We start from the raw sequence: 60,948 nt of genomic DNA on the forward strand, positions 1-60,948 counted from the left end.
GCACATGGTTAGTCTCAAAGGGTCAAGTTGTAACACATCTCCCCCTAAACATGTGCATCACTGTGCAACGGACTTGTGAGGTCCAGGGAGTGTTTTTACAACTTGAGCACCATAATAAAGCAACAAAATGCAAGAAGGAACATGATCAAAAGCATAAGTACATGTATGCTACAATTCAATCCAGGTTCCGCGAATCTATGACATTTAGCTCACTACGCAACCTGCAAAAGGTCTTCTCATCTAGAGGCTTAGTGAAGATATCGGCTAGCTGGTTCTCGGTGCTAACATGAAACACTTCGATATCTCCCTTTTGCTGGTGGTCCCTCAAAAAGTGATGTCGGATGTCTATGTGCTTTGTGCGGCTGTGCTCAACAGGATTCTCCGCCATGCGGATAGCACTCTCATTGTCACATAGGAGTGGGACTTTGCTCAGATTGTAGCCAAAGTCCCGGAGGGTTTGCCTCATCCAAAGTAGTTGCGCGCAACACTGACCTGCGGCAACGTACTCGGCCTCAGCGGTGGATAGGGCAACAGAGGTTTGTTTCTTAGAGTTCCATGACACCAGGGACCTTCCTAAGAATTGGCACGTCCCCGATGTACTCTTCCTATCGACCTTACATCCAGCATAGTCGGAGTCTGAGTATCCAACTAAGTCAAAGGTAGACCCCTTTGGATACCAGAGCCCGAAGCAAGGCGTAGCAATCAAATATCTAAGAATTCGCTTCACCGCCACTAAGTGACACTCCTTAGGATCGGATTGAAATCTAGCACACATGCATACGCTAAGCATAATATCCGGTCTACTAGCACATAAGTAAAGCAAAGAACCTATCATTGACCGGTATGCTTTTTGATCAACGGACTTACCTCCTTTGTTGAGGTCGGTGTGTCCGTCGGTCCCCATCGGAGTCTTTGCGGGCTTGGCGTCCTTCATCCCAAACCGCTTTAGCAGATCTTGCGTGTACTTCGTTTGGGAGATGAAGGTGCCGTCCTTGAGTTGCTTCACTTGGAACCCAAGGAAGTAGTTCAACCCGCCCATCATCGACATCTCGAATTTCTGCGTCATCACCCTGCTAAACTCTTCACAAGACTTTTGGTTAGTAGAACCAAATATTATGTCATCGACATAAATTTGGCACACAAACAAATCACCATCACATGTCTTTGTAAAAAGAGTTGGATCGGCTTTCCCAACCTTGAAAGCATTAGCAATTAAAAAGTCTCTAAGGCATTCATACCATGCTCTTGGAGCTTGCTTAAGTCCATAGAGCGCCTTAGAGAGCTTACACACATGGTCGGGGTACCGTTCATCCTCAAAGCCAGGGGGTTGCTCCACGTACACCTCCTCCTTGATTGGCCCGTTGAGGAAAGCGCTCTTCACATCCATTTGGTACAACCTGAAAGAATGGTGAGCGGCATATGCTAGCAAGATACGAATTGACTCTAGCCTAGCCACAGGAGCGAAAGTCTCCTCAAAGTCCAAACCCGCGACTTGGGCATAACCTTTTGCCACAAGTCGAGCCTTGTTCCTCGTCACCACCCCGTGCTCGTCCTGTTTGTTGCGGAACACCCACTTGGTTCCCACAACATTTTGCTTTGGACGAGGCACCAGTGTCCAAACTTCATTGCGCTTGAAGTTGTTGAGTTCCTCCTGCATGGCCAATACCCAGTCCGGATCTAGCAAGGCCTCCTCTACCCTGAAAGGCTCAATAGAAGAGACAAAGGAGTAATGCTCACAAAAATTAACTAATCGAGATCGAGTAGTTACTCCCTTGCTAATGTCACCCAGAATTTGGTCGACGGGATGATCCCTTTGAATCATCGCTCGAACTTGGGTTGGAGGTGCCGGTTGCGCTTCTTCCTCCATCACTTGATCACCTTGTGCTCCCCCTTGATCAATCGCCTCCACTAGAGGTACCTGTACGTCACCTTCGGTTGGGGGATGCACCATAGTTGAGGAAGAAGGTTGATCTCGTTCATCTTGTTCCTGTGGCCGCACTTCTCCAATCGCCATGGTTCGTATAGCGGCCGTCGGAACATCTTCTTCATCTACATCGTCACAATCAACAACTTGCTCTCTTGGAGAGCCATTAGTCTCATCAAATACAACGTCGCTAGAGACTTCAACCAAACCCGATGATTTGTTGAAGACTCTATACGCCTTTGTATTTGAGTCATAACCTAACAAAAACCCTTCTACAGCTTTGGGAGCAAACTTAGAATTTCTACCCTTCTTCACTAGAATGTAGCACTTGCTCCCAAATACACGAAAGTAAGATACATTGGGTTTGTTACCGGTTAGTAGCTCATACGAAGTCTTCTTGAGGAGGCGATGAAGGTAGACCCTGTTGATGGCGTGGCAAGCCGTGTTCACGGCTTCCGACCAGAAACACTCGGGTGTCTTGAATTCTCCAAGCATTGTCCTCGCCATATCGATTAGCGTCCTGTTCTTCCTCTCTACCACACCATTTTGCTGTGGTGTGTAGGGAGCGGAGAACTCGTGCTTGATCCCTTCCTCCTCAAGGAATTCCTCCACTTGAAGGTTCTTGAATTCGGACCCGTTGTCGCTCCTTATCTTCTTCACCTTGAGCTCAAACTCATTTTGAGCTCTCCTGAGGAAGCGCTTGAGGGTCCCTTGGGTTTCAGACTTATCCTGCAAAAAGAACACCCAAGTGAAGCGGGAAAAGTCATCAACAATAACTAAACCATACTTACTCCCTCCTATGCTCAGATAGGCGACAGGTCTGAAGAGGTCCATATGCAGCAGCTCCAGGGGTCTTGAAGTGGTCATCACGTTCTTGCCGTGATGCGCTCCTCCCACTTGTTTACCTGCTTGACAAGCTGCACAAGGTCTATCTTTTTCGAAATGCACGTTAGTCAAACCTATCACGTGTTCTCCCTTTAGAAGCTTGTGAAGGTTCTTCATCCCCACATGTGCTAAGCGGCGATGCCACAGCCAGCCCATGCTAGTCTTAGCTATTAAGCATGCATCTAGACCGGCCTCTTCTTTTGCAAAATCAACTAAATAAAGTTTGCCGTCTAATACACCCTTAAAAGCTAATGAACCATCGCTTCTTCTAAAGACAGACACATCTACATTTGTAAATAGACAGTTATACCCCATATGACATAATTGACTAACAGATAGCAAGTTATATCCAAGACTCTCTACTAAAAATACATTAGAGATAGAATGCTCATTAGAAATTGCAATTTTACCTAACCCTTTTACCTTGCCTTGATTCCCATCACCGAAAATAATTGAATCCTGGGAATCCTTATTTTTGACGTAGGAAGTGAACATCTTCTTCTCCCCCGTCATATGGTTTGTGCATCCGCTGTCGATAATCCAGCTTGATCCCCCGGATGCATAAACCTGCAAGGCAAATTTAGGCTTGGGACTTAGGTACCCAACTCTTGTTGGGTCCTACAAGGTTAGTACAAATTTCCTTAGGGACCCAAATACAAGTTTTGTCACCCTTGCATTTTGCCCCTAATTTCCTAGCAATTACCTTCTTACCCTTTCTACAAATAGCAAAGGAAGCATTGCAAGCATAATAAATGGTAGAAGGTTTGTTCACAACTTTTCTAGGAACATGAGCAAAATTTTTCTTAGGCATATGCACAACATGAGAACTAGAAGCAGTCATAGCATAAGAATCATAAGCATGTGAATCAAAATCATTATAAGCATTTCTAGCATGTCTCCTATCATAGTACAAGAAAGCATGGTTCCTTTTAGCACTACTAGCCATAGGGGCCTTCCCTTTCTCCTTGACGAAGATGGGAGCTTTATGGCTTGTTAAGTTCTTGGCCTCTCTCTTGAAGCCAAGCCCATCCTTAATTGAGGGGTGTCTACCCACTGTGTAGGCATCCCTTGCAAATTTTATTTTATCAACTTCACTCTTGCTAGTCTTAAGTTGAGCATTAAGACTAGCCACTTCATCATTTAGTTTTGAAATTGAAACTAAGTGTTCATTACAAGCATTAACATCAAAATCCTTACACCTAGTGCAAATTGTAATATTTTCAACACACGAGTTACTTGCTACTTCTAGTTTAGCAGTTAAAACATTAATTTCACCTTTTAAAGAAGAAATGGTTTCATTACAAGTAGAAAGTTCACAAGAAAGTATTCCATTTCTTTTAACTTCTAGAGCAAGTGAATTTTGTGCACTGACAAATTTATCATGTTCTTCATATAACAGGTCTTCTTGTTTCTCTAAGATTCTATCCTTTTCATTTAAGGCATCAATCAACTCATTAATCTTAGCTATCTTAGTTCTATCCAGTCCCTTGAATAAACTAGAGTAATCAATCTCATCCTCACTAGATTCATCATCACTAGAAGAATCATACGTATTAGCATTACGAGTGATTACCTTCTTTTCCCTTGCCATGAGGCAAGTGTGATGCTCGTTGGGGAAGAGAGCCGATTTGTTGAAGGCAGTGGCAGCAAGCCCTTCGTCGTCGGAGTCGGACGAAGAGCAATCCGAATCCCACTCCTTTCCAAGGTGTGCTTCACCTTTGGCCTTCTTGTAAACCTTCTTGTTCTCTCTCTTCCCATTTTTTCCTTGCTCCTGGTCACTATCATTTTCGGGACAGTTAGCAATAAAATGACCAAGCTTACCGCATTTGAAGCATGATCGCTTTCCCTTGGTCTTGGCCTTGCTTGGCTGTCCCTTTCGACCTTTTAGCGCCGTCTTGAATCTTTTAATGATGAGGGCCATCTCTTCATCATTAAGACCGGCTGCCTCAATTTGTGCCACCTTGCTGGGTAGTGACTCCTTGCTCCTTGTTGCCTTTAGAGCAATGGGTTGAGGCTCGTGGAGTGGACCGTTCAACGCGTCGTCGACGTATCTTGCCTCCTTGATCATCATCCGCCCGCTCACGAATTTTCCAAGTACCTCCTCGGGCGTCATCTTCGTGTACCTGGGATTCTCACGAATATTGTTCACGAGATGAGGATCAAGAACGGTAAATGACCTGAGCAGTAGGCGGACGACGTCGTGATCCGTCCAACGCGTGCTTCCGTAGCTCCTTATTTTGTTGATAAGGGTCTTGAGCCGGTTGTAAGTTTGAGTTGGCTCCTCTCCCCTTATCATGGCGAATCGTCCAAGCTCGCCCTCCACCAACTCCATCTTGGTGAGCATGGTGATGTCGTTCCCCTCGTGAGAGATCTTGAGGGTGTCCCATATCTGCTTGGCATTGTCCAAGCCGCTCACCTTATTGTACTCTTCCCTGCACAAAGATGCTAAGAGAACAGTAGTAGCTTGTGCATTTCTATGAATTTGTTCATTTATAAGCATAGGGCTATCTGAGCTATCAAACTTCATTCCATTCTCTACAATCTCCCATATGCTTGGATGGAGAGAGAATAAGTGACTACGCATTTTGTGACTCCAAAATCCGTAGTCCTCCCCATCGAAGTGTGGAGGTTTGCCAAGAGGAATGGAAAGCAAATGCGAATTCGAACTATGTTGAATACGAGAATAATCAAATGAAAAGTTCGAGTTGACCGTCTTTTTGTAGTCGTTGTCATCATCCTTTTGGGAAGAAGTGGACTCATCACTATCGTCGTAGTAGATGATCTCCTTGATGCGCCTTGTCTTTTTCTTCTTCCCTTCCTTCCGTTTATGTCCCGAGCCGGAGTCGTTGGATTTGTCATCTTTTGGGTCGTTGACGAAGAACTCCTTTTCCTTGTCGTTGATCACTATTCCCTTCCCCTTAGGATCCATCTCTTCGGGCGGTAAGTCCCTTTGTGAAGAGAACTGCTCTGATACCAATTGAGAGCACCTAGAGGGGGGGTGAATAGGTGATCCTGTAAAAACTTAACTTATAGCCACAAAAACTTGTTATGGGTTAGCACAATAATTGCCAAGTGGCTAAGGAGGAGATCTTGCACAATATGACAATCACAGAGAAGACACAGAGATTTATCCCGTGGTTCGGCCAAGTACAAAACTTGCCTACTTCCACGTTGTGGCGTCCCAACGGACGAGGGTTGCAATCAACCCCTCTCAAGCGGTCCAAAGACCCACTTGAATACCACGGTGTTTTTGCCTTGCTTATCTTTATCCCACTCGCGAGGAATCTCCACAGATTGGAGTCTCTCGCCCTTACAATTAAGATTCACAAAGAAGCACGGAGTAAGGGAGGGAAGCAACACACACAAATCCACAGCGAAACGCGCACACACACGGCCAAGAATCGAGCTCAAAGACTATCTCACAGTTTCTCACAAGAACAGAGCTCGAATCACTTAGAATCACAAACGGATGCGCAAAGACTGAGTGTGGATGATCAAGTATGCTCAAGAGTTGCTTGGTTGCCTCCTCCATGCGCCTAGGGGTCCCTTTTATAGCCCCAAGGCAGCTAGGAGCCGTTGAGAACAAAACTGGAAGGCCATCCTTGCCTTCTGTCATCGGGCGCACCGGACAGTCCGGTGCACACCGGACACTGTCCGGTGCCCGATTCCTTTCCTTAAATGGCGAAGCCGACCGTTGCAGATGCGGGAGCCGTTGGCGCACCGGACATGTCCGGTGCACACCGGACAGTCCGGTGCCCCCTTCCGACCGTTGGCTCGGCCACGTGTCCTGCGCTGATCACGCGGCCGACCGTTGGCCCTGGCCGACCGTTGGCTCACCGGACAGTCCGGTGCACACCGGACAGTCCGGTGAATTTTAGCCGTACGCCGTCAGCAAATTCCCGAGAGCGGCCTCTTCGGCCGAGGCAGCCTGGCGCACCGGACACTGTCCGGTGCACCACCGGACAGTCCGGTGCCCCAGACCGAAACAGCCCCTTGGTTACACACAGCCAAGTCTTCTCTTCTCTTCTTCTTTCTGTTTCTAACACTTAGACAAATATATTAGTACACAAAACCAATGTACTAAGACTTAGAAACATACCTTTGTTGAAGATTTGCACTTTGTTCGTCCATAGGCATTGATTTACATTTAAGCACTTGTGTTGACACTCAATCACCAAAATACTTAGAAATTTCCCTTTCAGCAGCACCTGTCCCTCGAAATTGCAGCAAATGGAAATTAGTCAGCTTCAGTATCACTTGCCGGAGTTCACGACGAGACGAGAGAACGTCCACCGGGGGATGATGCTCTGCCCAGCGGCTCTGGCGCGGTCGGGGCGCGCCCCAGACAAGCGGGGACATGACCAAGCTGCGCGCTGCCGGGCAGCAGGCGCGACGCGACCGGAGACCCCCGCTACTGCCTAGCCACCGGCCACCGCCCGGGCCCGGCACATGCTACCGAAGCGCAGAGCGATGAGCGTCCGATGCGCCACGGGCACGGCGGCTAACGAACGAACGAACCCGCGTGGCTGTGTGGAACGGAACGGGGGGCGAGCGGTGGAAGGCGGGATTAGTTTAGTGAGGTGGAGCGGACTGGATTAGATTAAAGGACGGTCGGTTTGGGCGATGCTTCTGGCGATTAATGACTTCGGTTTAAGCGAGGGGGATTTGGCCCGGCCGGCGATCCCGGCATCGTGGTGTGGACGACCGGTTCGCGCGGTGATCGATGTCAACGTGGGCGGTGCTCCTCCACGCAGCACGCCTGGAAGAACCCGACGACGACGGAGCCAGGCTTGCTCTGCTTTCCGCCCAACTTGCTGCGCCCGCCGCCGCCGCTCTTCGTCCAATGCCTCTGCCCTCTGGTTGGCGAGTAGTGAGTGACTACTGACTAGTCTACACTGCAACTGCTTCGACATAGCCGAGAGCAGTCTAGATGCTGCGATCCGCTTCGGAGAAGAAAGAAAGAATATTGGAAGGGGATCTCCCGTTCAGTTTAAGGAAACAGAAACGCACTACATGTGGTCTGGTACATGCTATGGTCTAGGTACACGTGATCTACTCTGTTGACTCTTCTTCCATAGGATCCTTAGGTTTTCAGATTTTGGTGCTTGACACCAGATAGAGAGAGGATTTGCTATCTTTGATGTGTAATAGTCTTATGACACTATCATATGTCCATATGTTATAAGCACGGGACCGTTAATAAAAGTCAAGTATTTTCAGAAAACCTCAAACCTTTTTTTTCACGTACTCAATTCAACAATCTAAAAAAACAGATTTCAACACTTAGGTCTCTAGTTGAATTTTGGCAATTAATGAAACATTAGGTTATTGTGACTAATATATGCTTTGCAGAGGTAAATTGAGCTAGGTTACAATAATAAAGATTGGTTGGGTGTCTATGGTTTTGTGCCCCTATTGATGGAAATCAATTATTGGTTTTTAAATGATAAGTAAAATGGCTAAGGATCAGCTACTTTGAAGTGTCATGGAGTTGATTGACACGGAGATTAGTGACAAGACATTTTTTTCCTTTTGCCATACAATAAATGGGGCATGGATAGGTACCTTGACCCAAGCTAATCTAGTGATGAGTGATAATACACACTTGTCAAATACATTACTATGTAACCCTATGAGAAGATTGATATAAAACAAAACTCGAAAAAGCATATAAAATAAGCAAGTCGACGATGCAACAAAGGCATTGGACGTGTCTGGTGGGCACCGAATATGGGCTACCGGACAAGGATTTTCCTTGTTTATCACAGAGCTAGCACTGGTGTGTCTAGTGTACACTAAACAAGGTGTGGTAGATAGGAGTATAGGACACCTGGAGAGATGTGTCCAGTGAGGCAACATATAAAACACTAGATAACAGTCAAAGTTAGATTTCTCGGTCGGGAAGTACTGAAAATCGATAATTTTTACCATTTTTGGTCTGGTCCGAAATACAAAAATCGATCCAGTTTTTGGTGTAATCCGGTTTAGAATTTGAAAAATATAAAAGTCAAAGTTTGGTCAATAAATTGGTTTTCGAAAATTATAAAAGGGAATTATAATCCCTGATACCGGTACACTAACAACTAGTTTTAGAAACTTGCCATTATAGATGTATCAAACATGTCCGGTGCATGGAGTTGGTGTACACCAGACATATTCGTTCCACCTATGAAAGCTTAGTAGAAGACTAACCAAAAAAATTGCTCTAATAGTGCCTTAACATCTAAATTTACAAAGTTCATATGTAAACCTATTTCCTTCCCAAATGTAGCTACAAATGAGGGACTCCTGGAATACGTTATAGAACTGGGCACCGATCAAGACTGGCCACTATACGATAATTTAGATACTAAAATAGAATAAAATAGCTGGACTAAAAATTAGTCTCTAGAAACCAAACACCCTAAGATTATTGAAGTGTTTTCGATGATTCAATGAAATTGAAGATTGGACACAAAAAATAGAACAAGATCGTGCCGGACCAAATTACAACAATTAAGCAGTCCATTCGTATATGATCACATAAACCAAAGACGCATTGAATCCCCCAACTCACGTGGCCGCACCTGTAAACAAATCCAAAATACCGTAGAATCCAGATTGTTCGTCCGCCTTCGATGCTGAAGGAGGTAGGCACACGTGTACGGCCTACTATGTGTGCGCGCCTAACTGACTACTATGCGCCTAGGTAAACCCACTTTGACGAAGGCACGCACCGCACGTGACAAAAGGGAGCATCGGCCACCGGGCCCGCTGCCGTCGCGCGCGCGGCGGCGTTGCTTTCCTGCGCCGCCCGAGCGGTTCGGTGCACCCAGCGCCAGTCGCCAGAACAGGGACTGCGACGGTCCCACCCCTCAGGCCGGGGGACAGGAGGTCACGTCTCACGCGGCCGCGGCGTGGTGCCGTGTGCCCTTCAGAATTGGACGTGGACCGGGGGCGGGGGGTGGTGCGTGTTCTTGTCCTGGAGCTGTGTACCTGAGCAGCTGGGCTGCGCTTGAGGCGCGCGCGCACCACGCCCTGGACCAGGATATGGCCGCGCCCACCGCTCGTGTCCCCGGGGCTGCTGTGCTGCCACCGCTCGCGCCCAGCCAAACGTGGTGGCGGCCCACCGGTGTCCAAGGCTCCCTCCGTCAGCCTGCCTGTGGATCCGCGTCGTCTTGCGTGCTCTCGCGACCAAACGGGGCCCAAATGTGCCCATACGTGCATGGCACTAATCCAAATCGCCAAGTCGGAGCCGCTCGACCTCGTTGCTGGGCCGCAAGCCCGACGAGTTCACAGCGTGGAATGGACGAAGTAGCTACTGGTCTTGGCGGGCTTTTGATGGACCATATTTATCGAGCGCTAGCCTGCTAGGCGGCCTTTTGTTACCCACCTACTTTTTCCTCGTCTTCAGACTAGGGATGAGAACGATCGGGATACGAAAACAGACGGAAAAATCTCTCTTCCGTTTTTTTATCCCACATTTTATCACCGAAAATGATATTGGGTCCAGAATAGTCGGGAACGAAAACGAGAGCAGAATAAACGAGTGTACGAAAACGAAACGGGAGTAAAAATATTATGCGGAAACTTATAATTCAATATAAACACACATAATATTGATGACTCGCTAGCATGATAATAACATAAAACAAATAGATGTAGAGATATATTATTTCATTATTGTTTGCTTGCTAGTGATGCACATATAGCTACGATCGATCCATTTGAGCTTTTAGACCACTTGTCATTGAGGAGAGCCATTGGCTAGAATAACCACTTATGATATAATATATCACTTAAGAATATGAGACTTTATTTTGTGCACTAATGCATATTGGGCTCAACCCAAATTTCTTAAATACGGAATAAATACGGTTTAAATCTGAAAAAAGGATCCCGCAAACATGGTGTCACACCCGGCTTTAAGGAACAAAGCCAGGTGCATCTCATACATGTGCCAAGAAGACAACATATATAATAACAGACTTCCCATCTACTAAGAATGCCGCTAGTCTGGTGGCGGTGGTTACTGCAATTCCAACTTCAAATCTTTCTCCTTTGGAGCTGGTGAGTTCTATGGTTTCTTTAGCACAGTGTATAAACTGCCTTTGCCTTTCTTAACCATGACATACCAAGGATCAAGTCTATATTGCGCTCTTCTAACAGTATAGGGGTAGCCCATCTGGGTTAAAAACACAGGGTAAGAAAGGAAGAATTGTAGACAAGGCGAGTAATTACGAGGAATGTTACTGCGGGGGATTTATTAGCTAAGTAGATTAGTGTGTCACCTACTAACGCTAATACAATACCTTATGGTGGTACATGCTAAGATGCCCGTCTATACTATTTCAATCAATCAAAGAAGCAAATCAGGCATTGATCATCAGAACAATCAACCAACATTTTTAATAGAAAAATAATTTTAATTTCGTCTTAGGTTCCCTATCTCTGAAAGAGTCCATAGTTGTAGGATTCCAAGGTGTGAAATCCATCTTGTCTTAAAGTAGAAAAGATAAGAATGGTCAGAGTGGAACAGTAGAAGGTGAGACAGGATCAAGATAAGTATAGAAAGAATCAGAGTAAGGTAAGTATAGAATGAATCAGAATAAGATAAGTAGGTAAGGGTTTGTCCATTTCTATCTAGGTTTCGTCCTACAGTCAACATTTCTCTGATACCACTTTTGTCACACCCGGCTTTAAGGAACAAAGCCCGGTGCATCTCATACATGCGCCAAGAAGACAACATATATAATAACAGAGTGTATAGAGATAAATGTCACAATAACATCACAGTATTTATTACATAGCGGAAGTCTTATTACAAAATAAAAGATAAATATAAACAAACTAAGGATCGCCCCTTGGCGCAGAAGTCAACTGGGGAAACGCCACCAAGATCAGATCAAACTCCTCGCCTTGTGGCTCCTCCTGAACCACCTGTTCTTCTCCTGTGGGGGTGTGAGACAGCAAGGGTGAGCTCACACATGATCATAGCTCAACAAGTTATGGGGAACCAGTGGACATGAACTCACAAAGGTGGGAGTTCATGTGATGTGTAAGGCTAATCAATGACAGGGGTTAAAGCTGAGCATTGCTTTTAACTAGTTGGTCAAAATTTTATTAGCAGTTACTAAATGTAAGCAAATACCAAACCTTAAATAAAGTAATAGAACAAAATTAATAATAATCACATGCATATGCAAATGACAAAATTGAATTTAAGTTCCATAAATTAATCATCAGAGAGTCCTGAGCTGCTCATGACCGCGAGCACGGCTAGTATACCAGTTTTACACTCTGCAGAGGTTGTACCCTGTACCCACAAGTCATGTTACCCATCTGCCAAGGGGTCGCAACTCCCATACACCTCTACCAAGGAAGCGAGGCAGGGCGACACTACGAGGCCTTTACAAAGTTCCACTAGATTCCGACAACCCGCTACAGTTTATGGGAAGCGCACTTGCAAGAATCCCCCGTCTGACCGCCATCGCAGCAAAATCAACCCGAGAACCTCCTTGCATGCAACCCCCCTACTGCCCTTGCCCCTTTCGGGTAAGATAGTCTTCCACTAGCTTTCCTAATTAGTCAGTCAAGGGCGTCCCAATAAACCCTTGTGGTGGCACATGTTTCTCAAGTTAAGCTCTATGTTCCAATTAACATTAATGATCTTGACATGAACATAAATAGAATACAAAAGAATTGGAACATGGATATAATGAAAGATCATCCCAAAACCATGTAAAGCAATAGCAAAACTACCCATGTGATTCAGGGATAACAAGGTAAAAAGGTAAACAATCTAGGGTGACCTATTGAGTCCCATCAAAATTAAACCTATGCATGAATAAGTGATATTAAAGAACATTATTGGGTAAAAAGTGGTCAAGGGCACAACTTGCCTTCAATGAGCTCCTGCTCAGCTACTTCTATCTGCTGCTCACCAGGATCCTCAGTCACAGGCTCTTCTACTCGCCACAATACAAACAAGCACAGTATATAGAGAAAATTAACATCACACCAAACACATAAACAAAATACACAGTAATAATCTACACATTAAAATAAAATCCTAGGAACAGGAATCATAATTTTTGGAGTTACAGATTTTGAGATATGAATTTCCAAAGGTTTTATATGCTTAAAATAGGATTAAGTGAGAGATTATTTTTCTTACTGTTTTCATGACAAAACATATGTGATGGAGAATAATATCACAAAATTTTAGAAACTGGAATGAAGTAATTTGGAGCCCAAATGAATTTTATATGAATTATGCAAGTTGTAATGATTATTTGTGCACTAAAATCTATTTCTAATTACTTTTCTTTGATTTTCCAATTTTATGGACTAGGCCTCAATAACAGAAAACAGCAGAGGCTTCCACGAAAAATGTCACTGACACTGCTGCGGACTGCGGGTACTATTCTCTAAAACCATAAGGATTCATCACCAAAACTGCGCAAACAAAGGGGTACCGTGAATCTTGGGCCATTGGATTCCTCCTGGACGACCCGGATTACTTGCGATCCCTACACCCTCCAGGCCGCACGATCCCCGATCAACGCGCCAGATCCAAAACGACGAAGGGGTATCTAACATCTAATCGTGGCCACCCGCCCAAGGATCCACGGCTGAGGTGCTATCGGGACCAGAGTTAAATCTGACCGCTCGCTATGGATCTAACGGTCCGAGTGGCTCCTCCTAAACTCGGCTACGCGCCCGGCGACTCCGATGAATAGGGACACCGCGGCGGCGCCCTGCGCCGGCGAGCAATTACTCCGCCACCAGAGCGTGTGTCTACCTAATTGATGTCACACCCGGATTTTAGGGGTCCAAAACCCGGGCGCGAACATAATCACCAGGTGTGCTGGGACCAAGTCTCACACATATGATGAATCATGGCACAGGATCGAATGTCACATCTTTACTATATAATAGGAGTTCTGTACAAAATAAATAGTTACATTATAAGGAGACAACGGTCCAGCAAACCAAAGTTGACTGGGAGACGACGACCTAGACCTCTCACGAACACATCGCATCATCCTCCAAGCGCCTCATCTTGTGGTACCTGTTCTTGACCTGTGGGGGGTGTGAGACAGCAAGAGTGAGCTCACATACGTTCATCGCTCAACAAGTTGTGGGGAATAATGTGAATGAACTCGCCAAAGATGAGAGCTCATGTGAAGTGTAAGGCTTACCAACGGAGATGGTTGAAGCTGAGCATTGCTTTTAAAGTTGGTCAAAATTTTATTAGCAATTACTAAGTATAAGTAAATACCAACCCAATTAAATAGTAGAACAGAAGTAACAACATCACCTGCGATGCAATGCATATGACAAATTGAATTTAAGTTCCATAAATTAATCATGTGAGGGTCCGAGCTGCTCATGACCGTGAGCACGGCTAGTATACCAGTTTTACACTCTGCAGAGGTGGCGCATCTTTACCCACAAGTCATGTTACCCATCTGCCAAGGGATCGCGACTTCCCATACACCTCTACCGAGGAGACGAGGCAGGGTAACACTACGAGGCCTTTACAAAGTTCCACTAGCTTCAGAAAACCCGCTACAGTTTATAGGAAGCTCCAATGCAGGAATTCCCTTGCAGGACCGCCATCGCAGCAAAATCCTCCCGAGGGCCTCCCTACACTGACCACTCCCCTACTGCCCTTGCCCCTTTCGGGTAAGGTAGTCTTCCACTAGCTTTCCTAATTAATCAGCCAAGGGCGTCCCATTATACCCTTGTGGTAGCACTGTTTTCCCGGGTGGTCGCTCCATGTTCCAATTAACATAATGATCTTATCATGAACGATAAATAACAACGGATAACAAAAGTATCATCATGAGTAATGTATCTTCATACCCAAAACCACATAAAGCACTAGCAAGTACTACCCAAAAAGTTCAGTGGTAACAAGGTATAAAGATAATCAAACTAGGGTAACCTATTGGGTCCCATCAAAATTAACCTATGCAGATCATTATGATTAATCAGAACATGGCTGGGTAAAAAGAAGTGATCAAGGGCACAACTTGCCTGGCACTTGAGATTCCAGGTACCAACTTGCTCTTCAGATGACACGTGTCCTCACTGCTAAACGTAGCAATACAGACAAACATGGTATATGCAAAATTAACATCACACCAAACATAAGAATAAATCAAATAATAATAATCTACACGTTGCCACGGGACTGACGCAACTTGAACGGATCAAATCGGAGTTAAAACGGAGGAGTTATGATTTTCTGAATATTCTATGTGTTTTGTACAAGATAAAATAGGGTATAAATTTTAATGTGACTTTTATGTCAAAACAGTGGCACTAAATGATAAACAATAATATTACAAAATTATAGGAACTTGAATGGACTAAAAAGGAGCTAGAATGGATTTTCTATGATTTAAACAAGTTTCTGCAATTATTTTATATTGGAAATCACTTTTTTTAAATGGATTGCTCAATTTCCTTAAAGGTCTGGTCTGCGCGTAATATTAACAAAATGTCTAGGGACTAAAATAGAAATATTCCTAAGACTCGGATCCCCAGCTGCTAGGACTGCGGGTTCATTTGTATTAATCCGAGGGACTCATATGCTAAATCTCACCGCGAAGGGGTACGCAGAGACCTTGGCCGTTGGATGTTGTTCCGACCGCCGAGATTAGACGCTGATATTATAAACCGTTATGTGATATTGACCGTTGGATCTAACATCCACGGATGAGAAGCGATCCCGCCCCGATCAATCCTCCTCCGTCCGATACCGCGCCAACGTTCCAGATCTCGCTATCGAACCGTTATCCAGGGATCTAATCTAGACCATACGCGTAGAGATCAACGCGCCAGATCGATTCACTCAAAACGTTAATCCTATCCATTCATTGAAGATCTGACGGTCGCCAGCCCTTTCTTCCCCACGGCAATCTGCAAGCGGCGGCGCCGCCACGCCCGCCCGATGGAGCATCACCGGCGAGACCCCCCCCCAGCCATACCAACGGCCAAACCCCACATACAACGGTGCTACACGATGAGGACGACGAGGCGAACCATATAGGGTAGCGACTTACCAGAATTCGTAGCAAGAGCTCCCTGGTCGCGGTGGAATGCGGACAGCGGCGCTCTTCCCATTCCGGTGAGAAATTCCTCGAGCTCCGACCGGCCGTTCATCAAATTGGCGGTCGAGCTAGCTTTCCTGTGTCCAGTCGAAGCACCGCAGCGACCGGTGAGGACGAATCCGAGGTTCTGGGCGCGGCGCGACTGCAGCTCAACGCAGCCACCCGCCTTCCCAACTTTCTCTGTTTTTTTCTATTTCTGCTATGACGCGGTTGCTTGTGCTCGGTTCTAGGGGATGAGGGCATCGGCTCGGCGCGCCACAGCTTTTATGGGGGAAGGGGAGATCCGAGTTGGTCGGGACGACAACGGTGGTGCGAGGATGCCGCCGCGGCAATCTCGTCCAGGTTGTTGAGGTGCCCGCGTACTGGGCCCCACCGGTCATGGTCACGAGCGCGCTAGGAACCAGGAGGGTGACACAGTGTTGTAGGCCCATGGAACAGTGACCCAGGTGGCGGGATTAAACCAGCGCGCGACCAATCTACAGGCGCGCGGGCGACTGGGGGATGGCTGGTGGGAGAAGCATATGACTAGGCGACCCCATATGGCAGCGGCAGTGCGTGAAGGTGAGGGATTGAGCGATGGGACCCGCCTGGCATTGGTGCAGGAACATGGCGTGGGCTGAGCGTGGAGGGAAATTGGGCCGGCCGGGGAGCCAAATTCGGCCCAGCATCAGGTTTGTTCCATCCTTTTTCTTTTCTATTTCTATTTTTTATTCTTATTTCAAATCCAATTCAAACCATGTTTAAATTCTAAATTTCAAATTTATGCACAAGAAAAACTCTACATGATGCACAATTTCTACATAATATTTATTTATTCAGTTATTTTATTTAGGCTAGGTTTTCAACATGAAGTACACACACCACATTATTAGTTTGAGTGTTAAGTTGGATTAAAGGTATATAAAAAAATCTCCCTTTGTTTTGATAGGAACATTTTCCAATGTCTACTCTTTATTAGGATTTATTTTAACTATTGTTATTTTATTATGATCATTTACCTTTAAAAGGGTGAATTATAAAGTTTAATTATTTATCAAGGTTAATTTGCTCAGATTTCTTCTCTCTATCCCAAATTTAGAATTTGGGTGTTACAATTGATCGACTAAACGCAACCCTAGCGAATGCGGATAGTTGGGGAGGATCCTTACCGCGGCGCAGAGAGCTGACGACGGAGGGACGAGCTCCACGACGGTCCCTAGTGCTCCGATGAGGAATTACTTGGAATTCCGTTGCACACGCGACCGACGAACCGAGCGCGCACAATGCCTACCCCACGACGAGTCACCACAATGCTACGCTGAGTACCGACCAGCAGCCAGGCGGGTAATCAAGCGCGGCGGCGACTGCCTTTCGTGGACGGCGACTTTCTCTCACTGTTGCGGCGGTGGTTGCGAGGGCAGAGAATGGAGGATGGCAAGGTGAACCCGAGGGTTGCGGCCCCCTAAATGGATGCGACGTGGGTCGGGCGCGGTAACAGATTCGCGCGAGGACCGCGCACTCCGCCATGCGCAGAGGTCCATTGACGGGGATGGAGCTGACAGCCGGGGCCACTTGCCCGCGACTGAAAGATCAAGTGAGTCAGCGTGGAGTCGACGACTGGTATGCGGGCCCCACGCGACAGAGAGTGGGCAGGAGGGCGAGCACGCGCAAGGATAAAAGGATTGGGCCACGCGCTGGAAAGACCTAGTGGGCCGAATTCCTGCAGTGAGCCCAGTTCCTTCTATTCTTTTTTTTTCTTTTTGATTTATTTTCTTTTCACTTGAATCTCTAGTTTGAATTTGAATCCTTTTGTGGACCTAACCTTGAGTCAAATATTCAAAATCCAATATGTATAAGAATAATATATATACTTATTTTTATTCACCTATTAATTTATCTTTGTCTCTCTTTTCTCAATTTTTGAAATTTCCTTTAGAATTTAAATTCCACTTTAGATTTTATTATTTTTCTTGTCACATTCATTATTTTATTTTGTCACAATGTGCATACAAAAGAAAATCTCAGCATGATGCATATTTTAGTGGCATATATTTTTATTAATTATTTGTGTTTAAAGATGGTGTTCACATGATGACAAATAGGTGCAATTCACATAAATAGATAGAGGAAAGCACTTTTCTCCTTTTATATGATCTCTTACAATTTAGGTGTTACACATGCCATCCCGTTTTTTTCCGGATTTAACATGTATTTATCCTGTATTTAAGGAATCCGGATTGAGCTCAATATGCATTAGTTTGCAAACTAAGTCTCATATTCTTAAGTGATATATTATATCATAAGTGGTCATTCTATCCACCGGCTCTTCTCAATGACAAGTGGTATAAAGGCTCAAACAACATCGATCGTACCTATATATACACCGCTAGCAAGTAAACAACAATGAAATGCTGTCTCTCTCTATCTATTTGTTTCATATTATTGCCTTGCTAATTAGTCATCAAAATCATATGTGCTTGTAATAAAGTACAAGTTTTCACTTAATATTTCCGCTCCCGTTCATTTTTCATACATCCGTTCATCCCGCTCTCGTTTCGTTCCCGACTATTCCAGATCCGGTCCCGTTTTCAATGATAAAATGCGGGAACAGAAATGAGAGCGAGTTTTTTTCGTCCGTTTCCGTCTGTTTTCCCCTAATTATGACATACATATGGCTACCAAAGAAAACAACCAATTATGATTTTGTTTATTGCGATGTGACATAGTCGTCTATGATTCGTTCATTGTATTGTCTAAAATGGGATATCATCCCTTACTAGTATATGGTTAGTGCATATAGACATACCTAATGGTTATTTAAGTCATTCATTGAAAATGAAATGAATTTGGATTTCATATCCTATCACTATTGTTTCTATGGTTGAATGGTACGAGCTATGGTATATGGATTGTCCATGAGCAAGCAAACCTAGTGTTTGATCTACAACATGATCTACAAGTTTATAACTCAACTTCGACAAAATAACCATTGTAAGACGTGTGAAAAGTCTTGAAAAAGGACAAATCAAGTTATATGCGTATGCATATTTTCTAGTTCAAACCAACGAGAAGAAAGCTAATGAAAACAATCTAAGAAGAAGCTCAATTGATCCTCGACCTTAAGTGATCATCACCATCAATGTGGTGTTCTCAAGTGAATCTTGCCAAGCTTACAAGTGATGTCTACCCTCCTCTATTTAGAAGGAGCTCACCTTTATTAGAAATTAACGATAAGCGAGGGAGGAGGAGGATACAAAATATGGAAGATTAATGGGAAGATGAATGAACAAGATTGAAGAAAATGAGAGGGACCAAAAGATTTTGAGCACACAAGTAGGGGAATGAAGCTCATGAAATTAGTTGTTGCATTTGTGCATATTTGTACGTTTGCTTGCATTTGTACAAGCAGAAGTTATTCTTAAGTGGTATCTTTCTTGCTTGTGTGATGTATACTAGATATAGAATTTGGTTGATGATTTGAGAACTAGTATGCAAAGTTAAGTGTTAGCTAGACCATTGATTTTTCAAGTGGTACTAGAAACTTGCCTATAACATTGATCTCAAGGGGTTTCTAATGTCTTCATTGTCTAGCTAACCAATGCGCAAAGCGGTATACACACTACAACGATTTATTCTATACACCTTAGTATCATTTGGGAGCATTGTCTCCCCCGTAACTCAATCCAACATATATGCACGCTTTAACCTAAACCCACTAACACATTTTTAGGGGAAGTTAATACTGCCAAATCGGGTTTGTGAAACTTGTCAAGATATTCATAAGTGACCAGAATACTTGGGCAAGCAGCACAAAATCGGACCAACGTTTAATTTTTTGCCAGGAAAGTAAAAACCTTCCGTTTGCACCATCACTCATGTCTGTCGAATACTCGAAACATATTCATGTGGTTACAATCTGTATACTATATCATATTTTCAACGGGCACCGCTGGCCTGAATCTTTCTGCGTCAGAGTTGCTAGCTGAAGGCATTCAGAACCCAACAGGAGACAAAAATTGGGTTCTCGAAATACAAACGTGATCGGCCCCGTCTTTACTACCGCTTGTCTCATGCTATCCGCTTCAGTTCCCGTGTTGCTTGCAGATACATACCGGTGTCCCAGGCTGCTGCCGCCAGATGGCCGGAAGCCGCCGGACCCGGACCTGGCATGACAGCAAACTGGGCGAGTCCCGGCGCACGGCGGCATGGCGCGTTCTTCATTCCAAGGAAGTAGCTGCGGGCGCAGGGAACCGAGACGTGCAGGGTCGGCAGGTGTCATCGATGATGATACGCATGGTGGTTGCGTGATGCAGCGGTGACGGCAGACGACGCAGGCTTTTGTGCTGGTCTCCTGTGTTTTTTTTGTTTGTGGAGGTTGCAGAAGCTGGCACAGGCAGCGACCGGGAAAGGCTAGACGATAGACTCTGTAGCAGCCAGTTCATTCAAGACTCGTGTTTGTCAGTTTGGTAGGGTTGTCTGCCCATGGGTGAAGTGTTGGGGGAGAAATTGGTGGTATTATGCAAACATGAATGCAATGGGACAAGCTCCCGCTAAATAGTTTTTGTTTCTTCTATATTTCGAGCACTGCATTTTTCTTCTTCTAAAAATGATTTTTTTAAAAAAGTGAAAAGATGGCTTTCTGCTGAACCAATTCAATCCAATTGGTAGTCCAAAGCTCGAAACTAAGATACATTGACTGTGACAAAAATATTATACCCAATCTTGACTGAAAATGATAAATTTCGATTCTTGAATGCGTTATGTTTATGTGGATACGCACGAATGCATCCAAAGGTTGGTGCATCATAAAGTTGGTATTGTTGGACCCAAACAGCTCCATTCGTACATGCACGCTACACATCTAGTCAAGATTCCATCCATTGCACATGTTTGCAAATATATTTTTTCTGTTATGTTTGTTTTTCTTAAATCCTTCATGTGGGTCTTCCGCATCTTCTCTCCGAGGTAAGCAAATCAAAAGGATTATCAAGATAATGCCTACACTAAACTCTTGTGGAGCACTACTAATCTTGGGGCCTCTTTTTCCAATCTTTTGCCGATATATATATAATAACGAAGACAAAGCAGGCAGGTACGCGTGTACTAGTTTAGTAGAGCGAAACCCTGAAATCCGGGACTGCAATTTCCGCTCCAACCACTAGGCATTGTGCTCAGAAGACACTGACTTGACCAAAGAAAGCGAAAGAAATCCTGTTTGAAAGGCACGGATTTCACATCAGACAGCAAATTCTCGGAAGAATTGGCGAAATCCCTACACTCTCCAGACAAGGCCTGGAGTTTGCAAAGCGTGTAGGGTAGCCATGGATCTCAATCCTTGCCTTGCAAAAGTTGTAACATCTCATGGACAAAAGTTTCGGAGGTTCCAATGCAAACATGGAAAAAGTCATGCTGCAGTGCTACCAGAACTGCAACGTGTATTCTGGAAAAAAAAACACCAAACATGGGGTAGTGCCGGCCGCCAGGAGCCCATGACTAGCATGGTAGCTAGGTAATTAGGTCAGGTGGTGTGGCCAGCCGTTCTCACAAACCCAAATGCAACACCACCAATGCTATATAATAAATCCACCTTTTTAAGAAAAAAGATTTCCGAGAAGTTTCTTTCTGGTTATTAAAATGCGGCAAGTTGTTGGTTCGCAATAATTGAGCTATATCAAATGTTACCGAGCAATTATTAAGCTAATGGAGTGGGCACGATTACATCCATATCTAGTTCTAGGATTTTTAGTGAATAACAAACAACACGTGAGGGGCTTAGACATCAAGATTTGTATGAATTATTGGATCCTCAATCTGCAGCTTTCATTTGCAGATCCTTCAATATAGTTTGTTTTGCTTGCATCTTTTTTTATTTATTTTGCGAGTTGTTTGTCTTGTGTCTTTCATTATATTGTCATGCGTGCAGCAGTGTAAAAAGCCCTAATTTTTTTTATCGGTGTTCATCTAGTTCATAAGATACATCCAACCTGCACTAGTTTAATTTTCATCTCAACGTTCATCAGTCTGGACCGAATCTATGTCCTTCTCATGCCCAATGCTACTGATTTTTAACCTGGAAGATGAACACGGAAATCTACAATTAGGTAGGCTCAGTGTCAGTGCAGCAAGCAGATATGCCCCCAAACTGATCAATACCTGTGTACAGCTTTGCCCAACCAGAAAAATGCGGCATCTCATAAGTATGCTTCGCAAAGAGATTAACAGAACCTCGAAAAAGTTAAACCCATTCCGCTACCATCTTCAGCTACTGCAGTTTGTTGGCTAAAGAGTGTTCTTATCAGAAATCACCATGGTTAAAACTGTAAATGCTAACAGCGAAAAAAGTTTATACTTTGCCATCGAGTGTTTATCGGATACGTTGGCCTGTGGTGTGGCTAGCAATCTGGATTGATAGCTTGGGCGTATCTGTTTGCAAGCAACGAATGACTTGAGACACTGCAAAGCTCTTTGCTGAGCAGCAGCGATTGAGCTGTTCTGATCTTGGAGAATGTGACTCCTCAGGCTACGCATAGCTGGCTACGTACTGAATTCTGGAGGATGTGCCCCCACAGCTACATATAGCGATCAAGATGCCAAACAACTTTGATATCTACTTCTAGCTTTCGAAATGCACTGCTCTATGCAAGTAAAAAAAAAAGACTGAGTTTGGAACTGAAAACTGTGTTCTTGCAACGTAGCAAACATTGTTTAACTAGTCCAGCTTTCAACCTTCCAGTCAAGAATGTTCTTAACCGATAACTAATTCGACTTACCTTTTGACAGTACACCTAGAGCTATTCCCCAACCAGATCTACCCGCGTAAAGCCGATCGAATTTTATTTAAAAGATGTACTAGCAATTGTTTAGTAACTGAGGGAACATGATGCTCAGGATCAGTCGATCAGATCTTGGTTTCAGCCAGTCCTGAGAAATGCCATACTGTCAGAGAACTAACGGAAGGAACTTAGCTGCCAAAGGACTTGCGCCTCAGTCTAAGAAGGTACAGCAGGGTTTATCCTAATCAAGTCCGGCTCAGACTTAACCATGTGCTCCCTGACTCCGTCTTGTCCACTGGCTGGCCGGCCCCTCGATGGGATCTGAATCCAAATCAACCCCATGCCATATTCCCCTTGATGTTTACCGCCACTCCATAATGCCCCCAGCATCATCAACCATGTGTGGTTAGAGATGGCAATGGGTAAAAACCCGCTGGGTATTACTTGCCCAAACCCGTACCCGCGAAGAAAAAATACGCCCGCTAAAAAACTCATACCCATGACGGGTATAAAAAATTGCTCAAACCCATACCCATGCGGGTTTCGGGTACCCAACGGGTTTCCCATACCCACTAACATCAACATAAAAAAAATAATTCATCACGTAAATGACAATCAATACATTAATAAGCTAGCATAAAAGGAACAAGTGATAACTAATTTTAGCCTAAAATTTGTTACATGAAGTTTATTTCAATTAGAACATATTCAATTAATAATATTATGAGACATATTTATAAGGAATGTTGATTTTAAGGCGGGTTTTAAAAACCCATGGGTTTGCGGGTATGGGTAGTGGAAGAACATACCCATGCCCACGTACCCGTTGGGTTTCGATTTGATCCCATTAACAAACCCATGGGTAGAGAAATTAACCCAAACTCATACCCTAATAGAGCAAAAACCCACCGGGTTTCGGGTAGCGGGTACCCATTGCCATCTCTATGTGTGGTGCCTAACATGTCTCCTGGCTTTGTCCATCGTCACCCATGTGGCCACATTCTAACCTCGAGCTAAGCGCGAGTGGCGGTTGATTGGCGTGAGTGGTTTCTTTCGTTTAGTTTAATACCGGCATTACTGCTGAAAAATGATGCTTTGACATAGTTGACTTGAAAATCCAGAATTTCTCCACTGGTGCATGTTAAAAAGCTGACTAGATCTAACTAAACATGCACAAGTAATTCGGAGCCCTCTTTAATTGAAATTCAAAATTTTCGAACTGGAGAGCCATTATCATCCCCAGTAAGATTCGGAGTCAACATTTCATCTCAATTGAATTAAAAAAAAGTGATGGACAATTGATCTAAAAAATATATAAACACAATGTAGGAACAACAATGAAATAATCCTATCCACCAAGCAAGTAGGCGGCACACATCCGTTTCTCTTTTCAAGGATTGTGCATTGCCATCCGGCCGTTCAAAAGCACTAAGTTTGGTCGATGTGGAAATGTTATTTTAGTTATCAAAATTAAAGGGATCTACCAGCCATGGTCGTGATGCTAAGCTAAAATTAGATCCATGGATGGATTTAACTATGAACGATAGGGTTGTTATCTTAGTATCTTATTCCTCATCGTCCCTTCCACTCAAAGACATGAACATGCTCTCCCTCTCTCTCTCTCTCTCTCTCTCTCTCTCTCTCTCTCTCTCTCTCTCTCTCTCTCTCTCTCTCTCTCTCTCTCTCTCTCTCTCTCTCTCTCTCTCTCCAAATTTTAAATTTTTATCACCGCTCATCCAATCTTTTTCAGTTACTTTTCCAGCGATCCGCCGCCTATTCACATGGGTAAGTTGCTGAAAGTTTTTCTATATCTTTGCACCGTGCTAACTTCTCTTACCGCCATGTGCACCCATAAGATTCCTCTCTTATTCCCACCGTCTTACCTCCTTTTGTTTAACCAGCAGGCCTCTCTCTCTCTCTCTGATGCCCGTGCATGATGAGTTCACGCTTCAAAGGAAGCAGTTAAGTTGCCAGTTCTAGTGTCATGGTGATGTCCTTTTTGCAGAGACATTGATCATGTGACTGAACATTCTGGGCTTCACACAGATTTACCCGTCACTGGGCTGCAGAAAGACTGATTTGAGATCACTCATGGATGCGCACAGATTGAGAAGTACATACAAACAGCAGGAACAGTATTTTGGTAATTATCAGCAGCAGGTCCTGAGAAGATTTAAGGTCACTGGGACCCTAAATGTTGCAGTTGCAGGAAATAGATGAATGCAGGTAATGGCAAAGCAAATGTGAACATTAAGACCTGAAATGTTGAATTAGCATCAAAAGATGCAGAAAAAAAATTTAAATTTACAGCTGTAGTAGACTTGCTGAGAAGGAGGATACCTGCAGAGCAGTAGTAACCTGTAAAGAGGTACCCACCATAAAGCAGCACTGTCACAGGCTCACAGCAGAGTAACCGTAAAGCAGCACTGTCACAGCAGGCCGTCAGAAAACGTTTTAGAAGGTTACATACGCCTAAAGCCAGGAGCAACAGCCACTGTCAACTCCTGTGCCAGCAGTACAAAGTCTCAGGGATTAAGAATAATTGACACTGCATACGAAACGCTCTTCCATGGAACACTGGATAAAAGCCCGATTACCGAGAGAATTAGCACTGGCCTTGTTTTCACAGAACACGAGGAAGAGATGTTTTCACCTCCAAAGAGAGCAGCAGCGATTAACAATTCAGGGGAGGGAGAGGGAGGCTGCAATGGCAGTAATAAGTACACCAACTGGCGATAAACATATGCAGAGATCATGACACCAACCACACCACCTTCCTCTCATCTTCCCCGTCACTAGCACTAGCGCATCCAGTATCCATTTTCCTGATTAAAAACCGATTCCAGTACGATTAGTTTAAGTGTCCAGGCCAAGATCCAATCAAGCCTGCTCTTTAGTAGCAGCAGCACACTGTCACACACAACACTGCAACAATCGTTCAAAAATCTGTTCTTTCGCTTGGTTTTTCTTTGGGGGGCCAAATTGTAGGCAATTGCTTGGTGCTCATTTGGATCCAGATCTCCTGCGCTTTCCCTGTAGTACAAACAATTCATGGGGTCTCCCCCTCTACAATCCCAATGCTTGCGAGAGGCGCCACCTCACAGAGCCAGCCATCCACCGCATTGCCGCCCCCCTCGCCTCTCCTCACGTCACCCGCCCGTCTCAGCCTCACCACCGAGGCGCGCGCTGCCAATGCCGCCACGGTCCCGCGCCGCGGCACCGAGGCTCGCGTTTCTCGTGCCGCTCGCCTTCGCCTTCGCCTTGCTGCTGGTGCCGCCGTGCCACTGCGTCAACGAGCAGGGCCAGGCGCTGCTGCGATGGAAGGACACCCTGCGGCCGGCGGGCGGCGCGCTGGCGTCGTGGCGCGCCGGGGACGCGAGTCCGTGCCGGTGGACCGGCGTGTCGTGCAACGCGCGCGGCGACGTCGTCGGGCTGAGCATCACCTCGGTCGATCTGCAGGGCCCTCTCCCGGCCAACCTGCAGCCGCTTGCAGCGTCGCTGAAGACGCTGGAGCTCTCTGGCACGAACCTCACCGGCGCGATACCCAAGGAGATCGGCGAGTACGGCGAGCTGACCACCCTCGACCTTAGCAAGAACCAGCTCACCGGCGCGGTCCCCGCCGAGCTGTGCCGGCTGGCCAAGCTTGAGTCGCTCGCGCTCAACTCCAACTCCCTGCGTGGAGCCATCCCGGACGACATCGGCAACCTCACCAGCCTGACGTATCTGACGCTCTACGACAATGAGCTCAGTGGGCCGATCCCGCCCAGCATCGGCAACCTGAAGAAGCTGCAGGTGCTCCGCGCCGGCGGGAACCAGGGGATGAAGGGTCCCCTGCCGCAGGAGATCGGCGGATGCACTGACCTCACCATGCTCGGGCTCGCGGAGACCGGCGTCTCAGGGAGCCTCCCGGAGACGATCGGGCAGCTCAAGAAGATCCAGACCATTGCCATCTACACCACTCTGCTCTCCGGCCGGATCCCGGAGTCCATCGGCAACTGCACCCAGCTCACCAGCCTGTACCTGTACCAGAATTCTCTCTCCGGGCCGATACCTCCGCAGCTCGGCTACCTCAAGAAGCTCCAGACTCTGCTTCTATGGCAGAACCAGCTCGTCGGCGCAATTCCCCCGGAACTCGGACAGTGCAAGGAGCTCACGCTCATTGACCTGTCGCTGAATTCGCTTACCGGGAGCATCCCGGCGAGTTTGGGCGGGCTACCTAATCTCCAGCAGCTGCAGCTGAGCACGAACCAGCTCACTGGCACCATACCGCCGGAGCTCTCCAACTGCACGTCGCTGACGGACATCGAGGTCGACAACAACTTGCTGTCCGGGGCGATCAGCATCGACTTCCCGAGACTGCGCAACCTCACCCTGTTCTACGCGTGGAAGAACCGGCTCACTGGCGGCGTGCCGACGAGCCTCGCCGAGGCCCCGAGCTTGCAGGCGGTTGACCTGTCATACAACAACCTCACCGGTCCCATCCCCAAGGCGCTGTTCGGGCTCCAGAACTTGACCAAGCTGCTGCTTCTCAACAACGAGCTGACCGGGCTCATACCGTCGGAGATCGGTAACTGCACCAACCTGTACAGACTCCGGCTCAACGGCAACAGGCTGTCCGGCGCGATTCCCGCCGAGATCGGCAACCTCAAGAACCTAAACTTCCTCGACATGAGTGAGAACCACCTCGTCGGCCCGGTGCCCGCGGCCATATCGGGGTGCGCCAGCCTCGAGTTCCTCGACCTGCACTCCAATGCTCTGTCCGGCGCATTGCCGGACACGTTGCCGCGCAGTCTCCAGCTCATTGACGTCTCCGACAACCAGCTCACCGGGCCGTTGAGCTCCAGCATCGGGTCATTGCCGGAGCTGACGAAGCTGTACATGGGAAACAACCGGCTGACCGGTGGCATCCCGCCCGAGCTCGGTTCGTGTGAGAAGCTCCAGCTGCTGGACCTCGGCGGCAACGCGTTCTCCGGTGGCATCCCGTCGGAGCTCGGGATGCTACCGTCATTGGAGATCTCGCTTAACCTCAGCTGCAACCGGCTTTCAGGGGAGATACCGTCGCAGTTCGCCGGCCTTGACAAGCTCGGCAGCCTCGACCTGTCGCACAACGAGCTCTCCGGGAGCCTTGAGCCGCTCGCGGCGCTGCAGAACCTCGTCACGTTGAACATATCCTACAATACCTTCTCTGGGGAGCTCCCGAACACTCCCTTCTTCCAGAAGCTGCCCCTCAGCGACCTAGCCGGCAACCGCCATCTCGTCGTCAGCGACGGCTCCGACGAGTCCTCCCGGCGTGGCGTCATCTCGTCATTCAAGATAGCCATATCCATCCTCGCCGCAGCCAGCGCGCTGCTCCTGGTTGCCGCCGCCTATATGCTCGCCCGCACGCACCGCCGCGGCGGCGGCCGCATCATCCACGGCGAGGGCTCGTGGGAGGTGACACTGTACCAGAAGCTCGACATCACCATGGACGACGTGCTCCGAGGGCTGACGTCCGCGAACATGATCGGCACCGGCAGCTCAGGGGCCGTGTACAAGGTGGACACCCCCAACGGCTACACCCTCGCCGTGAAGAAGATGTGGTCGTCGGACGAGGTGACGTCGGCGGCGTTCCGCAGCGAGATCGCGGCGCTGGGCTCCATCCGCCACCGCAACATCGTGCGCCTCCTCGGGTGGGCCGCGAACGGCGGCACGAGGCTGCTCTTCTACAGCTACCTCCCCAACGGCAGCCTGAGCGGCCTCCTGCACGGCGGCCGCGCCGCCAAGGGCTCGCCCGCGGACGAGTGGGGCGCGCGCTACGAGATCGCGCTCGGCGTCGCCCACGCCGTGGCGTACCTGCACCACGACTGCGTGCCGGCCATCCTGCACGGCGACGTCAAGTCCATGAACGTGCTGCTCGGCGCGTCCTACGAGCCGTACCTCGCTGACTTCGGCCTCGCCCGCGTCCTGGCCGCCGCGAGCTCCATGCTCGACACCGGCAAGCAGCCCCGCATCGCCGGCTCGTACGGCTACATGGCACCAGGTCAAGATTTCGCAGCGCTCACGATCACGAACATTTCCGTTCGATTTTTTTCCTGACAGATCTCTTTTTTTTTTGCGTAAATAAGCAGAGTACGCGTCGATGCAGCGGATCAGCGAGAAGAGCGACGTGTACAGCTTCGGCGTCGTGTTGCTGGAGATCTTGACGGGGCGGCACCCGCTGGACCCGACGCTGTCCGGCGGCGCGCACCTGGTGCAGTGGCTGCGCGAGCACGTGCAGGCGAAGCGTGACGCGTCCGAGCTACTGGACGCGCGGCTCCGGGCCAGGGCGGGCGAGGCGGACGTGCACGAGATGCGGCAGGTGCTGTCCGTGGCCACGCTGTGCGTGTCGCGCCGCGCGGACGACCGGCCCGCCATGAAGGACGTGGTGGCGCTGCTCAAGGAGATCCGGCGCCCCGCGGCGGTGGACGACGCGAAGCAGCGGCCACCCACGGCCGCCGCGCCGGTGTCGCCGGTGAGCGCGCACTCGAGGGGCCAATCGTCGAGCTGCTCCTTCGCCGTGTCGGAGTACTCTGCCTGACGGGACGCGAATTTTTGCGAGTGTAGTGAACCTAGTAAATTACTACTAACATCTTAGCGAGCCGTAAACAGTGTTGATTAGCCAAAGATGTACTACTGGTAATGTTGTACTTAGGTGTAATCTGCCATTGTACATTACTCTCGAGAATGTCGGTTTTTGTAGCAGCCTTTTGGCCTAACACATCTGCCAAATCTCAACCTGTGTGTTGATATGAATGTATGATCAGCAATGCGCATCTCGGTACTGTCTGAAATGCGTGACATGCACGTTCTACAGGGAAAAAAGGATCGGTACCATGAGTAGTGATACGCATGCGAGTGATCGCAACGTTTCCAACCTGTTTTGGTGTAGTACACGCCTCCCGGCATAGAGAAACGCCTGTCAAGTCATGTCTTGTAATTGTAACTCGTAGTATCCTGGCCATTGAAACGATTTAAATTGAATTTGATTGATATGACATTTTTTTACTTTCCTCTTTTTTTATAAAAAAATAGTGTTGAGATTTGTGGTGCCTCCACTTACCCGTCACTCAGGCACTGTAGCTGTCTGCCAAGAGCAGACACAGAATGAATAGGAATGAGGGTACAATTTCAATAACGAGCATCAAAATTACAACAACAATCATCAAAATGTTAGATCAAGAACATCTAAGTTAAGATTTAATGGTAAGAATCTAGGTTATACTCTTTACAACAAAGAAATGAACGGAGGTACGCATGTGCCCTCACTCGCTAATACGTAGGTCCGTCCATGTCTCCAACAGTTAAATCCCTTCTCTTACCCACGTTAACTCCCCTTGTCACCGTGCGAGCAACAAAGTTGTCTGCATCATCCTCGAGCCATCATCGTTAGGCTATTACTAATAACTTCTGTCTTTATCGCTCTCTATCATGTCACATAATTTCTTCCATATTCTAGTGGTTCGCTGATATATCTTCTTATTATGACTACTTTTATCTTCTTGCTAAATAGAGAATTACTCCTCCCTAGTAACATAGTTCTCATCTTGAATATCATTTTCACTAATTTTCCCGTACCGACGTTCGAACAAGCAAGCCTTAGTCCTTAGATGTAAACGTACAAGTGGGTCTCTTGGATCAATAGAGAACCTCTAAAAGTTGCAGCTCAAACAAATAGACCCTAACTCCACAATGGAATTTCTCATACCATATTACAATCCCGTAAAGTCCAATCGACTCTAATGTTATTAGAGAGGAAAAAACATATATGTGCAAATAATTTAAACTATTACTCGCTTTGTGCAGAGTTGATCCTCATTCAGCAGAGCCTGATCTTGATCTAAAATCCAAATTTGATGGCCTCATCACTTATCTATTGTCTTTTTACAACTACAAAAATTATAACGCGTTTGGCCAAGTTTGCCGTGTGCATTGACCAAAGCCTACATGCATGGGGCGTTGGGTGCAACACAGATAAAAAAGGCTCTCAATTGCATACGTGGGAAAGCTTAGATTAGATCTAGATATGATAATAGGCCCCGATCCCCGATTCCCTGCGGGGAATTTCTCTATTAGGGGACGAAGATGGAGAAGTTTCTTTCCCCACGGGGATGTAAACGGGGAAAATTCTTCCTTCGACGGATAAATAGGGACAGGAACTTGAAAGCATTCCACATCCCCGTTCCCCGCGGTAACCCGTTAGACTTTCATGTGATATTGTTTTCGTGTACTAGTTAATGATAAAAATAAATAATTATCATGTAAAAAGATCATTCATTGTTAAATGTGTTTATTTTGATGTACACATAATGATTTTTGTACATATGATAATATGTATCAGTGATAATGTTTTATATTAATAACAAAATACATATGTTCTAATTACAATTTAATCGGGGAAGGGATCCTCATCGAGGATTTATTCCCACAGGGAATGGGGATGAGGAAGAAATGTCTCCCGCGAGCATTCGTGAGGATCCCGCGGGAAATTTTTCTTCGCCGGGATAGAGATTGAGAGTTATTCCTCGACGGGGAATTCCACGTTGCCATCTCTAATTAGATCGGCCGTGGCCCAAGCTGACCTTAGCCGGACTAATAACTTGTGCACCAAAGCAAACAACTAAAAGTCTAAAACACACTAGCTGTCTCCCGAGCTCTGCATGCACCGATGCAGTTATGTTCTATACTCGTACATTCCTTATCCACGTCGGTGTCGGTGCGACCTTTCACGATTAATTCCACTCGTTGCCTGCCAATGATTGGGCGGTCGCACTCATCAGGCATTCGGGCTGGTGTGGGTCGTTACTGTCCAGGTGCCACCCTTTTGGAATGATTCCCTCACCTGATGATTGATGGCGAGCTTCTTATCCGCCGCGGTTAGCACGTCCGTCTCGTCGGCACGAGACGGGGACGTGGTCGTCTCGCCAGTTAATGATACGTTACCAGTGTGGCAGTGTCCATGTCCTCGCTGGCGCGCTTCATGCTGTCTGCAGCCCCCCTTGCCACCGTCGCCGGCGGCTCGCCGCTCTTGCGTGGTCGGGGACCCGGGTGCAGCGAGCCCCGATGGGCCATCCGTGCATGTCCCGAGTCCACTCGTGTATCTCCAGGTGAATCAAGGCCCACGAAGTACTTGACCGAGTTGTTAGGCCCATGCAATGCGTGTACACACGTGACACGTCATATGCTAGTTGGAATTACCGCAGGCAAAATGCCTGCATTTTCCGGTACCACCACCCTGCGTTCACAATTTTGCATATTCATACGACACGAATGTATTGCGCTAGCACATAACCAGAGTGGGCAGGCCAACTGAGGACTCCGTGGCCTTGACAGTTTCACTTCAGCTCCGAAAGAAACCCCCGACTGCTAGTATCGCTAGTTCATGGACCTCACGGGTGTTGACCATCCATGCACGTACCTGTTTCAGCAGGACGATACCATGGAACAGATTCGTGGACGAAAAAGAACTCTGTGAAAACATTGTGGCACGGTAGGCATGTGAAATGGAACGTAAGGCTGAGGCATTTCTGGAACGAGTACAGGTGGAGCTGGACTAAAAGGACTGAAACCGATCGGATGACTGTTGAAATGGGCGTTGCTGGCTTACTGATGTCCTCACCCACTGTATCGGTGTATCCCGACGGACCAAGCTTGCGCTGCACCCTTCTCGTATTCTTGAACTTGAACGTGCCAAACTTGCCTAGCAGAAAAGTCTGGTCACACTGTAGCCAGGACAATCCTGGAGGCGGAAGGCCGGAAGCCAAAGTTGCTGCCAACCATAAATGCGAACGCTCTGAGGCAAGCTGTTCAAGTTTCCATTTTCAGTATGGGTTGTCTTGTCGCTGATATGAACTATCCCTTCACGTCGCAGCAGGAGACTTGTCACTTGTCTGTCAAGTTATAATGTTCGTATTTCGTGTCCTAGGTTTATATGAATACTAAATATAGTATAATTATAAAATTAATTATATAAACGAAACTAAACGACAACATGATTTTATTAAGAATAACTAATATATAATTAGCAAATGTTCACTATAACATCACATGATCAAATCGTGTACTAATTAGATTTAATAGATGGTGTAATTAGTTTTATTATTAAACTACATTTAATACTTCTACTAAGTATTTAAGCATCCGATATGATAGACACTAAATTTAGTCCCTCGTATCCAAATGTTCCTATAATATAGCAGAAAAAGTTCATGTAATTACTCTAAGTGTTCAACAACTCTATTGACATTTAGAACTAGCTCATATTTAACCTTTTTGCTCATCCTTTGAAAATTGATAGTTCATTTTTATCGATAGGGCATGAATACTACATAAATCCAATCATTCCGCATTTTCGTGATCTAGCCTACATTTGGACATGTCCAACACAGCCTTCATATGTCCTAGATTTGTTAGTCTCTTTAAGTGGGTTGTAATGATATTTGGGTTGAAGAATGCATGTGCTACTTATCAATGTGCTATAAATTTGATTTTTCATGTTTTGATTGGTGTAATCATAAAAGTCTATATTGATGATATCATGATAAAAAAATTGATTTCTCATGAATCTAATTTGGTCGATTTGTGTCTTTAATTTCTTTTGAGGAGAATGCACCGTCATGGTTTGACGATTAATCCACTCAAATGTACTTTTGAAGTATCGCATTGATATGCATGTGTCTAAAGAGAGCACACCTTATATTACCTTATATTATGGAAAAACAGTTACATTTTATATTATAGGAGGAAGAGAGTATGGGAGAATACCTGGATCAAATCGAAGAATGCAAGTCTTGGCATGGTACGCTGTACGCATTTTTTAAATGAAAGAACGAAGAGGTAGGTTCATAATGTACCACACTCGCATCCGGATTTAGGGCTTTTTCGATTAAATGGTTATTTCCTGAATTCCTATAAAACTTCTTTATTATTTGTGTAAAATTCTTTCCAAAGTAGCACTTATAGATGTTTTATCGTGTTCCCTACTAGCCCGTCGTATACAAAAAGCGTGCAAGTGCAAAACTGCAAATGCGGGCGACCAGGCAACGAAGACACTCGGGAGTCGGGTCTCGGGGTTCCAGTTCGACGACGACCCTTGAGTACTACTTGACTCGAGTCCACAATGCTTCGCCTCCAGGGACGGCGCACGAGCGCGCGGATGGCTAACGACGTGGGGGTGTCCACGCCGGATGTAGGGCACGAAGCGGCGGCGCTGAGCGGCGGGACGGGGGATGAGGAGCCATTGGTGTCCACCGGGACGGAGGAGCCGCCGGCAACGGAGGATGGGGTGCCGGCGGAAATCGAGGAAGAGGGGAAGGGACCGGCGGCGCCATTGGAGGGGTCACCGGCGGTGATCACCGTGGAAGGAGAGGAGGAGGTGAAGTGGCTGGGGCATTACTCCTCTGCGCAGACCATTCTCATCGTCGGCGACGGAGACTTCTCCTTCTCTCTGGCGCTGGCCACCGCATTCGACTCCGGTGCCAACCTCGTCGCGACGTCCCTCGACACCTATGGTTTGTCTGCTGCGATCGCTTCTGTTTTCTTTTGCGGCGGATAAGGTAAAATGTGCCTTCGCTATCGCGTACGAGATATCATACGACTGGCACTAGCAGTTAATGGCTGACCCCATTGTTGGCCTTTTTTCGCCTTTGGTATGAGAATGAATGGAACCATGAACGGATGGATGCAACGCATTCGAGAATATGATCCGCTAGATTTCATGATTTTGATAGGATCTAGCTTTGCTGTTTGTTAAATGAGGATTCTAACATTTCGATTTCGTTACCACGTTTTAAGCAAACTATTTGTGTCACATATGAAAAAAAATGATAGAGGGATTCAAGAAGCTGGTTACCACTTACCAGTTAGATGAAAAACAAACTCGAATGAACCTGCGAGAACATTTTCCTGGTTTAACTGTACACAATCACCACAGTTTCCCTTTACACCAAATTTTCAGTATTCAATAGTTCTCGTTTGTATTTCTTTCATCCTAACTTTGTCTTTGGGTCCATATGCGTTGTTGATGCTATATTTACCTTTGCAAGCTCAAAAGCATACAGTGGTTTTTGTTGTCTTGTTCATTGCTCTGCTTATCTACATTTTCCTGCATTTCTTGTGGGAAATCCTCATCTGCAGAGGTCCTGAAGCGTAAGTACAGCAAAGCGGAGGCAAATATAGTGATTCTGAAAAGATTGGGCGCCACGGTTTTGCATGGTGTTGATGCGAAACGAATGAGGTTTCACACTGACTTGAAGAACAGACGGTTTGATCGTATTGTCTTTAATTTTCCTCATGGTGGATTCAAAGGAAAAGAGAATGACTTGCGTATGATCAAGTATGTTCACTATCTCACCATGTTATTTTGGCAGTTAACGCTAATTAAATTCTGTATTTAAATTGTCGTTCATGGTCTTCATATGGATCAGTTCACATTTGTCTTACTGAGCTCTTGTGATTGAACATTTGCAGACAAAGGGTTATCTCTTCTGTACTTATAACCTACGCAGAAATGGCGTTGGTAGAATCTCAGTGAAAATTTGAAAATTTCTCCTTTTTTCATTCTAAACAGTATACATCACTGCTAAACTTGTTTCTCAAAATGAACTATATCTCTTTGTAAGTACATTAAGAATAAGTAGCATCTATGTTACCTCATTAATTAGTTAAGAGCTTTTACATGTTTCAATGGTCCATTGGCTAGAGTATGTTTTGTTTTAGGTCCTATGACGGTTCGGTCAAAAAATTCAATACTACAGCCTTGATGGAAGGACTAAGATCACTATTTTGTTGCCTTTTGTGGATATAACTTTATTTCAAGCACTTGTATTTCGGTCTAAGCTTTTTTCTGGACATATAAGAAATAAAGATGGTTCAACTTTGCATGTCAGTGGTCGTAAAATAGTAGCTGATGTTTCTTAGTGTAGCTAAACAATATGGACCCAATCCGAATCTACAACACTGTTTATTTACGGCCTGTTTTTCGTAGTTAAATTATTATTAACCAAATGCTGCGACTTTCAGCTTGCACAAGGAGTTGGTGTGGGTTTTTTTCCGCAATGCACGCCACCTTGTTCGGCAACTTGGTGAAGTCCATGTTACCCACAAGTCTGGGGAACCATACGACAGCTGGGATCTTGAGCACCTGGCCTCTGAGTCTTCTTTTGCTATGTTTGACAAAGTTCCTTTTCGAAGGGAAGACTATCCAGGTTATAATCAAAAGAGAGGAGATGGTAAGAGGTGCGACAAACCTTTTGATCTTGGTGCATGTTGCACATTCAAGTTCCAAATCAGAAACTTGAAGAAGCAGAAGCAAATGAATAGGAGGTCTCGTTTAATCCCAAACCTTGTAGGCAGCAACTTTCATCCAGGCCATTCGGTAACTGACAGGGGGGTATTTCATCCAGTTGCACCTGTTGAAGCAAGGTCTTGGCACCATTTTTCTCCGCCAGCTCACACAGAGAGCATGCTGATGTCTCCACAGCCTTACACAGTTAATCAATGGCAACGGTCAGGTTTTCCACTGAACTCTGATGGCATTGTGGCTGGACCTTATTTGCATAAACAGGAGAGTTGCCACCCGGTGGTGAGCATGCCAGGCCCATGGCTGAATGATTTGCCCGCTCAAGGTGGCATTCCTCCACCTCTACCAATGAGCAGAATCCCATCTCCTGATCTCCTTGCACCTCGGGAGCAGCCTTGGTATCAGCAGAGAACTATTCTTGATCACCCAGGAGTCGATGACTACTTCTTTGCCCGGGAACACCAAATGAGTCTACAGAGGGAGTATGAAATGAAGAGGCAAGTCATTCCATTGGAACATCGCCGTAGGGACAGGGAGTCTGTTGAGAAGCTAGAGTGGCTGCACAGGATGATCGCATTGTATGGTAGGAAGTGAAGGATCTTTGGGAGGTGCCAGTATGAAGGAGCTGGGCCTACCAGTTTCAGGCTTCTATAGGACTACAGGTAAAGGTCATTTTGTATGGCATGCACTGACCACGGCAATGCGATGAGTTGCTAACTTGCTATTTTGCTGTTAATACTGTCTGTACGCTATACTCCTAGGCAGTTAAGCATGCCTGCTTTTGAAGTGGAGCTGTCCGAAGAGAGTTCCTGATTAGTTGCTCATTCTGCAATAGAGTATGGCTTACATTTTCGTGGGGTGCATTATTGGTCACACAAAGATCATGAATGGTAGAGAAATGAAGCTGCGTTATATGCTTAGCCAATTAGCTTATATACTCCATACGTTACAAATTATGGTTTACTTTAGTTTTGCCCTAAGTTACACTTTCCTAACTTTAGAAGGTACATGCGACTAGCGCCATTGCCCATTAGTGGTAGGGCGCAGATTGCGGCATTGTCCAGGTGGTTGGGATGGCAACCATCGATCACGATTGATACTGGGATTGCCTCGGTCTTTTACTTCCATGAATAGATGCATGTATTTCCTTTATATAGAGATAACAATCAATAGAGAATATGTAGCCTTTGGCAGCTCCAAATACCATCGTGTACAGTGTGTTCGTGTGAATTTTGCCTCCCTCCGATCGGTGTTCTAACAACCCAGCAACTCGCTTACCAGCCGACCAGCCGCCACACCACATTTGCATACCTCTGAGCCCCTTCCGTCGAGCACCGAGACCCCTGTCCCAGCCTACCTGGGCTCCAGCCATTCGACCGTCACCCGCCCTAGCATCAATGCCTCGCCCGCTGGGTCGTCGCTCGCATCGCTCTCTTGCCTGGCGACACCTTTTTTAGTGCAGATTGCAGAGGACATGTCGCCTTGGCTGTAGAATAATCGAGTAAGCGATAGAAGCCACTCGTATGGAGAGGTAGTAGGAAGAAATCATGAAACATTTTTCACCGTCAGAATTAGATCGAGCGACCAAGAAAAAAGAAGACATGGCATTGCGAGGTATCAGCTTTGCTTTCTCCTTTAATATATAGAAATATAAATTGGTGAGTTCTATATTGATGTACTACCAAATTTTAGAAATATATTTCTCTTTTTCAGTACAATTATTGTTGGATGTAAAGAAAACATTGAGAAATCTTTATATGCGACACAATTTTTTTTCACAGATTTATTGGGTTCAATTGTGCTCTACATTTCAAAGCTGAGCTGTGATGATTGGTTGCTAAACAAAGTAGGTTGAGATCTTATAAACAGTTATAATTAAATTCTTTGCTATGTGATATATAAAAGTCGTAGCAACGTACGAGCACTTAACTAGTGGACAATAACGCTTATGTAGACATTTGTTTTGCAGCCCTCGCCTTTATAAATCATAAATGGATCTGGAGGAAAATAACACTTCGTGTACACCATTTGGAGACCTGATAAACACCACCAATGAAGGTAACCATTTATCTATATGGATCTATGTAGTATAGTTTGGGAAATTTCTATCTTGCTTCTAGAAATTTCAAACTAGTAGAGTTGATTTGGTGACAAGGGGATCCCGGGAGGATTGGAGGGGATTGAGGGGGAAATAAACTAATTTCCCCCTCAATCCCCTCCATTCCTCCAGGGATCCCGGGTCACCAAATCAGCCCGTAGGGATTTATGGGACACATGTTTTAATGTTTCAACAAGAGGCAGCATATGCTGAAGCAGGTATCATTGGGTTCCTTTGAATGATGATGATATACGTTGATTAATGAGTGTGATCGATAATGTTGGTTTCCAAATAAATCACACAGGTTTGGTTTCAAATATGTTTTTATTATGATCCGTGCCATAACATAGCTTTGTCTCAGCACAATAGAAACTTTGCAATCAGTCTCTCTTTAGTCTATCAAAACATTATTTTTTCAACAATGCAGGTTTTTATCTTGCGAGGATGGAATCTCAAGAGAAAAATAATGTACATTTTATCCTCTAAAATGATAATACACTATCATTAGATGAATATCTACTTGTATGTTTGTATCATAACAAACCAAAAGAATCGGTGACAACTACAATAGTTCTAAAATGATAATACACTATCATGGTACTGTATGGATTAATTTGTACTTTTTATTGAAAGTCTTTCCGTTTTTTCTCACGACTCTTTTGTTCCTAGATTATATTTGCACGCAAGGTGATCTTGCCCTCATCAATTTTATTAAAGAAATCCCTTGTGAACAAATGATAGAAGTCGTGCTTTTTGATGATGCCTTTGTAGAAAGGAAGTGGATGGAATGTCTATTTCAACCAGACACATATCTAGGTGATGAAGTAATTGATGCTTAGTTTTTCATTCGGTGACCCTGGTATGTATAAAATTTTTACTTACACTGGTATTTGTCAACAACTTATACAGTTTCAGGTGATAGACTGTTACATAAATTTAATAAAAGCTCAAGAGCATCTAATGTGTCGATCCGGAGGTCTGTCTACATAGAAAATGCTTTTCAGTTCAACTTTCTAAAGTGAGACGGTGATGTTAAAACTAAAACAGATAAACTATATCCAATTAAAGACATGACCCAAATATCTTATGTTGAACAAAGAGTTTACTTTACCAAGAACATGATAGAGTAAATATGAGTTTGCAATCTAAACTGTTAGTGTTTACGTGTATTTGTTGTTATGCAATATTTATAATTGAAATGTATGTGTTTATTCCGATAAACATGACGAACGCACTGATATCTTGTCGTGATTAATGTAAGAAATATGGAGATACAAGTGCTCGATTCACTTAGTACTTAATTCGATCGCAAAAACATCACTCACTCTATGAGTGTGGACAAACTAAACAATTATGAATCCCTTATTAACTAATACCAACCTCTCATTCTATGTTTTACAATATACAAAGATTAAGAGACTATAAAGACAAATTGATATGATATTTCAGTGTAAAAAGTTAAAAACATTACAGGTAGCTAGACCCACAAGTTGCTTCTTGGTCGCTAAGAGAAATAGAAATGGAATATGTAAAGCATACATATGGGTACGTCCTAAAATTTTCTAAACATATTTTTTGATTGGTATTAATCTAGTCATTTTTACTAATGTATAATGTAGCTTTTTAGGTGGCCTATTGCTTACTCATTATACATGAACAACTACATTATACATTAATAAAATCGCCAAGATTAATGTTAATGAAGAAATTGGTTAAGAAGATTTTATGGTGTACTCATTTGCCTACTTTACATATATCATTTTTATTTCTCTCAGCGGCCAAGAATCAACTTAGAGGTCTAGCCACCTATGATCTTTTAACTCCTTACACTGAGATACCATATCAATTTGTCTTTACAGTCATTTAATCTTTATATATTGTAAAACATAGAATCAGAGGTTGATATTAGTTAATAAGGGATTCATAATTGTTTAGTTTGTCCACACTCATGGAGTGAGTGAGGTTTTTGCGATCGAATGAAGTACTAAATGAATCGAGCACTTGTATCTCCATATTTCTTACATTAATCACGACAAGATACCAGTGCGTTCGTCAGATGTTTATCAGAATAAACACATACATTTCAATTATAAATATCGCATAAAAACAAATACACGTAAACACTAACAGTTTAGATTGCAAACTCATATTTACTCTATCATGTTCTTGGTAAGTAAAACTCTTTGTTCAGCATTAGATATTTGGGTCATGTCTTTAATTGGATATAGTTTATCTGTTTTAGTTTTAACATCACCATCTCGCTTTAGAAAGTTGAACTGAAAATCATTTTCTATGTAGACACGACCTCCAGATCGACACATTAGATGCTCTTGAGCTTTTATTAAATTTATGTAAGAGTCTATCACCTACAAGTGTGTAAGTTATGATAAAAAATACCAGGTTGAGTAAAAATTTATACATACCAGGATCACCAAATTGAAAAACTAAGCATGGATCATCTAATCACGTAAATATGTGTGAGATGAAATAGGCATTCCATTCACTTCCTTTCTACAAAGGCATCATCAATAAACACGATTTCTATCCTTATTTCACAGTGGATTTCTTTAATAAAATCGATGAGGATAAGACTACCATGCGTGCAAATATAATATAGGAACAAAACAGTTCTAAGATAAAATCAAAATTGCTTACAATAAAAAATATAAATTGATCCATACAGTACAATGAAAGTTATAATACCTTTTGAAACTATTGCAGTTGCCACCGATATTTTTTGTTTGTTATGAGACAAGCATACAAATAGAGACCCATCTGCTGATAGTGTATTATCCCTTTGGAGGATATAAAGTTCTTTATTTTTCTCTTGAGATTTCATCCTTGCGAGACAAGAACCTAAATTCATAAGGTGGAATATAGGTCCGTGCATGTGCTTCACCACGTTAGTGGAAAAAACAAATGACGGTTTGATAGGGTAAAGAGAAACTGATTGCAAAGTTTTTGTTGTGCTGAGACAAAGCTAAGTTGTGGCGCAGATCATAATAGCGACTTGTTTGAAATCAAAACTATATGATTTATTTGAAAGCCAACATCATAGTTCAGACTGATTAATCAATTTAAACCTCAATTTAAATAAAACAACATACTGCCTAAAATGGGACAATGTAGAAGAATGAACACACTTGAACAATAGGTACCAAGATTATTTTCTCCACGAATGACAAATTATTTTTCTTTAATTTTTTAAGATTTCAACTTAGGGTAGTCGAGGAAGTTTTTTTTTGACATGTAATACAACAGCAATATCAATAATTTTCTACACACCAATACACCAAGGAAAAACATAGCGTCTTAGCATAGCAAATAGCAAAAAACGGTTAATCTTTTATTAAATTGAAGAGGACTGCAATGCACCTTAAATGAAGTGGCAGGGGCGCAGGGCCACTGGCCGCTTGCCGCAGCCCGTACGGGGGCCGGGGGGCAGCCGGGCAGGCCGGCAATGGCGGCTGTCGGCTGGGCGCACTAGCGTCTGGCGGTCAGGCCCAAGCGTGAGCAAGCCGGGGCGTCGGGCGACCGGGCACGGTGGCGTCGCCTACCTAGGTGCGCGATTAATCTGAGCAAAGGTGTGGGAGGAGGGACTAGAGGCACGCACGGGCAGTGGCCAATGCTGAAGGCGTGGGAAGAGGAAGAGCAGGCAGAAGTGAGAGATCGGCGTTGGCGTGGCTCCATTAATTTATAGCCGGTGGATTTCCACCTTCCATCAATTGAGAATTTTTGAAGGAAAGAGAATGGCACATTTGAGGAAACATGGTAGAGGAAAATCGAGGAAGGGATCGCACAATTGAGGAGAAGGGAACCCAATGATACCTCTTCCTCTTCTGGAATTGCTGGATCCGTTGATAATCAATCTAATGAGAGAATGCATATACGAAAGAAAGTATGCATACGATTGATGGAAGGTATACTCCACCTCGCCTCTAAAATAACGCACATGAAGATTGCATGCAACAGAACGTCAATCGTGCATACAACAGACCCTGAATATATTACATGGCATCAAGTAAACAAACCTATTGCATCAATTAAACAGAATATTCCTAATTAAGGAATATAATCAATTAATCATGCATGAAACAGACCCTACCGAAAGGAAACACATAATACAAAAAAGGAAACACATTAAGTCAGGCAAGGGAATCAGTTAGGCACGATTTTCTGAATATATTACACGGCATCAAGTATTTTACACGACATCAAGTATATTACACGACAAGGGAATCAGTCATGTAAGGGGAAAAAAGAAACAAAATATATTACACACGATGTGCGTTATTGTGTCCGCCAAGCAGGTGTTCTCTTCTCCTCTCTTCTTTGGGCCGCACACCAGAATAAATCCTGCCTTCTTTCCATCCCTGGAAAACACGCCCGCTATTCACGTTCCAGCTGTTTAAAACAAGCAATTTTTCAAACATAAAATTGGATGCAGTGTAACAGAGCAGTAGCAAAAGGCTGGAACTGGAAGCACGCCCACATCAAGTATATTCCTTTTTCCTAGAAGGATGGAAGCATCCACACACACACCCGTTCAGCCATCCATCCCCAGGAAGAAAGATTTGGTTTTGACGGAAGATTGCATGATCACATAAGGTAATAATGGCGAAAAAATAAATAAAAAACCAATCAGCGAAAGATCGAGCCACCTTGTGATCAGTGGAAAACAAGAATTAAACAGCATGAAGGCTTTACTAACTATTTTCAATTGTTTTTAGAGGCGCAAATTACTGACCACTGCCAACACAAGGTTAACTTGTCCCTTATGGTTCGGATTAATGATGATTAATTGTCAATGGGTAACACTTTGGGATCCTATTGTATGTGTTTGAGGAGACAACATGTTATATGTTGTTTGTATTTTGTGAAACCGGTTTATATGGCATCCTATCTCATATAATTCTGTGAAACCAGTTTATATTATGAAAATCAGTTGTTGGCAAACCAATTAGTACTGTGTATGAGACATACACATTACCAGAGAACAAATTGTTGTCAACCGGACTTTGAACACCCACAGTCCTGTGTTGAAATTGAACACTGGACTCTGAGGACTGTCAGAACAGACTAAAACTTTAGCTTCAAATTATTCAAAGGCTTCGGTCTTGCAACTAAAATGATTTTGTTTGTATTGGTTCTCCGTTCTCCCTAAAGAAAATCTGACAGGGACAATGGACTGGTTTAGTTAAGTTTTAACATACAGTCCTCTGTCTACATCCATGATTTAGTTTAGTTTCAGTTTTCACACACAGTCATCTGTCTATTGTCTACATATTTCAGTTTGCACACATTTTATACACAGAAATCTATTTAGCTCACACAGAAACCTATCTGTTGTTGTCGCACAGTTTTACACGGTTTACACAGTTCTCAAGCACACCAAAGTTCACATACATTTTCCATAGTAGGTTCACAGACTGTTCAAACAAACAGGTACCCAAAATATCGGTGCCTGATGTGTTCTTTTCTTCTTTACAACTTACATTTGAGAAGCAACAACTTCACTCCCTTTTTAAATTATTGTGACTATGTTTATTTGTTACATAATTATTAAAGTATCTACGATAACAAGTTGAAACACGTCTCAATTTGGTATCATTGTTGCCAAATAAGCCCATCTCCTCTCTATAAATTTGTTGATTAAACAAGTCCTTGGATTTTGAATCAATGAGGGTCGAATGGTAAATAATTTATAAGAACATGATTATTTTATATTATATCATTTCAATTTTTAGCTATGTTAAGTGTAGTGTGATGATCTGAGTTGAAATAAACGGTGTTGTGGTTCGAGCTTTCCAAGCATCATATTGTTACAATATATAATGGGTAAGCATGAAAATTGAGTACATGTTGAAAGATTTTAGGTACAAGAGAAAATATTGTGTATCTTGTTACGACACAACATATAGTTCCAATAATTATGCTCTTTTTATCATTAACTTACACCCATCGTAGGACATTTTTTTAAAGAGGTCAGTCCGTATTCCCAAGACGATTATATTCCACCTATAAATAAAGCCTTGGTTGTTTGAATAAAACCTAACAAATTTTTAATGTTTTTAAAAAGAATGTCGTCATGAATCAACATGACCTGGAATCCATTAGTACGGCCTCTATCTAGCCTTCCACCGTCATGCTCTAATGGTGCCAAATGAATAACTATGACAATAACGTCTGAGCCATTAACATATGATTAGTTAAATTTAAATAATTTATAGGGTTTAGTCGGTACAAGTATAAACCATATAGAAGGAAGGGTCGTTACCTACAAACATCTTATTAGGTTGTTGGACCACCTCAAGATATGGAGGGAATTGAATTAGCATGTTGAATGGCTGCACAATAGTATGTGTTGTCAATACCAATTCTATACTATGCCAGAAATTCCGAAATTGAAACTCCCCCAGTTTGGAAAAAACACCACTCCATGCAATGTATATGTGCATACTTGTACGAGTAAGGCGTCGAACCGTTGAACATTTTCGTGGTATGAAATTGCTTTGATTTTGGATCCCTAGATATTTTAGAATGCAGATCATATGAGTTAGAGAATTACATGACTATATTGACTTTATTTTAATGTTTGATGAAGTGGCTCACAATGATGTCCTGTAGAATGAAGTGTTGGCTACCACAATGTCTAGGGAACTTAAAAACTATCCTTGCAATGTCACTCTTTATTTGTGGTAAGCCAATGACATCTTCAACAACATTGTAAGGAAAATGGACCATGGGCCATTTGGCTCAATAGGTTTTGGTGTTTGATGATCAACATAACATGTGGACTAATGTGTTTGCTAGTGTTTATGTTTGTAGTTCACACGATGCGAAGAGGATTGGACTAAGGCACTGAGGATGCAACACCTCAAATGAAGACATAAAAAGAGCTTAGAAGTCTAAGACTCATGAACAAAAGAAGCCCAAAGAATCAGTGAAGAAATCCATGAAGTGGGAAGTCAGCCAGCGCCCTGGTGGCGCATCGGACAGTCTGGGTAACAGTCTGCGCAGAGACGCCCACAACAGGCGCTCTCGAGTTGTAGCACCGGACTGTCTAGGTAACGATCGGATCCAACGGTCGACTGCTATAGACCCCAACGGTCGGCTGACGTGGAAGGCACCGGACAATGAACAGTGTATTTCCGGTGCGCACCGGACTGTCCGGTGTGCCCATCACGGCTAGAAGTGTGGGGGAGGCTATAAATACCCCCTCAACCGGCCATTTGGAGGTGTGGGAGCTCAAGCAACATACCAAGGTGTAGTATAGACATTCCCAAGTGCTCATACACCCAAGTGCTTAATAGAATCGCTCGGTGATTAGCGCAGGTGCTTTGCGAAGTGCTTAGGTTAGTTAGACCACTTTAGCACTTGCTCTAGGTGAATCCTAGTTAGTTGAGTGAGTTTAGAAAAAACACACAACCCATCGGCTCTTGCATGAGCCGTTGTAATTGTATCGAGTGGGACGAGAGTCTTGTGAGACCGTGACAACCGCGTTTCTGTCACGACCGCCACCGTGTACCGGAGGGAACGAGGCCCGCGGCGTTTTCGACCGGAAGCTCGATAGTGGAGACGGCGGGGAGCATCCGAGAGGAGCCTGAAGCGGAGCACCACTTGCGCGTGGAGAAGGCCCGAATCTCTCGACGGAGTTACTCGACCGTGGTGCTTGGCCCTCGCGTGGGCTTCCCTTTGCGTAGGGGCACCAACGAGGATTAGTCAGGACCTTGTGTGGTTCTAGATACCTCGGTAAAAATACCGGCATCATCTACGAGAGTTTGCATCTCTACCTTGCTCTTGAACCCTTGGCCGGCTGGAGCTGTTGAACCCCCCAGACGCCCGATCTTAGTCGTCCACACTTGATCTGATGGCCTAGGTGCTCGTATAACCAGGGTTGTTGATTCGAGATCTGGTGGCCAGAGCACCCCATGCCCCCTGCGCGCCGCTGTCCCGTGGGCCCCGCGTGTCAGCGTCTCGCCCCGCCCTGAGCCCCACCTGTCAGGCGTCCGCGTCCGCGCGCCTGCCCGCCATATCTAACCATGGTCGTCGATCTAAGATCTAACAGCTGAGAAGAATCGATACCCCTTCGGTTTGCTGTTTTGTAAAAAGAACCCCCGGTTCCCGGGTAATAGAACCCATCGTCCCTTGTTTTTGCAACCGAGCCCCTAGAATCTTGCAGAGATAACCCTGCGAATGTATTTAATCACAAAAGTAGGTCTAATTTATTATTTTAAATTCCAAAACTTGTTTATTTCATATCTTTTGCATATGAACTCCAAATTGGATGGTTTAAATTGCAAAAAAAAATGTTCATAATATTATTCTCTACCTATTTAAATTATGTTCATCCACTGTCTGCATGTCTTAATTTTGTGGCTAGACTCTAGGTTGATTTAAGTAATAGAATATTTATTAAAGAATAAAATAAAAATGGTAAGCCTTAATGAATGTTTAAGTGTGTAACATTGTAGACCTAGATTCATTTAGTGTAACCCCATCCCTGGAATGACATTAAAAGTAAGTAAGTAATTAAGATAGACCCAGATAGGGAAGTAATTTACTGAGATAAACTTAGTTAGATAACAATGGACCCTTAAAACATAGTGATTTATCCTAGAGCATAGAGTTCACTTGTGTACTTGGACTTTGCTAATGAACCTATGATTGATCGGTTGCATATGTTTGGTGTAATGTTCTTTGTTATTCCCCAAGTGTGTTGAATGGATGATTGTTTTGCCTAGACAACGAGCAGTCCGTGGTTTCTGAGTGTGTTGCCGGAGACTTCCCTGAGCAGCAACCTGGTGAAGGCAAGTGTCCTCCAACTCATTATGTCCTATTTACTTTATAATTTATTGTCCCGCATTACATGATTAAAACCTAAGGATTGACTAGTTTGTATTTACCTTGTCCTTGATTACCTTTTTGGGTTATTATGGTTAGCTTCATGCTATTGCTTTACTTTAATCAACGAACATGATGAGAATATTTATGATACGATGATGTTATCTTGATTATGACGATGAACTTGTAATACTTTAGGGGACTCAAGTTGTTTCCTTACCTCTTCGCAAGGACCTATTCGTTGAGAGACCACCCAGGATAACAGTACAACCATGAGGGTGGAACGAGACATCCTTAGCTGATTAATTAGAGGAACTAGAGGTGTAGTCGACTTCACCGTCGTGCCGTCAATGGGGTCTAGGCACAGTACTTGCTCTGCCGAGGCTGGGTGCTATGGGGAGAGGTATTGTGTTTATCAAACTGGAGAAACCTAATGGACGGCCATGACCTCTGGGGAATCTTTGTAAAGGCTACGTAGTGAATACCTGACCATTCACCTCGGTAGTGAAGATTTGGTCTAGACAACCCAAGCTAGGAAGGGATCACGACTCATGGGTAAAGTGTGCAACCTCTGCAGAGTGTTATAAACTGGTATATCAGTCGTGCTCACGGTTAAGAGCAACCTTGGGATCCTCTTGGATTAGAATAACTCTGGATACTTGAAAGTCGCCTAGAGGGGGGTGAATAGGCAAATCTGAAATTTATAAAGTTTAAGCACAACTACAAGCCAGGGTTAGCGTTAGAAATATAATCGAGTCTGAAAGAGATAGAGAAAACAAATCACAAGCAAATAAGAGCGGATGACACGGTGATTTGTTTTACCGAGGTTCAGTTCTTGCAAACCTACTCCCCGTTGAGGTGGTCACAAAGACCGAGTCTCTTTCAACCCTTTCCGTCTCTCAAACGGTCACTTAGACCGAGTGAGCTTCTCTTCTCAATCAAATGGGACACTAAGTCCACTACAAGGACCACCACAACTTGGTGTCTCTTGTTTTAATTACAAGTGAGTTGAACACAAGAAAGAAGGAAGAAAAAAGCAATCCAAGCGCAAGAGCTCAAATGAACACAAATGTCTCTCTCTCTAGTCACTAATTTGTTTGGAGTGATTCCGGACTTAGGAGAGGATTTGATCTCTTTGATTGTGTCTTTGAATGAAGTCTAGAGCTCTTGTATGAGGTTTGATGGCTGAAAACTTGGATGCATTGAAGTGTGGTGGTTGGGAGGTATTTATAGCCCCAACCACCAAAATGACCGTTGGTCGAGGCCGCTGTCGTATGGCGCACCGGACAGTACGTGTGCGCTAGCCACGTCACCAGACCGTTGGGTTCCGACCGTTGGAGCTTCTGACAGATGGGCCACCGGACGGTCCGGTGGTGCACCGGACAGTCACTGTTCACTATCCGGTGCGCCTTCTGACGTCTGCTCTGACTCTGCGCGCGCAGTCTGCACTGTTCCTGTTCACTGTAGCCGTTGCAGACGACCGTTGGTGCTTGGAGCCGTTGCTCCGCTTGGTGCACCGGACAGTCCGGTGCTACACCGGACAGTCCAGTGAATTATAGCGGAGCGGTCTCCCAAATTCCTGAAGGTGGCAAGTTCAGAGTGGAACTCCCTGGTGCACCGGACACTATCCGGTGCGCCAGACCTGGGCTGCCTTTGGGTTGTCTTTTCTCTCTTTGTTTGAACCCTTTCTTGGTCTTTTTATTGGTTTGTGTTGAACCTTTGGCACCTGTAAAACTTATAATCTAGAGCAAACTAGTTAGTCCAATTGTTTGTGTTGGGCAATTCAACCACCAAAATTATTTAGGAAAAGGTGTAAGCCTATTTCCCTTTCAATCTCCCCCTTTTTGGTGATTGATGCCAACACAAACCAAAGCAAATAAATAAGTGCGGAATTGAACTAGTTTGCAAAATGTAAGTGCAAAGGTTACTTGGAATCAAACCAATATACATTTCATAAGATATGCATGGATGCTTTCTTCATTTTTAACATTTTAGACCACGCTTGCACCACTTGTTTTGTTTTTGCAAACTCTTTTGGAAATTCTTTTCAAAGTCCTTTTGCAAATAGTCAAAAGAAAATGAATAAGATTTTGAGAAGCATTTTCAAGATTTGAAATTTTCTCCCCCTATTTCAAATGCTTTTCCTTTGACTAAACAAAACTCCCCCTCAATAAAATCCTCCTCTTAGTGTTCAAGAGAGTTTTAGATATTAATTTTAAGAGAGGTTATACCAATTTGAAATTGTATCAAATAAGATACCAATTTGAAAACACTTCTTTAATACAAATTGAAAGACTACAAATTTTTTAAATTGGTGGTGGTGCGGTCCTTTTGCTTTAGGCTAATACTTTCTCCCCCTTTGGCATGAATCGCCAAAAACAGATACTTGTGAGTGAAATATAAGCCCTTTTTCAAACTTCCTCCCCCTTTGGTAAATAATGTAGGAGTGAAGATTATACCAATTTGGAGAGCGGTGTGGAGCGACGATGAATGATGAATAATTCGATGGACTGGAGTGGAAGCCTTGTCTTCGCCGAAGACTCCATTTCCCCTTTCAATATATGACTTAGCATAAAATGCACTTGAAGAACACATTAGTCATAGCACATGAAAGAGATGATCAAAGGTATATACATGAGCTATGTGTGCAAAACAACAATCAAAATTCCTAGAATCAAGAATGTTTAGCTCATGCCTAAGTTTGGTAAATGTTTTCTCATCTAATGGCTTGGTAAAGATATCGGCTAATTGTTCTTTGGTGTTAATATATGCAATCTCGATATCCCCCCGTTGTTGGTGATCCCTCAAAAACTGATACCGAATGGCTATGTGTTTAGTGCGGCTATGCTCAACGAGATTATCCGCCATGCGGATTGCACTCTCATTATCACATAGGAGAGGAACTTTGGTTAATTTATAACCATAGTCCCTAAGGGTTTGCTTCATCCAAAACAATTGCGCGCAACAATGGCCTGCGGCAATGTACTCGGCTGCGGCGGTAGAAAGAGGGACAGAATTTTGTTTCTTAGAAGCCCAAGACACCAGAGATCTTCCCAAGAACTGGCAAGTCCCTGATATGCTCTTTCTATCAATTTTACACCCTGCCCAATCAGCATCTGAATATCCAATTAAATCAAAAGTGGACCCCCTGGGGTACCATAGGCCAAACTTAGGAGTATAAACTAAATATCTCAAGATTCGTTTTACGGCCCTAAGGTGAATTTCCTTAGGATCGGCTTGGAATCTTGCACACATGCATACGGAAAGCATAATATCCGGTCGAGATGCACATAAATAGAGTAAAGAACCTATCATCGATCGGTATACCTTTTGATCTACGGATTTACCTCCCGTGTCGAGGTCGAGATGCCCATTAGTTCCCATGGGTGTCTTGATGGGCTTGGCATCGTTCATTCCAAACTTGGTGAGTATGTCTTGAATGTACTTCGTTTGGCTAATGAAGGTGCCTTCTTGGAGTTGCTTGACTTGAAATCATAAGAAATACTTCAACTCCCCCATCATAGACATCTCGAATTTTTGAATCATAATCCTACTAAACTCTTCACAAGTAGATTTGTTAGTAGACCCAAATATAATATCATCAACATAAATTTGGCATACAAACAAATCATTAGCAATTGTTTTAGTAAAGAGAGTAGGATCGACTTTTCCGACTTTGAAGCCATTAGCGATAAGAAAATCTCTTAGGCATTCATACCATGCTCTTGGGGCTTGCTTGAGCCCATAAAGCGCCTTAGAGAGTTTATACACATGGTTAGGGTACTTACTATCTTCAAAGCCAGGAGGTTGATCAACATAGACCTCCTCCTTGATTGGTCCATTGAGGAAGGCACTCTTCACGTCCATTTGATAAAGCTTTAAGCCATGGTAAGTAGCATAGACAAGTAATATACGAATTGACTCAAGCCTAGCTATGGGTGCATAGGTTTCACCGAAATCCAAACCTTCGACTTGTGAATATCCCTTGGCCACAAGTCGGGCTTTGTTCCTTGTCACCACACCATGCTCATCTTGCTTGTTGTGGAAGACCCACTTGGTTCCTACAATATTTTGGTTAGGACGTGGAACTAAATGTCATACCTCATTCCTCGTGAAGTTGTTGAGCTCCTCTTGCATTGCCAACACCCAATCCAAATCCCTTAATGCATCTTCTACCCTGTATGGCTCAATAGAAGACACAAAGGAGTAATGTTCACAAAAATGAGCAACACGAGATCGAGTAGTTACCCCCTTATGAATATCGCCGAGGATGGAGTTCATGGGGTGATCTCGTTGTATTGCTTGGTGGACTCTTGGGTGTGGTGGCCTTGGACCCTCATCATCTTCCTTGTCTTGATCATTAGCATCTCCCCCTTGATCATTGTCCTCCTCTTGAGGTGACTCATCTTCTTGATCTTCATTTTCATCCTCTTGAGCTTGATCCTCATCTTTGGTTGGTGGAGATGCTTGCATGGAGGAAGATGGTTGATCTTGGGCTTGTGGAGGCTCTTCGGATTCCTTCGGACACACATCCCCAATGGACATGTTCCTTAGCGCGACACATGGAACCTCTTCATCATCTAGCTCATCAAGATCAACTTGCTCTACTTGAGATCCATTAGTCTCATAAAACACAATATCACAAGAAACTTCAACTAGTCCAGTGGACTTGTTAAAGACTCTATATGCCCTTGTGTTTGAATCATATCCTAGTAAAAAGCCTTCTACAACCTTAGGAGCAAATTTAGATTTTCTACCTCTTTTAACAAGAATAAAGCATTTGCTACCAAAGACTCTATAATATGAAACATTGGGCTTTTTACCGGTGAGGAGTTCATATGATGTCTTCTTGAGGATTCGGTGAAGGTAGAGACGGTTGATGGCGTAGCAAGCGGTGTTGATTGCTTCCGCCCAAAACCGGTCCGAAGTCTTGTATTCATCAAGCATGGTCCTCGCCATGTCAAGTAGAGTTCTATTCTTCCTCTCCACTACACCATTTTGTTGTGGCGTGTAGGGAGAAGAGAACTCATGCTTGATGCCCTCATCCTCAAGGAAGCCTTCTATTTGTGAGTTCTTGAACTCCGTCCCGTTGTCGCTTCTAATCTTTTTGATCCTCAAGCCGAACTCATTTTGAGCCCGTCTCAAGAATCCTTTCAAAGTATCTTGGGTTTGTGATTTTTCCTGCAAAAATAATACCCAAGTGAAGCGAGAATAATCATCCACAATAACTAGACAGTACTTACTCCCGCCGATGCTTATGTAAGCTATCGGGCCGAATAGGTCTATGTGGAGTAGCTCGAGCGGCCTGTCAGTCGTCATGATGTTCTTGTGTGGATGATGAACACCAACTTGCTTTCCTGCTTGACATGCGCTACAAATCCTGTCTTTCTCAAAATGAACATTGGTTAGTCCCAAAATGTGCTCTCCCTTTAGAAGCTTATGACGATTCTTCATTCCAACATGGGCTAGTCGGTGGTGCTGGAGCCAACCCATGTTAGTCTTAGCAATTAAGCAAGTATCGAGTTTGGCTCTATTAAAATCAACTAAGTATAGCTGACCCTCTAATACTCCCTTAAAAGCTACTGAATCATCACTTCTTCTAAAGACAGTAACACCTATATCTGTAAAAAGACAGTTGTAACCCATTTTGCATAATTGAGAAACAGAAAGCAAGTTATAATCTAATGAATCTACAAGAAAAACATTGGAAATAGAATGGTCAGGTAATATAGCAATTTTACTAAGTCCTTTGACCAAACCTTGATTTCCATCCCCGAATGTGATCGCTCTTTGGGGATCTTGGTTTTTCTCATAGGAGGAGAACATCCTTTTCTCCCCTGTCATGTGGTTTGTGCACCCGCTATCGATGATCCAACTTGAGCCCCCGAATGCATAAACCTACAAAACAAATTTAGGCCTTGTTCTTAGGTACCCAAACGGTCTTGGGTCCTTTGACATTAGAAACAAGCACCTTGGGTACCCAAACACAAGACTTTGAGCCCTTGTGTTTGGCCCCAACATATTTGGCTAATTTATTGGTGAGCACATAGGAAGCATCAAAAGTCTTAAATGAAATGTTATGATCATGTGATGCAATAGGGGTTTTCTTCTTAGGCATTTTAACATGTGTAGAATGCCTAGAGCTAGAAACCTCATTCTTATAAATAAAAGCATGGTGAGTAGAATGAGTCTTCTTTGTATGAATTCTCCTAATCTTATCCTCAGGATAACCAACGGGATATAAAATATATCCCTTGTTATCCTGAGGCATGGGAGCCTTGCCGTTAACAAAATTAGATAATCTTTTAGGAGGGGCATTAAGCTTGACATTGTCTCCCTGTTGGAAGCCAATGTCATCCTTAATACAAGGGCGTCTCCCACTATAAAGCATACTACGAGCAAATTTAAATTTTTCATTCTCTAATTCATGCTCGGCAATTTTAGCATCTAATTTTGCTATATGATCATTTTGTTGTTTAATCATAGCAAGGTGATCATGAATAGCATCTATATTAACATCTCTACATCTAGTGCAAATAGAAACATGCTCAATGGTAGATGTAGATGGTTTGCAATCATTTAATTCAACAATCTTAGCATGTAAAATGGCATTCTCATCTCTAAGATTGGAAATAGAAACATTGCAAATATCTAATTCCTTAGCCTTAGCAATTAATTTATCATTCTCAAACTTAAGGCTAGAAAGAGAGGCATTCAATTTTTCAATCTTAGCAATTAGACTAATATTATCATTTCTAAGATTGGTAATTGAATCATCACTAATGTTTGACTTCTCAACCTTAGTAATTAAATTAGCATTCTCAATTCTAAGGTTTGAGATAGTGTCATGGCAGGTACTTAGCTCACTAGTTAATTTTTCATTTTTCTCTACCTCCTGAGCATAAGCATTTTTAGTCTTAACATGCTTTTTGTTTTCCTTAATAAGGAAGTCCTCTTGGCTATCCAAGAGTTCATCCTTCTAATGAATAACACTAATCAATTCATTTAATTTCTCCTTTTGTTGCATGTTAAGATTGGCAAAAAGAGTGAGCAAGTTATCCTCATCATCACTAGAATTATCCTCATCACTAGAGGTTGCATACTTAGTGGAGGATCTTGATTTTACCTTCTTATTCTTGTCGTCCTTTGCCATGAGGCACTTATGGCCGACGTTGGGGAAGAGAAGCCCTTTGGTGAAGGCGATGTTTGCGGCATCCTCGTCGAAGGAGGAGTCGGTGAAGCTCTAGTCGGAGTCCCACTCCCGGCAAACATGGACATCGCCGCCCTTCTTCTTGTAATACTTCTTCTTTTCTCTTCTCTTTCCCTTCTTGTCGTCGCCCCTGTCACTATCACTAGATAATGGACATTTAACAATGAAATGACCGGCTTTCCACACTTGTAGCACACCTTCTTGGAACGAGGCTTGTAATCTATCCCCTTCCTTTTCTTGAGGATTTGGCGAAAGCTTTTGATGATTAAAGCCATCTCCTCGTTGTCGAGCTTGGAGGCATCGATGGGAAGCCTACTTGGTGTAGACTCTTTCTTCTTCTCCTCCGTCGCTTTGAAGGCGACGGGTTGCACCTCGGGTGTGGAGGTGGCGCCTCGCTCGATGATTTGTTTGGAGCATTTGATCATTAGTTCAAAGCTCACAAACTTTCCTATCACTTCCTTGGGAGACATTAGTTTATATCTTGGATCACCACGAATTAATTGTACTTGAGTAGGATTAAGAAAAACAAGTGATCTAAGAATAACCTTGACCATTTCATGGTCATCCCATTTGGTGCTCCCGAGGTAGCGCACTTGGTTCACAAAGGTCTTGAGCCAGTTGTACATCGCTTGTGGCTCCTCCCCTTGAAGCATGAAGCGATCGAGCTCTCCCTCGATCGTTTCCCTCTTGGTGATCTTGGTCACCTCGTCTCCTTCGTGCGCGGTCTTGAGCACGTCCCAAATCTCTTTGGCACTCTTCAACCCTTGCACCTTATTATACTCCTCTCGACTTAGAGAGGCGAGGAGTATAGTTGTGGCTTGGGAGTTGAAGTGTTGGATTTGTTCGACCTCCTCCGAATCATAATCCTTGTCCCCCTTCTTCGGTACCTGCGCTCCATACTCAACAATATCCCATATGCTTTTGTGGAGTGAGGTTAGGTGATGCCACATTTTATCACTCCACATTGAATAATCTTCACCTTCAAACATAGGTGGTTTGCCTAATGGGACGGAAAGTAGTGGAGTGCGTTTTGAAATGTGAGGATAGCGAAGGGGCATCTTACTATACTTCTTGCGCTCATGGCGCTTAGAAGTGGCGGATGCCGATTTCGAGCCGGAGGTGGAGGGTGACAAAGAGTCGGTCTCGTAGTAGACCACTTTCTTCATCTTCTTCTTCTTGTCACCCTTCCGTTGGGACTTGATGGAGGAAGAGGATTCCTCCTTGTGCTTGTGGGCGGACTCTCTTGAGTGAGTTCTCCCCGAGCTTGCGGACTTGTCGCCGGTCCCGATCTCCCTCAAGGCGGATGCTCTCGACATCACTTTGAGCGGTTATGCTCTAATGAAGTACCAGGCTCTGATATCAATTGAAAGTTGCCTAGAGGGGGGGTGAATAAGCAAATCTGAAATTTATAAAGTTTAAGCACAACTACAAGCCAGGGTTAGCGTTAGAAATATAATCGAGTCCGAAAGAGACAGCGAAAACAAATCACAAGCGAATAAGAGCGGATGACACAGTGATTTGTTTTATCGAGGTTCGGTTCCTGCAAACCTACTCCCCGTTGAGGTGGTCACAAAGACCGAGTCTCTTTCAACCCTTTCCCTCTCTCAAACGGTCACTTAGACGGAGTGAGCTTCTCTTCTCAATCAAATGGGACACTAAGTCCACTACAAGGACCACCATAACTTGGTGTCTCTTGTTTTGATTACAAGTGAGTTGAACACAAGAAAGAAGGAAGAAAAAAAGCAATCCAAGCGCAAGAGCTCAAATGAACACAAATGTCTCTCTCTCTAGTCACTAATTTGTTTGGAGTGATTCCGGACTTGGAAGAGGGTTTGATCTCTTTGATTGTGTCTTTGAATGAAGTCTAGAGCTCTTGTATGAGGTTTGATGGCTGAAAACTTGGATGCATTGAAGTGTGGTGGTTGGGGGTATTTATAGCCCCAACCACCAAAATGACCGTTAGTGGAGACTGCTGTCGTATGGCGCACCGGACAGTCCGGTGTGCCAGCCACGTCACCAGGCCGTTGGGTTCCGACCGTTGGAGCTTCTGACAGATGGGCCACCGGACGGTCCGGTGGTGCACCGGACAGTCACTGTTCACTGTCTGGTGCGCCTTCTGACGTCTGCTCTGACTCTGCGCGCGCAGTCTGCACTGTTCCTGTTCACTGTAGCCGTTGCAGACGACCATTGGCGCTTGGAGCCGTTGCTCCGCTTAGTGCATCGGATAGTCCGGTGCTACACCGGACAGTCCGGTGAATTATAGCGGAGCGGTCTCCCAAATTCCCAAAGGTGGCAAGTTCATAGTGGAACTCCCTGGTGCACCGGACACTGTCCGGTGGCACACCGGACAGTCCGGTGCGCCAGACCAGGGCTGCCTTTGGGTTGTCTTTTGCTCTCTTTGTTTGAACCCTTTCTTGGTCTTTTTATTGGTTTGTGTTGAACCTTTGGCACCTGTAAAACTTATAATCTAGAGCAAACTAGTTAGTCCAATTGTTTGTGTTGGGCAATTCAACCACTAAAATTATTTAGGAAAAGGTGTAAGCCTATTTCCCTTTCAATACTTTTATGATGATGGTTAATGGTGATGGTTATAACTATGGTTTATGGTATTTCCTTTTGGAGGAAGTACTTTTGGGTAATAACTTGGGATTATTGTTAAAACTTGGCTTTTTATTAGTAATAAATACCTGACCAACTAAAAGCAACTGCTTTAAGCTTAACTCCACATAACAAGACTTTACTGAATGCGTTGATGTGTACTCACCCTTGCTTTAAAAACCACTCAACCCTAGGTTGTCCCCATTGTAATCAGTGCTCAGGAGAAGATGAATGCAACATGGAGGACTTTCAGGAGCTTCAGGACTTCGATGAGTTCTAGTTGTGTTTAGTGGAAAACCTCCAGTAAGTTGCCTATAAAGGCCTAATCATTCTACGTTTCATATCTGCACTTTGATTATGTTAATGACTATGTTAAGTTAATGACTCCGTGGATGACATGGACATCTTGATGTAATAAAGTACTATTTCCACTTTTATTTTGAGCAATGTGTGATGATGTCTAACTATTTAATCGTTGTGTCCGTTAGTCTCTGATCCTGGCACGTACATGGTTCGCATTCGGTTTGCCTTCAAAAACCAGGTGTGACAATTTCTCTCGGATACGGGTAGTTAAGATTCGGGACAGATACAGGACGGGACTGAGTAAGAAACATATAACATATACTACTCGAGTAGGTACCGCATAGTTGTCAAGTAGTTCGTCCCGATGATATTAATTGTCGAACCATCCAACAAACACATAAATTAAGCAATACATAATAATGTATACGATAGATCAAATGTAGGAATGGAAACCGATAAAATTGACATCAGGCAGTTCAAAGTTACCAATGACAAGGACATTGTAGAACCAACACCACAATATTAAAAATTCATAAAATATTGTAGTTTCACTCAAAATTTGCAAATAAGTTACAAAAACTAATAAACATATTATACGAAGATAACACAACTCTGCATATGAAAATGATAAAATAAAGTATTGATTATGTTGAAACTTGTATACTTATAGTGATTTCACATGTAACTCATACAAATAAGTGAAAGTGAAATGGAAGAAACACGGGCATCTTATAGATCTTACGATCCAAACATTTTTATGGTTATATATGGACATATGTTGTGCCTCCGGAAAATTTCACGATTTTTTGAGGCTATTTATGTATTATTAATTTTTTGTCGTAGAAAATCATTAAAATACAATTAAATCCACAAAATATTTTAGCGTCGACCAAAAATTGCAAATAAGTTACCAATACTAATAAATAGTCTATAAAAAATATGACCTTAAGTTCCCACATGGAGATAACCTTAAACCCTCCACATAAAAATGATAGTCTATTAATTTGATATAAATTTAGACATTATTTCAATGATTTTGGCCTAAAGATTTGTTTAAACAAAAAATGACGTACTACAAAGTTATAGATCTCTTCGAGCTCTACAATTTTCATATAAACTTTATCTTCATCTAATTTCATATGTAAGCGTTATGATTTTATAACTATATTATGCAGAAAAAGACAAAGCGGGTACCCTAATTTCGGGTATCCGTATCCGACCCGAATATTCGGGTATTTACTTGGTACTCCTCGCTCCGTATCCAACCCGAATCCGAAGTTGTAGTATCCGAGTATTACCCGTATCCGTCTCGAATATAAAAATACCCGAATCTGTATCCGAAAAACGAGTATTTGCACTAGCCGTATCTGGTACCTGACGGATATACCCGACCCGTTTTCATGTTGGAACCGGACCGCCGACACATGGCGTGTTCGTCGGGGCCGCCCGCACACACGGCGCACCCACCCAGGCTATCGGGCCGCGACACACGCGCCCGCACGTATAGCAGCGGGCTTTAGGTCTCTTGGGCCAACACGCCCCCAAAAAGCTAGCCTATTAGGGGGTTACGCCCTCAACCTTATAAACCATGCTTTTCCACCCTCACCACACAATGTGGGGCTATTCCCAAATCCCAACAATCTCCCCCTCACACATTGTGAGCCAAGATTTGTCTGAGAATGCATTGGGTCAACCTAGTTCTGATACCAATTATTGGAACCGGAGCGCCGACACATGGCGTGTCCGTCGGGGCCGCCCGCACACACGACGCGCCCACCCAGGCTGTCGTGCCGCGACACACGCGCCCGCACGTATAGCAGCGGGCTTTAGGTCTCTTGGGCCAACACGCCCCCAAAAAGCTAGCCTATTAGGAGGTTATGCCCTCAACCTTATAAACCATGCTTTTCCACCATCACCACACAATGTGGGACTATTCCCAACAATCTCCCCTCACACATTGTGAGCCAAGATTTGTCTGAGAATGCATTGGGTCAACCTGGTTCTGATACCAATTGTTGGAACCGGACCGCCGACACATGGTGTGTCCGTCGGGGTCGCCCGCACACACGGCGCGCCCACCCAGGCTATTGGGCCGCGACACACGCGTCCGCACGTATAGCAGTGGGCTTTAGGTCTCTTGGGCCAACACTCCCCCAAAAAGCTAGCCTATTAGAGGGTTACACCCTCAACCTTATAAACCATGCTTTTCCACCCTCACCACATAATGTGGGACTATTCCCAACATTTCACCCCTACTTCAAAATGATCTAGATCCCAAGACTATGGTAGAGTGCACAAAGCGCTCAGATTGGATCAAGTGGAAGGATGCAATTGAAGCGGAGTTCCAGATGGAATAGATGTACCGGATCCAAAGGCAAAACACAACATGTATTGCATAAAGTTGTATAAGTCATTATATGGCTTAAAACAATCGGGCGGAATGTGGTACAACCGATTGAGTGAATTCCTTTTACGTAAGGTATACATGAAAAATGATGATTGTCCGCGTGTCTTCATCAAAAGATCCAAAGTGAGATATTGTGTCAAATCAGTTTATGTTGATGATCTTAACATCATAGGAAATAAACTTGATATTGATGAAGCGCGTCATCATATGACGACGGAATTTGAGATGAAGGATTTAGGTAAAACCAAAGTTTGCTTAGGTCTTCAACTTGAGCATTTACCTTCTGGAATCCTTGTATATCAAAGTATATATACCCAAAAGATATTAAAAAATTCAATATGAATATGTCTTATCCTTCAAAAACTCCTATAGTGGTCAGATCTCTACTCTTAGAGAAAGATCCATTCAGACCAAGGGATGATGAAGAGCATATATTGGGACCATAGTCCATATCTTAGTGTCGTTGGTGCATTATTGTACTTTGCTAACAATACCCGACCGGATATTGCTTTTGCAGTAAATTTGCTAGCAAGATACAGTTCTGCTCCTACCAAACACCATTGGGTTGGAATTAAGAATATTTTCCGATATTTAAATGGTACAAAGGATCTAGGACTCTTTTAGAAAAGGAATTATGATCCTAGTTTAATTGGTTATACTGATGGTGGCTATTTATCTAATCCCCACAATGGCAGCACAAACATGATTCGCCTTTTTACAAGGTGGAACTGCTATTTCGTGGAAGTCTTCTAAATAGACTTTGGTGACCACGTCCACTAACCATTATATAATAATTGCATTATTTGAAGCATCACGTGAGTGTGTATGGCTTAGTAGAATAGTGAACCATATACTCACAACATATGGTATTAGTTCAATCGAATCATCGACTATTATCTATGAGGATAATTTAGCTTCTGTTTTTTCAGATGGAAACATGTTATATCAAGAGCAACATTAATAAGCATATTGCTCCTAAATTGTTTTATCCCTATGAACTTCAGGAAAATGGAGATATAAACATCTTGCAGACAAAGTTTTGTGATAATCTTACTGATTTATTAACAAAATCTCTACCATACTCTATGTTTCATAAATGTGTTGAAGGGATTGGTATGAGAAGACTTAAAGGCTTGCAAGGATCCGTGGGAGTAATTCTCCGTGATGTTTAACCTATTTTGGACCATCATATTACACTCTGCTATTTGTATGAGTTTTGCCTTGTTGAGGTTTTCTCATCTAAAGTTTTTAACGAGGTAATATCAACTAAGCTATATACTTTATCATTTATTTTTTTCCTATGGGGTTTTTAGGTATACTGATTATAGGCATTTTTTCTTTTGGAAGTCAATGTGAGTTTTACTCATAATCCAAAAGCATGATGTACTCCTTATTTTTTCGATAGGGTTTCTAATGAGAATAATATCTTGGAAGAACAGTTGAACGATGATTAAGTGAAATTGGAATTGATCAAGGGCGATGTTAGAAAATGTGACATATGCTCAATCT

General features: G+C 44.0%; 2 protein-coding genes across 2 annotated transcripts; both read left to right on the forward strand.

Moving 5' to 3' along the window:
- Positions 1-25,375: 25,375 nt before the first annotated feature.
- Positions 25,376-29,457, forward strand: LOC103632917 (LRR receptor-like serine/threonine-protein kinase). Its single transcript, XM_008654629.3, has 2 exons — positions 25,376-28,683; positions 28,772-29,457. The coding sequence occupies exons 1-2, from the start codon at positions 25,716-25,718 to the stop codon at positions 29,218-29,220; spliced, it is 3,417 nt and encodes a 1,138-aa protein (XP_008652851.1). The 5' UTR covers positions 25,376-25,715; the 3' UTR covers positions 29,221-29,457.
- Positions 29,458-33,730: 4,273 nt separating this feature from the next.
- Positions 33,731-36,831, forward strand: LOC100191829 (DUF2431 domain protein). The gene is made up of 3 exons (NM_001137253.1): positions 33,731-34,189; positions 34,815-35,013; positions 35,700-36,831. The coding sequence occupies exons 1-3, from the start codon at positions 33,799-33,801 to the stop codon at positions 36,571-36,573; spliced, it is 1,464 nt and encodes a 487-aa protein (NP_001130725.1). The 5' UTR covers positions 33,731-33,798; the 3' UTR covers positions 36,574-36,831.
- The last annotated feature ends 24,117 nt before the right edge of the window (positions 36,832-60,948 follow it).

This window comes from Zea mays, chromosome 7 (genome assembly GCF_902167145.1).
Source record: "Zea mays cultivar B73 chromosome 7, Zm-B73-REFERENCE-NAM-5.0, whole genome shotgun sequence".
NCBI classification, from domain to species: Eukaryota; Viridiplantae; Streptophyta; class Magnoliopsida; order Poales; family Poaceae; genus Zea; species Zea mays.

What these genes read in the sequence shown, in the direction of transcription:
- LOC103632917 (XM_008654629.3), top strand. Translation starts at nt 25,716, where the DNA reads ATGGGGTCTCCCCCTCTACAATCCCAATGCTTGCGAGAGGCGCCACCT. An exon ending in GTACGGCTACATGGCACCAG is followed by an intron (nt 28,684 to 28,771) that starts GTCAAGATTTCG and finishes GTAAATAAGCAG; the next exon opens with AGTACGCGTCGATGCAGCGG.
- LOC100191829 (NM_001137253.1), top strand. Translation starts at nt 33,799, where the DNA reads ATGCTTCGCCTCCAGGGACGGCGCACGAGCGCGCGGATGGCTAACGAC. An exon ending in GACGTCCCTCGACACCTATG is followed by an intron (nt 34,190 to 34,814) that starts GTTTGTCTGCTG and finishes CCTCATCTGCAG; the next exon opens with AGGTCCTGAAGCGTAAGTAC. An exon ending in AATGACTTGCGTATGATCAA is followed by an intron (nt 35,014 to 35,699) that starts GTATGTTCACTA and finishes TGCGACTTTCAG; the next exon opens with CTTGCACAAGGAGTTGGTGT.